At 35.3% G+C, this 72,089-nt stretch overlaps 2 protein-coding genes across 2 annotated transcripts; one reads left to right on the forward strand and one right to left on the reverse strand.

Moving 5' to 3' along the window:
• Window positions 1-19,557: 19,557 nt before the first annotated feature.
• Window positions 19,558-39,689, forward strand: LOC122041896 (poly(ADP-ribose) glycohydrolase 1-like). The gene is made up of 11 exons (XM_042601757.1): window positions 19,558-19,845; window positions 20,031-20,216; window positions 22,258-22,361; window positions 24,151-24,355; window positions 24,449-24,553; window positions 29,170-29,288; window positions 36,681-36,824; window positions 38,269-38,329; window positions 38,711-38,884; window positions 39,221-39,283; window positions 39,370-39,689. The coding sequence occupies exons 1-11, from the start codon at window positions 19,597-19,599 to the stop codon at window positions 39,499-39,501; spliced, it is 1,542 nt and encodes a 513-aa protein (XP_042457691.1). The 5' UTR covers window positions 19,558-19,596; the 3' UTR covers window positions 39,502-39,689.
• A 9,991-nt stretch (window positions 39,690-49,680) lies between these two features.
• On the reverse strand, window positions 49,681-51,639 carry LOC122039871 (protein ASYMMETRIC LEAVES 2-like). Its single transcript, XM_042599293.1, has 3 exons — window positions 51,339-51,639; window positions 50,036-50,890; window positions 49,681-49,846 (listed from the first exon to the last, which is right to left on the reverse strand). Exon 2 carries the CDS (start codon window positions 50,867-50,869, stop codon window positions 50,048-50,050), a length of 822 nt encoding a protein of 273 aa, XP_042455227.1. The 5' UTR covers window positions 50,870-50,890; window positions 51,339-51,639; the 3' UTR covers window positions 49,681-49,846; window positions 50,036-50,047.
• Window positions 51,640-72,089: the final 20,450 nt, after the last annotated feature.

Below are 72,089 nucleotides of genomic sequence, written 5' to 3' on the forward strand. Positions count from 1 at the left end.
GATTAAATTTTTGGTACCACTAATAGAATGCTTACTTGAGGCCATAAATGGACTTTTTGAATCTAAATGCTAGGTGTTTTGTGAGTCCTCAAACTAAAAGTTCTCAATTGCACCATATATATAGTCTCATTAATTTCTCTCTTGAGAAATGCAGCCTTTACATTCATTTACTATAGATTTAAATCACAATGAACTATAAGTGACATAATTACGCTAAAGGAGGCTTTCACTGATTGGGCAAGAAAGTCTCATTGTAATCAGTGTCCTCATTCTGAGTGAATCTCTTGACAACAAAACAAACTTTATACTTTTTGGCATTGTCTCTTGAATCCTATTTGGTTTTAAATATCCATTTACAACCAATGTGTTTCGTACCTTCTGGTAATTCGATAAGTTCTCAAACGCCATTGTCTGACATAAATTTCAACTCTTCTTACATGACATTAATCCACCTTTAGGGATATGAGCATTGTTTAACTTTTAGGAAAGAGGTAGGATCACTTTCTAATACTATGTTAAACTCATGCTCTTGAAAATAAACATAATCATGACAAATCCTAGATATCCTATCCCTAGTGGATCACCTTAAAAGCACTTATGGTTGAGGTAGTTGAGGTATTTGTTCATCAATATAAGGCAATATCTCAATCTCAGTGGATGATCCCTCCAATTGCATTGGAGATAGTATGTTCACTACTCTCAATAGATGTGCAATATCCATTATGTATGATATATAAATCACCCCACTACTTATGCACTAGTATTGACTATAGGAGGATCAACAATACTTTCCTTAAAAGATATATCCCTTACCTTAGTGCTCCCATTGTCCTTAATAAATTTGACTTTTCCCATTTCAAAAATGGATGTATTTGATGGGTCATAAAATTTATAACCCTTAGATTTTTAGAGTAATTTTTGAAATTATAGCTGGCATACCTTATTACCCTGAGTCCAGTTTCTTTTCATTAGGCATATAAGGTCTAACCTTAGTTGGACAATCTCAAATGTATAAATATCTAATATTAGGCATCTCACCTGTCTACATCTTATATGAGATTTTAATTACTATTTTACTAGGTATTATGTTAAATAGGTAAACTATAGTCTTAAGTGGTTCACCCCATAAAGACTCCGATAAAAAAGAAAAAAAATATCATACTTCTTATCATGTCTTTTAGGGTCCAATTACATTACTCAACTACTCCATTTTGACTAGGGGTACTAAGCATGCATGGTAAATTGAGATATGATCCTACACTTAAGGTAATTAGCAAAAGGTCTAGGACGTTGTTCACTTAATCCGTCATATCGACTATAGTATTAACTATCACAATCAGATCTTACAACCTTAATTTTCTTACCTAGTTGATTTTTAACTTTGAATTTAAAAATCTTAAACATGTACAAAGATTGTGACTTCTTATGAATAAAGTACAAATAACTAAATCATAAATAATCATTTATGAAGCTAATAAAATATATGTGATCGTTCTAAGATGTCTTAGGGAATAGTCCACAAATGCTTGTATGCATTAACTCCATCGACTTGCCCTCTTATTTCTTTTGTTAGTCATTTTACCCCTTAACATACACTCTATGCAAAAATTAAAATCAAATATATCAAGAGAATCGAGAATATTATGTGACAATAATCTTTCCAGATACTATTTAGATATATGTTCTAAACACCTATGCCATAACAAAAATGAATTCTCGTCGGTCAAATTGTATTTTGTACCTATGCTATGCATTATTTCATTGTCAATAGTAGGAAAGATATTCAATTTATACAACCTATCAATCAAGGAACTATTGTCAACCAACACTAAATTTAAGAAAGTATAAAAATTACATTTCCAAATGAATTTTTTTTGTTCAAACAAGAAATTGAAATTAAGTTTTGAATAAAAGAATGATACAATAAATGTATTTTTCTAAATTTAGAAAGATATTAGTTCCTAAATAAAGCCTAAAAAATACTTATAGACTCTACTTTAGTCTTCTTGTCATTCCCCGTACAGATGTATCTTTCACCATCAAGTGAAATTCGACTTATGAAATAACTTTGCATAATGATACTTATATGGATAGTAGCACTAGTATCTTTTCATCAAGTGTCATGAAGTATAATAGCTAAATTGACTTTTAAACTAACAATATTGAGACATTTGCCCTTTATAATCGACCAGTTGGCATACTTAGGGCAATCCTTCTTTAGATGACCTTTTCTATTGTACATGAAACAAGAGGTTCCCTGATCTAATTTCTTTTGCACTTTATATCCTGAAGCCCCAATCTCTATAGTTTGTTTTTCTTTACCCTTATTATATGTCCTTTTATTATTTATTTCTTAAAATTATTAATGGTTAACAATAGCATGTTATTGATGTTAGTAGTTACATATTACACTGAAAATGAAGGAGAGAAACAACATAAGCTCACGTTATTGCCAAGAACATAGATAGATTAATATATATAATATATTTAATATGTATTTATAGAATTATGTATGTGCATTAGATGAGACACTAAGTACTACATCACATTTAGTCTTTGAACTAAATTGTAATTTGTTAGCGGTAATCTCAATTTACAGCTCATGAAAATCTTCGTTGGCCACATAAAGTGTCTTCTTTTGGGCTATGTGCATAACTAATAATACCACTTTTTATATGAGATATTATAATATGAGACTATGGCTTACAAACCTTAATCTACCACACACCATGTCTTCCTTTGAGCCTTCAAATTATGCGCATGATAACAAACTTATTCTTTATATGCTAGCCACTTTTAAGCATATATCTACTTTAAAAATAATTTTTCTTTAGGATAATTATTTTTAGCATAGATATATATTTATACACACTCAATGCACTAAATCTACCTAAGATGTCTTCTTTTGGGTCAACATAATACTTAAATATAGTAACACATGTCTAGATAGACTCAAAAAAAATCCTAGAAGACCTAATCGAACAAAACTAATCCACTACCGCTAGTGGTCCCAAGCAGACTCAATTATAAAGCCAAACAATGGAGCAATAATAGGGTTTCTACACCTAACACGACCTGACTATGCCATTCAACAAGATCATGGCATGTCAATACCCTAAATCCTACAATCAGATCAAACATGATGGTTTTCAATGAAAACATCAGTGATTATCGTTGTTCTTTATGAGAAATGTGAAAAACTTAAAAACCATGCCTAATCCTAGGTTTTATTTCCCAGATTTCAATGATCTAAGGTTTTTTTATGCCAGGAAATCCTAATCTAGAATAAATAGCAAAATTGATAAAAATTGAATTTTATTTCTATAAAATTGATGAAACAAGAATACCAAACTATGATACCGCTAAAAGGAAATAAGAATTTATAGCATAGTATTCTAATCCATATGAATACCAAACAGACTCATACATCAAGATCTAGTTTTATTAGGAATATAACAATATCAACATAAAGCAAATAATGACAAGAGAAATAGAACTTGATTGCAATGGAAATGTCGTCATCATTCCATAGTCAACAAAACCGTAAGATCCTATGAAAAAGCACTAGATGGATCTTTCATAGTGTGTTAAGGTGATAACATCGTATTCTCCACGTCAATGGGATGCAAGGAGATCTATCAAAATACCTAACCCTACAGGGACCATACCCTTTTATATGGTGGGCCCGAATTTGTTATCAGCTCATCATTAATAACATATTCGGTTTCAAGAGTTCTACACATGTGAATTCACATCTAATAATCTTAACTCGCGAATACCTTAATTAGACCACTTTATTGGGTTGGTTATGAAGGATCAAAAAAAAAAAAAAAGAAAGGGTGGGTGGGGCCGGGGGGAGGTTGAATGTCATTTTTAAAACTTTTCTTTTTTTTCAGATTTTAAAACCTTTTTGAAAACATGAGTACGCAGCGGAAATAATAAAAATAATTACAAGAAAAATAATGAGAGTACGCAAGTTAGTTTTACTTGGTACAGAGCTTTCAACGACTCCTACTGTAAAGCTCATGATCTCTTGGACCATATTAATCGGGCAATCTACTAAAATATCTTCTGAAAAATCTTCGGATAGAGAAGTCGAATACACAAATTAGGAAAGTTTAATACCCTACACTTTCCTATACAAGTATATGAATAAACAATTAAATTGTTGCTAACACTTGTAGTAGTTTGACAATTGTAGATTGAGGTCGATGTTACTCTAATTGCAATAGTTGGACATAATAGTATTGTAGTAGAGCAATAGCAAATGTATGACACTACAAAAGGAGCTTGATAGCTTGTGAAAAAGTGATATGAAAAAGCTAGCCAATCACCTTCTTTTATACTGCATTGGAGGCGTCTCAGTTCATCTGAAGCAGCTCCATGAACTCTAATATGATCCCTAGAGTTTGGCATTTATCCTCTTGAAGGCGCCTCCAATCGTCTAAGGGCACCTCCGGTGCTTCAACCCAAGGTGCCTCCACTAACCGGAGGTGCCTCTCGCACTGAACTTTTATCCTTACAGCTTATCTCCTCTGGAGTGCCTTTAGCCATCCAAAATGCCTCCAGTCCCATACTCAGGGCACCTTTGATAAGCTAAAGCGCCTTGAGCATGGTTCATCTAAACTTTAATTTTGCTCTAAGCTCTTACAAAATATGTTAGTCTAAAATACCTACAAAATATATTTAGCATACATGATAATAATAAAATTCTGAATTAGATCTTATCTTATTAGAAACAAGATCTAGTTTTAATCTCAACTTAGATTTCTAAAATGTATCTAAGTTGAACCAGCACCTACAGTCCTGTTAGGACTCATCCTTACTAGATCTCTCCTCCAGTTTCTTACCTCCACTTACCACTTGTAAACTTTCTCGACTCTCTGATCTCTTCACCCATCAAGTTTTTCTACTAGATGTCCCATCTGGACTTTAACCAGTTGTCAGGTCCTGCTGACCTACTAGACTTTTTGTCAGATATTAAGTCCTCTCTAATCTATATGGACTTCTTGCTAGTTATTTAGTCTTCCTGACCTAACTGGACTTCAGCTTGGTGTCTGATCCTTTAGACTCATCAAATTTTCAAGCCTACACACGTGGTAAACATATTAGAATACATAAAATCTAACTTTAATCTTTTTCCATGTATCAAAACTTGAGTTTTATTATAGTGCTGACTACACCAACAAGTTCCTTATAGCATTAACGGGTGTGTTATTAAATTAACATGTAAGCCCACAAATTAGGAAATTAAATCCAACAAATGTTGCTTGGGTTATAGCTAAATGAATTTAAGGTCATGCTTGTAAACTCATAGTTATGACAAAATGTATGTAAAGCCTAGAGAGTTCTTCAAGATGGCTTTGTATAGAGGATTGGTAAGGACAAATTAACAAACTTTTAGCACAATAATTAATTGTGGAAAGATGTAATCCTATAGGAACTAGAAACTAAGCTAGTGCCATAATAGCTACATGATTTGAATTTGTTTGAAGTCTCAGATGAATCATGGACATGAGATTGATTCCGACAATACCTTCCTCACTCATTGTTCTCATAAATCATTGGATGATCTCCTTCAAAGGGGGGGATGCAGTGGAGGATGCATTCATTTAGAAATGGTAATGGTAGCTAGCTATAGAACTAGATTATCCAACAAGGTAATGCCAATGATGGATGAAGGAAAATGTCACAGTCAACAATGGACAAATATATGGTAGTGCAATGACTATTTCACAAACTAGGAATATGCATGTTGGCAAATTGCGACTTGCAAGATTGTTAAGTTTGCTTGAGTCTAATAGAAACAACTCTGCATATGCTTCTAGATGGTCAATGTGTGACGGTAGTCTAGAATTCATTGGTGCCTATATACTATGAAACATTAGCATGAATAATTTGGAAATGGTAAGGAAAGGGTATAGTTATAATTTTTGAAACTTATTGGGGTTTTTCACAAAAAATGCAATTAAAAGAAAGGTTCCTTTATGCCTATGATTTTTCCCCCTCTTCCTTTTTATATCTTATCTAAACTTAATCCTTAAATCTCCCAAAACAAAAAATCCCATCTCTACTCATCCTCACGTCGCCATTGTCGTGGTCGTTGCCGTCGCAGATGCTCATCGATGTCGTTGCTCAGCCGTTGTCGATGTCGTTTCTTTTCTGCCACTTGTTGTAGGGAGCTAGTGCTGCGGTTGGCGCTCCACATCGAGGATCTTTCGATTTGAGGTGAAGTTTTCTTACTTGTTTCCCCAAACAATTTTTTGCGTGATTAAACAGCCCAGAGATCATACATATACTTAATCATTTTTTAAAAATCTAGATCCTATGAATTTTAACCTCATGCTATTCCTATATTACATGACCAGAATAAGCTACTCCCTAGCACTTCCTATCAAATCTTTCCAATATGTAATATTTTCTATATCATGTTGTATCTTCCTTGATTTCATGTTCTTAGTTATTAGCCTTTATTCTATATTTTTATTTTCCATTATTCCAGTAGTAGTATGCTTTGGTAGCATGTCTAAGTTAATTGAACTTTGCTAACCATTAATGTCTCAACTTCCCCAAATGGCTATTATGTTTCTCTTACAAAAATTTTGGGTATCATGTGATTTTCTTTAATGATACATATGTTTGCTGTGACATTATATTGCAAATTAGGAAATGGTTACTATATTATGTTGATTACTACCATAAATTATTTTTTTAGCACATGATGTTAGAAATTTTTTTTTAAAGGATACTATAGGAGAACTTAGAATGTTTCCCATAAAGAGAATATAAAGAGAGTTTTAGCTGTACTCGTAAGGAAGTATGTAACTTCTTTAAGTAAATTAATAAAGAAGTGTCATATTTACTTTATGGAACTTCGGTATAGAGAAGTTTCTTTATGTTAGATAAGTAATCAAAATAAGTTTATATAAATTCAGAGCAATTACTCTATGCTTTAAAGAATACTTTTGAATGTTTTTGTGCGTTCATATGCTTTGGCCAAATAGAGATGATTTTTTCTCACGTGGTAGATTGCGAGTTGTTTATCCTATATTTATAGGAGATACTTTTTAGGTGTATTACAGGTTGTTCATCCTATATATATGTATTTATATATGTGCATTCACATAATGTATTTTGTATTGGATGGATGGCGAGTCATTCACTCATTGTATATAAGATACATTGCTTTTAGGTGGATTGTAGATTGTTCACCCTATTTATGTATGTATAGATGTATACTTATGATGCATTTTTATTATGAGTGGATTATGGATCATTCACTCTATTGGACGATGCATTGTAGGTCACTCACTCGGATATTTTATTTATACAAGATGTGTTCATATTAAGTGGAATGCAGGTTGTTCATCTTTACTCATACGACACAACCTTGATGCGTATATTATTTGTCGTTCACACACTCAATAAATTGAATTAAGTTATAAGATAAAATAAGATAATAATGTATGAAATGTTGAAAAATAAGAAATTTAGAGAAAACTAATGAAGTTAATTAAGAAGGAAATAAAAGGACAAATGGCATGAAAACAAAAAGATAAATGGTAAATGATGTTTTGTCCTATTTAATAATACTTTTCATGCATGTCTTTCTTACCTCCACTTTTCACTTTGTGCTCACTCTCCTTTCTCTTTGGCTTTCAGATTCATAGACTTGAGGCAATTTTCGAGCTTGGTCAGTATTACAAATAGTTGCTTAGAGATGCTCAGTGAAGATTTTGGAGACGATTTCTATAGAGTCCATTCAGTTCATTTTTGTACCACATATTTTGGGTTGTTTATGCATTTATTTATTTTAGTATTTTTTTCATTTCATTATCTACATGTGGTCATTTTGTTAGTCAGGTCATGAGCATAGTAGAATCTTGTGTTTATATTTTGTGATTTAATAAAGTGTTGCATGTTCATATTCGGACAACCTAGTGTACCCTTCTCGCATATTATTTATGATTTTGATGCATGGATAAATATTATCTAAGCAAGGAGGCTATCTCTTATATAGGGATGAAGTCTCCGAGTCATAACAATATTTATTGATATCAGAACCTCAGTTGACGATCTATGTTTAGAAGTTCATGATTATACATTGAGATCTTGGATGGTCTGTAGAATCATCTCCAAACTTACTCAAGTGTCTCTAAGCAAAATAGAAGTTGTAAATTTATTTGTGTTACTTGACTAAGTATAATTGTTACCTCACCTTTTAGTTCATCGCAGACTATGGTGTGAGGACAAACTTCTACAGTTCGTGGTCATGGTTGTAAATGTACTTGTGCTATTAGAGAGCTTGAGCGAGGTTGACCACACCCTTCCATACCAGAGAACATCCCGAATTGGCATGTAGCTCAAGGCTCAGAACACCCAATTGAGCATCATGGTGAGTCAAAGGCTAGCTCAACAAAGGACTCTATAAACGAGTCAGGCACACCTACTAAACGTATTCCAATTGGTAAGGTTAGGATAGTACAACTTGCAAAATAAATCAGAGATTGATGCATTCCATTTCATGGTACTACTAATCCATGGAAAATTCATGGTTGGATATAAGATTTAGAGGACATATTTGACTATATAGCCTATCGGGATTTGAAGAAGGTACAATTGACCACCTATTTCTTCTGAGGATGAGTAGTGGTTTGGTGGCTTGTGCAGAAGTAAACTTTTAGAACTGGGTCCATAACTTGGAAGCAATTCAAGGAGGCATTTGAAAGTAAGTATTATCCATAGGTTTTTAAAGATGTGAGACATCAAGAATATTTTAGTATTCACCAAGGAGATAAAAAAAGTGATAGACTATTATGCTGAATTTGACAAGTTGACATAATTTTGTTCATCATTAGTAGCAATTGATGTAGATCATCAGAAATATTTCATTCAGGGACATGTGACTTATATCTAGATTAATTCACACAAGTGTCCAGGAGACCTTAGATAGAGCCATTTGTATTGAAGTGACACAATGAAGATCAAATAAGGAAAAGGAACAACACTGAAATAAATCCTAATCAGAGCATCGAGGAAAGGAACAACAATGTGATAGACAAAACTCTCAAAACAATGAACAAGACAAAGGAAACATCATGAAGGGTTCCCCTCGATTTAAGAAGAAAACAAAGAATAAGAACACATCATTTCAGGGATCCTCACACTCGACTAACACTCACTAGAAGAGAAGATCAAATGATTTAGAGGTTGGCAGTCAGAGTCTATGTTATCGTTGTGGACAAGATGGACATCTGACTTCATAGTGTCACCTAGATCATGAAATTTGTTTCTATTGCAAACTATCTGGTCATGAAAATAAAGATGGTATGTTACGAGCACAACATGTTAGTATTAGCCCTAGTATCAATTATGAGATGATTGTAAATGACTCCTTTTGTATCATATTTCATTATTAATAAAAGACAAAGTTGGCTATTATATTTATTTCAGTTCAATGCCGATTGAATAAATATAATAATGTCCTTGGGTAGTAGATTCTTATCTATAACATATCAATTGGTTGAATTGATACTGAGATATTGTAGATATACATAGAACACTACACTTAACTATTTCTAGTCAAGTATTAATATATAAGGACAATATTAATGCGTTGAGACTAGCATGTAGGTCAACGGATGACTTAATCTCACAAGTCATGAATATGAGATATCAGGTTAACACATAGGTATATATTAGATAATATATACTGAATGACCCGCCATGAGAATGTTTCATGGATCATTATATGAGTGTCATAAACATTCTCATGTGACTATTGGTATGAATAGTCCTTAGACTTGAAGTTACTACGGTTCCTTACATAAGGAGTTGTGTACTTTGGTATCGACAAACATCACCTGTAACAAGGTGAACAATAAAGTCGATCACTAGGTATATAATGAATTATGTAAAGGGATGTGAGTGATGTAGATGGGATCTATCCCTTCCATATGACGGAGATTAGTAGGACACAAGAAAGCATGACCATACGCAAATAAGTCAATATGAGATATTGATCTTATTTGATTGAGTGTGTCTACTTAGAAATCAAGAAACACAAAGGTTGATAAGAGGATGACACAGTCCATGCCTCATTGATCAATCTAGATATCAAGGATAGAGGAACCAAGTCATACAAGATTATAGCTACAGACAGGTTAGGTCGGATCTCGACTTTCTCATCACTTGGGTAGCAATGATGTCTTACTAGATGTCACTCATTGCTTATGTATCTAAATGTTGATTTGGATACAGTGCTAACGTTACGAGAACCTATTGAGTCACATACAAAGAACAAGTTAATTTAGAGATGGATTCATATGATGGATCATTGGATTAAATCTAATCCAAATTAGACTCAATTGGATCCAATTATTCGATTGAGTCTAATTTGAATTAAATTCATGTAGCCAATTTGGATTGATAGATTGATATGGTTCAATGAGTTAGACTCATTGGGTGAACTTGAGTTCACCAAGGAAGATGAATAGTCAATTTTGAACTATTGGATTGAATGGTCAATTTTGAGCCATTAGATTGGAAGATGAAAGGGCAAAACCCTTTGATATTCATGAGATGGATATAAATATGATTTATGGATGATAAATTTTGATAATATGAAAACTTTTCTTCTTCTTCTTCCTTCTTCCTCATCTTGGCCGAAACTCACCTTCTTGGTTGCTAGCACAACCTAAGGTAGTTTTCCTTCTCCACTTTGAGAGTTTGTGAGAGAAACGAAGACACTTGTTCGTGTGGATACCGAAAGAGGCATGAATGCTTGATCATACTGAGATCCTAGCTGTCGGGAGATTGTGTGCACATACCAAAGGTATAATTATCATGAAACTTAGCATAGATGCTTGTTTATTCTTCCCTTTGCATGGATCCTCTTGATAAGGAACTAGATATTTTTCCGCTGCACTTTTGCTTGTTTAATGCCCTAGTTCCTTACACAACATGATTCCAAGAAACCTCAAACACAACCAAGATAAACATTCCAACAATGTCAACCCCAACCATAACAACAAAAGAGTCAGCAGAGATATCAACCAACTTGGTCACAATCACATACTTCTCAGCAACAATATCCACAATCATAGATATACCAGTTACATGCACAACCAGTACCTTTATACCAGTCTACCCAATACTTCTATTCTACTTAGACAACTCAAGTTCCCACACAACCCCTTTTGACGTATGTACCCTCTAGAGCCCCATCTCAGGAGTCTGCTATTGGACAGATTTATGTGATGATTAATGAGGATGCACAATGAGCTAATGGATTAATTATCAAAGGTATCATTTATGTTTATAGCTTCTTAGTAGACCTATTGATTAATACTGGTAGGGCACATTCTTTTATCTCTCCGAATTTTATGATTAAGATAGGAAAACAACCAGCATCACAACCATTTAGTCTAGCTATGTTGAGTCCGTCAAGGAAAGTGTTGATAATAGATAGGGGCATTAAAGAATGCCCTTTTGTATTTGATGAACATTCTCTCATCGTAGATTTATTAGTTCTAGAAATGTCAGAATTTGACATTATTCTAGGGATGGATTGGTTATCTAAAAATAATGCTCCAGTAGATTATCGAGAAAAGGTGGTGAGTTCTAGTCCTCCCAGACAACTTTCTTGAAAACTCACTAGTGTTCAAGATCAAAGTTTACTTATCATCTTGACATTACATGCCCAGAAATTGTTGTCTAAAGGTTACAAGGGCTATCTTATATCTATAATTAGTATAGCTATTATATAAAGTTCATGTGGTCAGGGAGTTTTCTAATGTATTTTTAGATGACCTACCTGGGTTACCTCCGGTATGTTAGATAGACTTTGCTATTGAACTATAACCCAGTACGACTCTAATATCTAAGGTATCATATCATATGATACCAAAGGAATTGGAAGAGTTAAAGGTTTAGTTGCAAGAGCTACTTGACAAGAGTTTCATTCGACCAAGCGTATCCCCTTGGGGTACTCCAGTTCTTTTTTTTTGTTAAAAAGAAGGATGGTACAATAAGACTTTGTATTGATTATAGACAACTAAATACAGTACTATGAAGAAAAAATATCCTATTTCATGAATTGACGATCTCTTTGATCAATTGAAGGGTACTTGCATTTACTCCAAGATTGATTTGAGGTTAGGATACCACTAGCTGAGGGTCAAAGAATCAGATATACGGAAAATGACTTTCAGAACACATTATGGCCATTATGAGTTTCTAGTGTTGCCTTTTGGACTCACTAATGCCCCAACATCTTTCATGGGCTTTATGAACAAAGTATTTTTGGAGTACTTAGATCAGTTCATGATTGTGTTCATTGATGACATTCTAGTGTATTCAAGATCGGAGGATAAACATGAAGAACATTTGCATATAGTGTTGGAGACTTTGTGTAGAGAACACCTTTATGCAAAATTCAGTAAGTGTGCATTCTGATTACCTTCCATTAGTTTTATGGGATAGTAGTTTCTAGAGAAAGCATATCAGTGGACCCACAAAAAGTGGAAGCAACAATCAAGTAGGAGACACCTAAGACGATATTTAAAGTTCATAGATTTCTAGGCTTAGCAGGCTACTATCATCGTTTTGTAGAGAGTTTTTCTAAGATTGCAAGACCTTCGACTCAACTTACAAAGAAGGGGGTCAAATTTGCATGGAATGAATTTTATGTAGCTAGTTTTCAAGAACTCAAATAAAAACTAGTTAGTGCACCCATTCTTATCATTCCCTCAGGAGAAGATGGGTTTATGCTTTACACAGATATGTCAAACCAAGGGTTGGGAGCAATGTTAATGCAACGCAATTGAGTAGTAACTTAGGCCTCCCAACACTTGAAAAATCATGAGAAAAACTATTCAGTATATGACTTAGAGCTAGCAACCATTATACTTGCTCTAAAAATGTGGAGATATTATCTTTATGGTAGCACATTTGAGATTATAAAAGTCTAAAGTACTTATTCACAGAAAAAGAATTAAATCTGAGACAAAGGAGATGGATGAAATTTTTGAAGGATTATAACTATAAAATAAATTATCATCTAGGCAAGACAAATGTTGTAGCAGATGCATTGAGCCAGAAGTCTAGAGGAGTGTTAGCTCATTTCAAGGTAGTAGTTATAGACTTAGTCCATCAATTTTCGTAGTTAGATTTAACTGAGTTGGGTCAAACACAAAGAGATATCTTAGTCACTCTTATGGCACAATCTCCACTTGTTGAACAGATCAAATAGTGTCAACTAGAAAATAAATATCTATAGTCAATTGTTACAGAATAAGGACATGATCCAAAATTAGATTGTTCTTTTGATGATAGAGTCCTGAGATGTAGCTGAGTTTGTGGCACATTGTTTATTCTGTCAATAAATTAAAGCAGAATATCAGAGACCCACTAGAATTCTACAAAAGATTTGTATCCTCATATGGAAATGGAAACATATTACCATGTATTTTGTCGTTGGATTACCGAGATCCAAGAAGGGTCATGATGCAATTTGGATAGTTGTGGACCGATTAACTAAGTCAGCACATTTGTTATCCATTCATCGCACTGATGCATTGAGTCGCTTAGCATAGCTTTATTACTAAGAGATTGTGAAACTACATAGAATTCCTTTGAGCATGAATTTGATTGAGACCCTCATTTCACATCTAAATTTTGGCAAAACTTACAGAAGGCCTTAGGTATTGAGTTATGTTTCAGTTCTGCTTTCTACCCCTAAACAAATGGTCAATTAAAGTGCATTATTCAAACCCTAGAGGATCTTTTACGAGCTTGCGTGCTTGATTTTGGAGGTAGTTGGGAGGACTACTTACAGTTGGTGAAATTCATCTATAACAATAGTTTTCATTCAATTATTCAAATAGTTCCTTTTGAAGCACTATAAGGTCAAACATGTAGATCACCTGTATTGTCAAGATGATGCAGAGATGGTAAACGTCAATTACTTGGTCCACAAAGTATACAACAGGACGCAGAGATGGTCAAGATGATTAGATAAAGATTGTTAATAGCTCAAAGTTGTCAGAAAAGTTATGCAGATAAGAGACACAGAGAACTAGATTTCTCAGAAGGGGATCATGTATTCCTTCATGTATCTCCTATTAAAAGTGTTAAGAGATTTGGTGTTAAAGGCAAGTTAGCACCTAGATTCATTGGGCCCTTTTAAATTCTTGAGTGGTGAGCCCAGTGACTTATAGGCTTGCTCTACCACCTTCACTTGTAGGAGTTCATAATGTATTCCATATTTCAATGTTGCAGAAATATATTTCAAATCCATCTTATGTGCTAGATAGTTTGACGACACCTCTGTATCCAGATGCTACTTTTAAAGAGCATCTAGTCTGTATCTTAGAGCATAAAGAGCACCAACTTCGAAAGAAAATAATGCGTTGAGTGAAGGTAGCATGACAACACCACTCTGATAAAGAGGCTACTTGGGAGCATGAGGAGCACATGCGAGCACGATTTCCTTGCTTTTTTTTTTCCTTTAGGGAAATTATTAAATTTAGATGACCAAATCTTTTTGGGGGTATATATATATATATATATATAAGGAAAGGGTATAGTTGTAATTTTTGAAACTGTTTGGGTTTTTTTTCACAAAAATGCAAGTAAAAGAAAGGCTCGTTGCCAAACCTTTCCTTTATATCTTATCTAAACCTAAACTTTAAATCTCCCAAAACAAAAAAAATCTCATCTCTACTCACCCTCACGCTGCCATTGTTGTGGTCGTTGTCATCATCGTTGCTCGACCGACACTGTTGCTTGGCTGACACCATTGCTCAGCCATTGTCGGTGTCGTTACTGTTCCGCCATTTGTTGTGGGGAGCTAGTGTCGCGGTTGGTGCTCCACAGTGAAGATCTTTCAGTTTGAGGTGGAGTTTTCTATTGAGGATCGATATCTCGACTAGAAGGGGGGTTGAATCGACGATCACCCCAAGTTTACTTTCTTCCTACAATTCGTTAGTGCGTAGCAGAAAAATAATGAAAATAAAGTAAGAAGAGAAAGCAAACTCTAACAAGATTGTTTAACGTGGTTTGAAGATAGCTTGCTTCTACTCCACGACTTATCTTTTAGGATGATTAACCCTATCCATCGATGGATTAGTCCCCGACAATCTCTGGCTATGAATACTCCTTCTCAATGGAGCAAACCTCCCACAAGGCACTCTTCTTCTTTATAAGATGGAGAATAAGATTAGAAAGGAGAGTGTATGCTTGGAAGCTTGAGGACAAACACTTAGGAGTATTCAACAAGAATCAGTAACCTCCTTCATGCCCCGAGCTTCCTTTAAATAGAGAGGAAAGAGTTGATCCTGTGCCAACTCATTTCCTGTACCAGTTAACTGGTCCATATATCAGTCGACTGGTATAACCGTTGGACACAGCCAATAGGTCTCCACATAATTTGGAATTCTGCTTAACAGCTCCCTACCAGTCGACTGACATCTCCATCAGTCGGTTGGTCTTCACAACTATTGGGCACAGAATCATTCTGTGCTCTAGTGAATTTGGACCAGTCGACTGGCCTCAATACTAGTCGACTAATCCCTTACATTCACTCACACTCATCCTCTCCGAAGTCATCCTTGAAACCCTCTTTCTCGGCCTTCGTCCCTCAGATGCACTCGAGCCAGCGACTCCTCTCTGTAACATCTTTCATGTTACCTTAAAGTCTGCTTTCCTCGGTTCCATTCCATTGCTCCTTGTCTGGAGGTCCCTCAGATGCACCATCCTTTACCAATCACAAGGAGTCAAACCTTAGGATGATTCTTTACTAAACTTGGCCGCACCAAGTTTCTCATATGTGATTCACCAAATCCTGCACGACTTAAACACATCAAACATATATGAAACCTAACTTAAATTCTTTGACACGCATATCAAAATCATAATCATACCTGATCAAACTTAGGTTGATTGCACACATTCTTTATTACTTGTTTCTCTAAATGTTCTTGTGCATGATTAAACCTACCTCAGAGATCATACATATACTTAATTATTTTTTATTGTTTGCTGAATTTGAAAACCTAGATCCTATGAATTTTAATCTCATGTCATTCCTCTATTATACATGACCAGAATAAGCTACTCCCTAGCACTTCCTATCAACATTTTCCAATATGTAATATTTTCTATATCATGTTGTATCTTCCTTGATATCACGTTCTTAGCTATTAGCCTGTATTCTGTATTTTTGTTTTCCATTATTCCAGTAGTAGTATGCTTTGGTAGCATGTCTAAGTTAATTGAACTTTGCTAACCATTAATGTCTCAACTTCCCTATATGGCTATTATGTTTCTCTTACAAAAAAATTTGGGTATCATGTGATATTTCTTTAATAATACATATGTTTGCTGTGACATTATATTGCAAATTAGGAATTGGATTGATTACTGCCATAAATTATTTTTTTAGCATGTGATGTTAGGGGAAAAAAATTAAAGGATGCTATAGGAGAACTTAGAATGTTGCCCTTAATGAGAATATAAAGAGAGTTTTAGCTCAGTACTCAGTAAGAAGTATGTAACTTTTTAAGTAAATTAATAAAGAAATAAGTGTCACATTTATTTTATGGAACTTCGGTATAGAGAAGTTTCTTTATGCTAGATGAGTAATCAAAATAAGTTTATACAAATTTAGAACAATTGCTCGGTACTTTAAAGAATACTTTTGTATCTTTTTGTTGTGCGTTCATAGACTTCAACCAAATATAGATGATTTTTCCTTACGTGTTATACTGCTAATCGTTCATCCTATGTTATATGAGGTACTTTTTAAGTAGCTTGCAAGTTGTTCATCTTATATATATATATATGTGTTTGTATATGTACATTCACATGATATATTTCATATTAGATGAATTGCGGGTCATTCATTCCTTGTATATATGATACATCACTTTTGGGTGAATTATAGGTCATTCACCTTATCTATGTATCTATAAATGCATACTTACGGTGTATTTTCGTTACGAGTGGATTGTGGATCGTTCACTCTCCTATATGATGCATATTTCTTGGTGAATTGTAAGTCGCTCACTTGGATATTTTATTTATACAGAATGTGTTCGTATTAGGTGGCATGTAGCTCGTTCACCTTATACAATACAAGCTTGATGCGTATATTGCTGGTATGCTCACACACTCAATAAATTGAATTGAGCTGTTAGATAAAACAATAATGTGTGAAATATTGAAAAAATGAGAAATTTAGAGAGAACATGTAGTTAATTAAAAAGGGAATAAAAAAACAAATGACATGAAAATAAAAGATAAATGATACATGATGTTTTGCCCTCTTTAATAATATTTTTCATGAATATATTTATTATCTCCACTTTACACTTGAGGCAATTTTCAAGGTTTGGTTAGTATTACAAATAATTACTTAGAGATGCTCAGCGAAGGTTTTGGAGATGATTTTTACATAGTTCATCTAGTTCATTTTTGTACTATATATTTTGAGTTGTTTGTGCATTAAGTTATTTCAATATTTTTTTTCATTTCATTATCTACATGTGGTTAGTTTGTCAGTTGGGTCATGAGCACAGCAGAGTCCTGTGCTTGCACAGCTTGGTGTATCTTTCTCGAGTATTATTTATGATTTTGATGCAGAGATGAATATCATCTGAGCAGGGAAGCTATCTCTCGTATAGGGATGAAGTCCATGGTTCATGACCGATCAAGTTTCTACGACAGAGATGAAGACAATTCCTAAAATTGGTGCAACGCTCTATAGGGTGATTTTAAACTAGTGGGATTAAGAGTCCAAAGAGATGAATCGCTAATTGAAGGATTTCTCCACAAAGGAGATCCTACCTTAATGCTTGATGTAGAAATGCAAGTGGTTGAACTAGAAAGCTTGCAAGCATGAGACCAAGCATAAAATCATTCGGAAGATACATGAATTAATAACTTGTTTCTGCAAAGGTCATAACTTGTGAACTACTTGAAGGCTTCCAAAACAACTATTATTGATGCACTCGGAGGAAGCCTGTACGGGTAAAAAGCCCTTCCTCACCTTGCGCGGTTGGGAAAGTTCTCCCAACTTAATGCTCGTGCACAGGAAGTTCCTTGAGCAAAGGCATCCTAGTTGAGTTGATTCTCTTCGATCTCAATCTTCATGATAACCACATTAATGTCCCTTCGGATGGATCTAGTGACTAGCACATGAGGTATTGTTACAATGAGGTTTGGGATTTGAATTTCGGTAAAGCCGAGATAAATACCTCCCTTATGTGCTAGTCACTATTTCAAAGACTAGTAACCGTCCGTGATTTATCTTCTCTGTATTAATCTTAGGACGAGTTAACGGAAGTACTGAGAGCGAACGTATTCATCTTTTTGCCACAATGATAACCACATTAATCATCATACCCTGTGGTCCAAAACATGCTTCTGGTGAGGCAGTTTGCATCAAACGTGACATTTGACCAACGACCCAATCATATCAGGTATATGATTTAGTTGTTGTCTCCTCTAGTGCTTAACCTTTTCTTGCCTAACCAAGTGACTCCCACATGTGTGTCGGCCTACATGGCTCGTGTGTTGGCCCATATGGATCTCCTTTCTCTTCGGCTAAATAAGGATGAGCGATGGTAAGTGAATGTATGATTTTTCGTAAAGGCTTTTCCCACCACTCGAGTTTTCTTATATTTTCCTCGTGCATCTATGAACTCTCATTCTCAGCCCAGGACTACCTTAATTGTCGGAGGGATCACACCGGCCACGGCGATGTCCACTGACAAGGGTTGATGGAATGGATGGCTGAAAGGCGAATACAACAATGTGAAAGGAGGGAGAGGCCCGAGCTTAAAGGACACCATCAATTCCCTCAAATCCTGTAGAGATGTAGGTCTTGCATCAAAGCTACATTGATAGAGAATGAAGAATTGTGATAATTTATTGTGCAACATGAACATAACAAAATTACTTATAAACTTAAATTTTATATATAACCCACGAATTAATTGACTTAACTTTTATTTTTTCTGTTGCCTGGATACAAATATTTTAACTTTTCTCAAATATTTATTTATGTAAATCTATATTTATTTTTCATACAATTAGATAATTTGTACTTAATGGTTAGTAGTCATCCGTGATATACCTTCTCCATGTTGACCTAGGAAAGACTTGGTGTTGAGACGAGCGAATCGTCTTTTGCCACATATTAATTCTTTATGATATTTACTAAGAAAAAAATTATATTTTTATTTGTTACTAAGAGGGCTTAAACCTAGCATAGCATGCTAGCCACTAGGACAAAGCAACGACAATAAAAATTAAAATAGGATAAACTTTTTATAATGATTTTTTATTGTTAAGAGGACTCAAACACGATTATCTCAAGCAACATTATGCAAATATTACATTTTTATTAAGCCTAACATATTTATTCAAGATGAATTATGTAATGGATATTTAAAAAATAACTTTAATTTTCAATTATTAAGCCTAAGATATTTTAAATTTTAATTATATTTGTTAGTTTACTATAAATAGGCGGTTCCACCCCCAGTCCACACGGCGGCGGTCGTCACGTTGGACTTCGCTCGGGTCGAGTAGATGGAGACGAGGGGCGATCTCGCCTCCATCCTCCCGTTCCTCCCTTTGGTTCTCCGCTCCTCTTCCCTATGCTGGCCCTCCGGGGCCCTCGGATCGCTCAAAGCTCTCGCCTTGGGCTCCGACGTCAGTCGCATCCGCTCCGGCGAGGTCCTTTTTGACGCCATTCTCGACCTGAGGGAATCCCTCGGCCTCTCATCCCAACCCTTGGCCTACGGATCTGCCTCTGGATTCTCCTCCTTCTTCGATGAGGTGTTTCCACCTTCATCTCTCTATATCTTTAATAAAGGTTTATATCGAGGGCCGAAAATGATTTTTTTTTTCCTTCTTCTTTTGACTATTTATTTCAAGCGAATAATGAGGGTTCAAATTTGGCAAACGATGAATTTGAAAGCCCAAATTGCTTTATTTTTTTGGTAATCTTTTTATTTTGGCAGCTGATGTCAAAGGAAGATTCGAGGGTATGGTTCGACAATGTTGTTCCTGAGATGGCTAGATTGCTGCTGCAGCTACCTTCTCTCTTGGAGTCGCATTATCTGAAATCCGATGAGCTGTTTTCTGAAGGGAAGTCTGGCATCCGCATCATGGGTCCTCAGGAACCGGGCAGAGTGTTTCTTAGTCAGGTGAGACTCGGTGAGATCAACATAATGATTGGTATTTTCCTTGTCAGTCGATTTTTTTTGTTGAGTAAACTTAAATTTAATTTTAATTTTCTTTTGTCATCCACATAGTCAATTCTTATTAAAATTCTCTGTCATTCAAGGGCCATCAAGTAGAGAAAATAATATAATTCTCTATCACTCAAGTGTCATGGAGTGGAGTAAACAATATGGATTTATACTCTTCGTGTGGTCATGATATCTTGTATCTCTGAACCCCTATAAAAATGTGGAGTTTGTCTGTGAATGATAACAAGTTCTCTAGTTTGTTTCATTCCTCAAAGATTCTCCCTCTCTCTATTTTTGTCCTAAAAACAGCAAAGTGATATGAAAGCTCTGCCAACCTTCATTCGCTCATCTTAGAAACTTTGACAATTGAAGCATACAAATGAAGTGCCTACTTGAATCCCAAAGTATTTGATATGTTATTGAAGGTCGTATGGAGCTGCAAGAAGAAATTGACCTCACCAATCAATAAAGAGAAGCATTACGAGACTCTTGTAAGAAGGACAAGAAGGCTCTACACCTCATCTATCAAGCGGTGGATGAATCAACTTTTGAAAATATTGCAACCATAAGTAGTTCAAAACAAGCATGGTACATTCTTGAAAATGTCCATTAAGGATTTGGCAAAGTAATAAAGGCATGACCATAAGTTCTTCGTGGTGATATTGAGGCATTTCATATGCCAGTTTTTGAATCTATTAAAAACTATTTCTTTAGAGGTTTATCCATAGTCAACCAATTGCGAAAATACGAGAAAAACTCTTTCACCATTGACAAGCTCATGGGTTCTTTACTTACAGGCCCATGTACATTGACTGAACAAGAAGAACAAAGAACCTCTTGAGAAAGTTGTGCAAGAAAGTCTCAATGTAGGCTAACAAAAAGGGATCAAAGAATGAGCAAGGATAAAATCAAAAGAGGATAAGGAAGAGGGTGTGGCCAATAAAGAGACTATGGCCATCATCAAAGCCCTTGGGGTCTTGGACAAGAAAACTCTCATGGTTAAAGGGATGTAAAATTCAAAATTTGTTGCTATGTTTGTAAACAATTGTTCACTATGTTTTAGAATGTTAGCACAACAATTATAATCAAGTTGACCAGAATTCTTATCTTACAAAGAAAGAAGATGAAGACTCCATTCTTTTGTTAGCACACAAGATAGATGTTGGAAATCAAAGCCTGTGGTACTTGGATAATGGTGCAAGTAACCACATGCATGAGCACAATGAATTGTTCCTGAATCAATGGACAAAAATGTTTCTTTTGGTGGTTCCTCCAAAGTACCTATGAGAGGCAAAGATAAAATTCTTATCAAAGTTAAAGATTTGGAGGAATTAGTTGTAGCTTCAATGGTTGATAACATGAGATAAAATAGATAGCATGGTCATGTTTAAAGGCCACCAATAATTTCTAGTTTAAAAAAGTATAATGGATTAGATTTTAAGGTGAATGTGTTAGAGGGAGATGGATAATGTAACAGGAATTGATTTAGTTGATTGAAATATCATTAATCAGGCGTCCTTACACAGAATTCATTCGGTAGAAATAAAAGATTCATATAACTGACTTCAAATAGTCGGGAATAATATGGCTTGATGGTGATAATCTCAAGAATATACTAGTAATGAAGAAGAAATGGTAATGGATAAAAGTTAGATAAAAATGCTTCTTATAATCGATATTAAGAAGTATATTGAAGTTTGGATATGAGAATATTTTCAAATGAAGTGTAAAATGTATTATAGAAATGGAAGAGTATACATTTTTTTATATGCAAATTTATTTTCCAATGACTGATGTTACTTATCTTTCCCCCCGTATTTTGTCAAGGGTTCTTTTCACAACACAATTTAAGAAAATATATTAAAAGCTTAAAAGCAGCTTCCATAGTGGAAAAAGTACCAAAAAAAAACACAAAAAATATCCTGCTTATTTTCATGTTAATTTTATTTAGCATGCTATATTCTAATACAGCATTAACATTTCATGCTTCCATCAGGAACTGATAGCTGCTCTTCTATCATGTGCAATGTTTTGTTTATTTCCCACCAGTGATAGAGGCTTTAGAGGTCTTCCGATCATCAACTTTGACAACTTGTTTGCGTATGTACTTCTATTCATTTTATAAGATACAATTTATAAGCAGGAACTTTTAATATTATATGTAATTGCTAAATTGGATTTGATGGCATTAATGATCATGCACAAACATGTATTATTAGATTCTTATGATAGTACAGAAATTGTACACTGACTTGGTTCTTGGAATATAGCTACGTATTCTGTGTGTTTAAGAAGTTTATTTAGCAATCTTTCAAGTTTTAACTGTCTCCAGCTACCATTGTTTTCCTCTTAATCAAGTAAACTACCTGGATAGACATGATCTCATTATTTTCCTGTAAATGGTCTGTGATAGGCTTGATTTCAGCTTTTTGTCTTATTGTCTCACATCCTTTCAGATTTATTCAAAAGATAGAATTACAATGTCTCATAAGCTAGTGGCACTTTGGTGTAATTTTGAATTAGTATTTGCTGGTTCTAAGTGCTTGCTATGCTGGAACATTTTAGTGGTAGTTAAATCAAATGTTGAACTCTGAGAATGCTCAACTGTTTTATGCTATCTAACATTCTATGTTAAACTCTTTGTAACTTGAAGATAACAAGTGTCATAACTTAGCTAAGGATTTTTAATATTCACTCATAAGCAAGTGCTAGAAGGGGAGCCTTGGCGCAACGGTAAAGTTGTTACTTTGTGATCAAAAGGTCACGGGTTCGAATCCTGGAAACAACCTCTTGCAAAAAGCAGGGTAAGACTGCGTACAATGGATCCTTCCCTTGGACCCCGCATAGCAGGAGCTTCGTGCACCGGACTGCCCTTTTCTTTTTTTACTCATAAGCAAGTGCTAACCATTAAACTAAACCTAGATGTAGTTAGCAGCAATGTGTATTTTGAGAAACAAGAATCTTGCATTGGCTGCATAAACATTACTGGAGATGCCCATCTCTGTATTTCTAATTCGTAAACTGATTATTATTATTATATGAAGTCTTTGTTATCTTTGGTCACAAGGCCATGGATTCAACAGGTTTCAGATTCCTTAAATACACAGGTTGTAGGAAAAAAAAGTTGAAACCTCTAAATGTGCCATATAAATAAAAACTATTGAACGTAAAAAATTATCAAATAGAACTACGCCTATTGGTCGAAATTATATGTAATTGCTACCTCAAGCATTCTTTGAAGTTTTTTTAGTGATTTTGAACTAGACCAATTTTTCATAAGCCACTTTATCATCAAATTAAAATTACTCCAATTCCAGAATAGCAATGTACTTCAAAACTTTGCTTGCACTTGTTCGTAGTTGCTGATCCGTACAATTGTTAATCCAATGAATCATTAAGTTTGCAATTCGGGACAGTCTTACGGAAACATGGTGCCAGCAGATAGTGAGGAAGAGAAGAAAAAAAAAACTGCTGGAGCTTGTAGTTTTCTATCAGTAGCTGGTTGTTAATTTACACTAGATAGCAGCCTGTATCCAGACTATTTGCTTCATGCATTAATTAGAAGATACATGGATACATGGTTGATTTTCTTACCTATCATTTGAACATTGATATCCAATATCCTAGTGTCCCAATTAAAGTCAAACCCTTCCCTGACCCACCTTCTAGCTCTCATACAATATCCCCTTTTGCACCATTTTTCATGTTTTAATCAGTTTACCTTTTGCATTTGAAAATTGATATCTACCTTGGTGTCCCTGATTTGCAAACTCGCACCCTTCCTGTACCCACCACCTTGCTCTCATGCATTGCCTTCTTTTGCACCTTTTTTCAGTTATTAATTGGTTCACTTTTTCATTGCAACTGCTGAAATGATTATCATTTGCAGGCCTCTCTATTGGAATGAGAAGCAGCACCAAGTACAGAAAGTTAAATGCATCATTCACTATTTCGAAAGGATAACCTCAAAAATGCTAACTGGATCTGTTTCCTTTGAACGAAAAGTTCTGCATGTTGACAATTCTGACCATGGTTTAGCATATTCATCAACTACTTACTGGAGGTCATCTACTACGCCTTTATGCCCCTTTGGGGTAATGTTCGATGCAGATGTGAATTTTTCATTAAAACATTTTAGTTCTAGAGTGGTACACTACTGAATTCTTGTCTATCTTATTTTCTGATAGGTCTTTTCTGAAGGCTTGATAGAAGACCAGCCATATGAAGCTATTGAAGTGGATTTTGCAAATGAGTATTTTGGAGGAGGAGCTCTTGGTCAGGGATGTGTGCAGGTTTTCTATCTTGAACTTGCAAATCTAGTTTTTTACTTCACACTGTTCACTGAAGCAAGTTCTTTTTTTTTTTTTTGCTGTGCTTGATAGCAGTTATTTCAGTTTGAGGGTTTTTGATTTTATGGTTGTTTACTAAGATATACAAGTTTATGTTTTACTTTTGGCTGAACTGCTAATGATCTTGTAATGCAAATGAAGTCTGGTGATATATGTTTATACATTGATGTAGTGTTGTAATGACGTGCTTCAACGATGGCATTGTTAGAAGTTGGTCTCCCATGAGGTTGGACAAAAATTTGACTTAAGACAACCACCATGGGCAGTTGCACCCATGGCTGTTGCTGCCGGTCCTTACCAAGCCCCCTTTTGTTTTGATAAGATAGATAGAAAGGGCAGGGTGGGATGCCAATAAAAGGGAAAAAGTCTAGTGTGTGGATTACATATTAGAGAGAGAATACATCATTGAAAGCAGAGAATACCCGGAGTAGCAAAACACACATGTGGTTGTCCCTTAACAATTCCATTATTTGATTTGTATCACATTTGGCACTCTGCGCCTAAAGGTAGAATGAAGGTCAAGACAACATATCAAATCATTTTACATGCTGAATCCGACTCAGATGATCATTAATCTATCAACTTTCTCAGCATGCTATGTGAACTATGGTCAGTTTGAATCATATAGCATAATGCGTTGCAATAGCAAAATGATAATCATGTCAACTAATGACAAATACGTACAATCAATAGTAGTGATGCATATGATTGTACAATAGATGTGGATAACTTGTAAATCACTATGGCATGATAACAAGAGTGCAAATATAATCTATATGACTCAAGAAAATAATTGAGCCAATATAAAGAATTTCCTTGTCTGGTTTGGTTTCTCAAGAACTCAACCAGTTGGATTTAACTCAACTCTACACATAACCTGCTCCGCTCAGTTTTGACACCAAACCAAACCCTGTATCAAAATTTACAATTACCAATAATCTCTTAAACTTGGTTCAAACCCTCCCTCTCCTAAGTTATTGACATCCAATGGTGCAACTTCCATGCATATGAAAAATAATCTCACAGCAATATAACATAGAATTACAGCAACCATCCTGGGCCAAACCTATTCCTTATTGCCAATTGGTTCCTTATCTAATCCACTTCATATGAAAAATAATCTCACAGCAATATAACATAGAATTACAGCAATCATCCTGGGCCAAACCTTGATGAAGATTGCCAACTATTCTACAATATGTAATAAATGACAAACCCCAATAGAAGTCACAAACTTAATTGTTATTGGTTTGACAATGTGCTATGGATCACAACCCCTAAATCATTATGGACCAATTTTACTCAATACTGATCCACATTGATCCCTTGCAAATAGTGCTCACAGTAACCCTCATGGTAACAAAAAATCGTTGAGTTTTTGAGCTTATACTTGATTACTCCGACCTTGACCAACTAACTCAACACCCCAATATCTTCGAAGTATCAGAATGGGCAATCAAAGAAGCCTATCCATAAGAAACATCAACCAAAAGAACACTTATTTGCAATGTTGGGTCCATGACGAATCCAAAACCTTGTGATGGACATCCTATCTCAACAAGATAGGAGAGGGTCCTTCCTAGGGCTGGCAAAATAACAAAATTCCTGTCCCTCCCCGACTCCCAACTCACTCCCGCCCGAAATTTCCCCAACCCGAGTGGTCAGGATTTTTCCCGTCTCGATTTTGCAGGAACACAAGCAATACCCGACGGGATTCCCTACCTGACCCGAATATATTACTAATATTTTTAATCAGACTTTTTTTTTAAAAAAAAACATAGAAAACTAGGGTTCAACACATCTTGTTCAACAGCCGTTCTCCATTATTTTTCTCAATTATATGAATAGTATTCAAACTTGGCGTGAAGCAGAGAATCCATAACCGATAAAAGCCTAGTGGCCACTCCGATTGAACCCTGCCATCCTCCACCTCCAGCTCCGATTGGCCCCTCCACTTTGATATTTTCATTTATTATTAATTAGGTGTACATGGATGCATCTAGCGGAAGTGGTAGCTCTCCTTCCACCACTCAACCTCAAACATTATCTCCATCCAAAACAACAATAGGAAGTAGTAGATATTGGAGGCAACAGGAAAAAAGTAGCGGATGTATGGTCACGCCAAGAAAATTATGAGGAGGAATGACAAAAATGAGGTCATTGTTGTTGTTGCTACTTGCAATTATTGCAAAATTGAAGTTCCTGCCCATTAGTAGAACATATGGGAATAATGACATTGATGAACATGTGAAAAAATGTAAAAAGAATCCTCATAATGCGGTGAAGTCAGGTTCTTTATTTGGTTACTGAATGCCGAATGGTAGGTGTTAAGAAATTTAAAAAATATTTTCGGGATATCATCTCCCAACCCGACGGGATCTCGAACATTTGGGTCATGACACTTGTCGAGTACGGGATCGGGAGCAAAAAAGATTTCCAATTTTTATAGGGACAGGGATTGGGTAAGATGGTTACAGGACGGGTCCCTACCTGATTCCACCCCTAGTCCTACCTCTCGACGCCAACCCTTCATTGGTATTACATGTTTGTTGATAGTCATCACCATGGATTAAAATTTTATGCCGAGTCGGTCAAAACGGGCGGAACATTTTGTTCCTCCTGCTGATCGGCACGACCCGACACCAAGCCCAATGGCAGTTGTGGAGGCGTCGCGTGAACGCGGTCGCTGCAAAAGGCTCGTGTGACCCTCGCAGTCGGACGAAGGTGTCGCACAACCCCAGCGGCCGGGCCGGAGCGGTCGCACAACCTTAGCGGCCCGGTTGGTACGGTCACATGACTCCAGCGGTTGGGCCAGAGCGGTCGAACAACCCAGTGGTCGGAGATGTCTCACTTGGTATTGCGAGTGAGCGGGGTTTTTTAATTAAAATTGAGAACTTTTGTTGATTATCTCAATGAACTCCTAGATAGGGATAATCCAAAGAGGTTTAATTAAACCCTAATAAAATTATCTATTTAATTATATATTTTATTTATTTTAATTCCAAAAATATAAAATAAATTACGTATTTATTTATTTCCAATTTTTCTTTTAAAAGAATTATTTTTTAAATAATTTATTTTTAATTATTATATTTTATATTTAAAAAATACCACAAAGGAATTGCACGACTCCTGCAACTACAGAGGGGCTGGGGGTTTTAATTAAAATTTAAGTTGATTATCTTAATCAACTCTTACCTATAATAGGAATAATCTAAAGAGGTTTAATTAAACCCTAATAAAATTATTTAATTAACTATATATTTTATTTATTTAAATTCTAAAAATATAATTAATTAAAACGTCGGAGGGGTCACGTTGACTCCACTGTCGCATGAGCTGGATTGCACACCGATGTCTTAATTTTTAATTACAACTTAGTTTAATAATTTCAATTAACTCCCCGTACATATAATCTAAATAGATTTTATTAAACCCTAATAAAATTATTATTATTATATATAAATATATATGAAAAAAATTAGAAAAATACATATGATAAACAAATAAATTTTATTATATATTTTTAGAATTAAAAAAAAAAAAAAAAATATATATATATATATATATATATATATATATATATATATATATATATATATATTAATTCTAAAAATATACAATAAATGTATTTATTTATCATATGTATTTTTCTATTTTTTTCATATTTTTTTTGTTTTTTAAATATTTAAGTTAAATATCTTATTAATATATTTTATATTTAAAAAATACCGAAACGATATCGGCATGGTACGATACAGTATTGAAACCGTATTATTCCGGTCAAAGACTAAAACTCTGATACGTTTCAAAATTTTAAACCATGGCCACTGCTTTATATAGATTCGTTGTTATGTTGCAAATCTTGCCACTGACATCAACAATGCATATGTCATTGCAGGGTAGAGCATTGCCTACTATAAACCACCTTTCCTTGGTTTAGGAAGTGTTGCGTGCATCCTAAAGTTGTAGGAGATGACACATAAAGAAGTGAGTGGCTGGGGGATGGTGCAAGTTGGTAGTAACACCCCTACAACACCTTGATTAAACCAAAACTTGATTCAGCTCATTAGCCTTGGTTCAACTTAAGTACATTGCATCCAATTTGAGCCTCCTCCAGACCCTACTTCTCAACAAGAGTTTTATTTAATTCTAACTGAATCAGTTATGTCTAATTTATCCTTATTTAATCAATTTAGGTCCAAATAAATTTAAGTAATTATATATAGGTTAATTAAACCTTAATGGATAAAGGCTTGGTTGTTGTAGATTAACTAAAATTTTGATATAACAAAAATTGATGCAGAAACAACTGAAGTATATGTCTCTTGGTAAAATAGCTGCCTCTTGAATAACGAAGCACAAACAAGAGTATTGTACTGACATTTAAGGAGACAGTACATTTTTCTGGTCATATTCATTTGATTTAAGTAATGATTTATGGTAATGGCATTGATTTTTATGAACATGAATCATTTCATGATAGCTTTTATGTTTTGTGTTTTCAAGTGTATGTGGTTCTGTAGAAAGATAAACATTATCTTGGGATTTCAAAACAGGAAGAAATCCGATTCATGATAAATCCAGAGTTAATTGTTGGGATGCTTTTCTTGCCTTCAATGAATGCTAATGAGGCCATTGAAATTGTTGGAGTAGAGAGATTTTCCTCTTACAGTGGGTAAGTGTCTTTGGTGAAACTGCAGGATCATAATGGTCTGTAATATTTTATTTGCTTGTCATACACTTAATTGTACTTTTCAGTGCTGAATACACGAAGAAAAATAGATTCATTAATCTTATTGTGATATGAAATATTTTTGGAGGTCTCCTTGCAATATCAATACTGGTGAAACCATGCAAGATAGACATGTTAACTTGGTTCCTCTTCGCCAATTGGTTTGCTAAGAAAAAGAAAAATATTCTCATCATTCAGTGCAATACTGGTTAGATCATGCAACATAGGTCTTATTATCTTGGTTATCTTTTAGTTTTACAAATCGACCTGATATGTAATTTTTTTCCAATCAATTAAAGTAACTGTGGCTATTTGATATACAAGGGCTGTGTCGTCAATGTTGACAAGTTAGACTGAATTGACTTCCCATACATATGGGCAGTTTGAGAAGGCAAAAACGATTTTTTGAAAATTCAGTGTTCCTTCAAATTATTGAATTTATCACACTTTAGGGGTGTAATTTTCACTTACTAGAATGTATCCCACTTGGTGACAATGTGACAATAAGAAACCAAGAGCCACACATATAAACAGCTACTAACTAAAGAGAACCAAAAAGTTTTCAACAAACTATAAATATATTTTCATCTTTTTTTTACAAAAAAATATAATAAAGTAGAATCAAATGCAGAATCAACAGGTCGAGGATTTTTAAGTAATTCCAACTCTAAAATCAACCTTTGCATGCAAAATTAGAGACAAGGAAAAATAGAAAATGGGCACAAATTGCTTTGTTAAGTGAGTAAATAGGAAAGATATGTATGCATGCATTTAATCTTAATTAAATAATCAAGAAAATGATTTATATTACAACCTTAAATTCATTTGAATTCTTTGAATTATATCTGTTATTATCAATTCACTTATTTATTAACATTTAGAGTCACAATTATTGCTTTTAATTATCACCATCTTTTATCACAAGGGAACATAATATTTAATTATCATCTTTTAGTCACCACCAATAAGTCTGTCACTAATAAATCTACATCACTAGATCTACTAAGAAGTGACTCTTTAGAGCTAGTATCCTATCCTTAGAGTGTATAACATTACATGACCTATGGGCTAAAGCCCTCACTAGTGTTATACAATGATGTAATTGTCATCTTTTAGTTACCACCAATAAGTCTGTCACTAATAAATCTAACATCACTAGATCTACTAAGATGTGACTCTTTAGAGCTAGTATCCTATCCTTAAGAGTGTATAACATTACATGACCTATGGGCTAAAGCCCTCACTAGTGTTATACAATGATGTAACGCCCTCAGACAAATAAATAGTGATGGTAGGCATTGCTTGTTCGCACAACCTCATGTTAGTGGTCAGGTAGTCTAGTATAAGACTATGTTTAGAGTTTTTACTTTTTAGTAATTTTTTTCTCCATTTAAAATCATTATCATTTAGCTTAAGTTTTTACACCATGATGGGTTTATATCTTATCAGTTAGTTTGAATGATAACCTAAACCAATTTTCTAATATAAGTTACAACAATTTACCCTATATTAGCACAAGGTTTTTGGGAACAAGGTATAAAACATAAAAATACAATACAAGTATCAACATCTAATCAATGAAGAGTAATCAAAGTATTCATTTTAATTTTTAAAAACAAACTCTTCTCATATTAATCCATATCAACACCTACATGTGTATAACATAAAAGAATATACGTTATTTACTATGATAGTTTAATTTATTTTAAAACCCATTTAGCTATTTAAAGTCTCATTTTGCCTTTTTTTAAAAAAACAATTATAGAAACATATATATAATTCAATTTATATATTTATTAATGCCCAAGAAAATATGTAACAATTTATAAAAGGATCAAAAAGAAGGCTAGGGAGGGTGAATAGCCTTGTGATAACTCAAGAAAGAAAATTTTATCGTAAAAACAAAAAATACAACAAATTGAATACACAAAGAAAAAGAAAGAGGAAAGTGAATGCACACCTGATTTTTATGTGGTTTGCTAGTCTCTGGCTCTTACTCCATGGTGTATGATCTTTCGGTAGGTCATTCTATGAAATCCACTAATTTTCTTCTTCTCGAGACTTTTTTGGCGGTGAAGAAACCCTTACAAGCTTCAAGTGTACAAAAGTAAAAGTAAAATTACAATTATGAGAGGATGAAAGCTTGAGCAAAAATAATGATAGAGTTTCGTTGTCGAGTAAAAGTTCTTTTTCCCTGCTTCAGCGCCTTGATCACTAGTCAACTACTTTTGCTTGTCATGCTGAACAACTACTCCAACCGTCGCTTGGGTCGACTGCTTATCAATCATTAGTTAACTGTTGTAATCTTGAAGGTTGTTATAATGAACTAATCATTCTCTGTAACCAATTAACCATCTTCATTTGATTGCTCCTTACTGTCATTTCACTACTCCAATTGTTGTAACGAATTAATCATTCTGATATAACTAATTAACCATAACTCCAATCAACTCAAATTAATTATTAGTTGATTTCTCTTCAAGCATGAATTAAAGAGAATGAGAATTTTCATCCCAAAAAAAAAATGAGAATGAGAATGCTTGGAAGTGAACAATATGTTCTGCAATCAGTTGGTTGCTGAGTCGACTGGCACATTCTAATTTTCAATCAGTCAATGTCATTGTTGATTCAACAAACAGTCGGTCAGCCAATTGTCTTATTTCAACTAATATTAGTGACCAAACCAATTCTAAGGTTTTCATTCATGCATAATGTAGCCCTTCATTCCATGATTACATGTTTACTCCACTCATCGTTGCACAAATGAAATCCACCAAGTGATGAGAGAGAACCTTCTATAGGACCTTAACTAGAATCTTCTTTGTCTTGCCAAGCCTAATCTTGTAAGGTCTTTGTCTTGCCAAGTATACGATCAACCTTGATCTGCTGGGACTTCTCCTTACTAGGTATTCGATCACCTTGTTCTACCATGACTTCTCCTTGTCAGGTATCTGCTCACCCTTGATCTACTGGGACTTCTCTCGTATTCTTATTATAATTAGACACTAACTTAACCCTTTGCCTAACACTAAAATGTATTGCATCAACAGGTTAAAGGATGGATTCACCTACCTCTATGTACAACAAAAAGAATGCGTGCTCTTCTTAAATGTGCATCTACAAATACAATATACAAAATAATTTTAGAAAATTCAAAATAAATCTCCAATAATGATTTTTTGGGTTTTCTTTGAGTCATTGTAGTGAAAACTCCGATAGGGTGCTTTCACAACAATATAAAAGATCAAATGAATGCAAAAAGATGTTCATAAGCTCTGACGATAATTCTTCTCTAGACGGGCAAGGGTTATTTAGCTTACATAGCTTTTGCAATTTGATTTCATTGATAAAGACTTACCATGCCCAACATTATCCCAACCATAATAATAATAATAATAATAATAATAATAATAATAATAATAATAATAATAATAATAATTATTATTATTATTATTATTATTATTATTATTATTATTATTGTGTACCATATTTGCTATTACTATATTAATTGTTATATCTTCCATATATTGTCTTCATATTTTTGTATAAATAAGCATGTTAGTCTACAATAATGAATCAATAAAGAAAGCATTTTTTTCCCTCTATTCTATTCTCTTTTATGTGCTCTATCAGTGGCGATGTGTGAAAAGATGCTATGGTGTGTTGCATGAGGAGCAAAGGAAAGAGGGGGTATGTGAGGATGTGGGAGAAAAGAGAGGAGAGAGAATTTATAATCCATTTTTTAAAGTTGTTCTAATGCGACTTAATGCGACTAAGCTAGGTAATCCCTATTTCAAATTTGGCTTGACCATAAATTAGCCAAAATAAATCCAAATTAGCCCTGGTTGGAACCCACATTACCCTAATTACTAGGTTTACTCAATTGATTCAATCTGAATCCAATTCGACTTCAACTGAATGCGGAAAACCAAATGTATCTCTTCAGTTCAACTTTGTCATCTAAAAATTCTGAAAATTTAATTTAATGTTAAAAAAACTAAATGTGACAAAAAAATTGATATCTAACATCCCCCAGTAAAATAAATTTTAGTACTAAAATTTAATTACTTAGAGGAAAATAGGTGAGGATATTTGGTGCACATTCATCCTCATGTTCACAAGTAACTTCTTGATTGAAGTGGTGTTGTTATCCAAACTTTATGAGTTGGATGCACTTGTTTCTTAATCAATGCTCCTTGTGGTCCTGAATATGAAGTGGGAATTCCTTGTTGGTCACATCAAGCTAGAATGATACCATTTGATCCTCCAAGAGATATGTCCGATCCATAATGTGCTTCCGCAAAAACATGGAACATATTATGCACTCGTGTCAAAGTCGGCAGTAAAGCAAGTTGATAAGCTAGTACACCAATTTTTCTAAAATTAGAAAAGGTCCAATAAATCTGGGGTCAACTTTACTTTTAGACCACCTTTTTGCTCCCTTGGTAAATTAAACACGGAGAAAAATATCATCACCTTCTGTGAACTTCAACATTCTTTTTTTTTTTCTAGCGTCCGCAACTTTTGTGTTAACTTTGAGCACTCTAGAGTCCATACAACTCATACTTTGTGGACTTAAGAGCTAGCGCTCTCCTACCTCCTCCGATAAAATAGGAGATCTACATGAGCAGCCATATAATGTCTCAAAATGTATCATTTGTTATTATAAACAAAATCTACCAAATGCAAGTGGTCCTCTCAACTACCATCAAAATTCAATACACATGCCCGTAGAAGATCCTCCAGAGTAGTCTTTGATTATGCAGTCTGATTGCTTACAGTCTAAGGGTAAAATGCAATGCTAAAATGGAGTTCATTTGCCAGAACCTCAAAGAAAGGATGGGTTTCGATTGGAAATGGTACTAAGGGGAGTCTAATAATCTCCTTGCAATATAACTCCGCTACGTTCTAAAGAGCCCGTCATACGAATAGGTAGAAAATGAGTTGATTTGGTCAATCAATTTAACAACCTTCCAAATCAAATCTTGTTCCTTCTAAGTCATTGGTACACTCGTGACAAAGTCCATAGTAACATGCTCTCACTTCTATATTGGCATTGCTATCTTTTAAAGCAACCCATCTGGTCTTTGATGTTCTACCTTAATCTGGTGGCAAACTAGATATCGAGCTATAAAGTCTGCAACATCTCTTTTCATATCTTTCCATCAGTATGAGCACTTTAAATATTTATACATCCAGTTACTACCAAGATGAACTGCTAATTTCGATTGATGTGCTTCTCAAAGGAGATACTCCTTAAAAGGGTGTGTCTCGGGAACGCATAACTTGCCTCAGAATTGAAAAGGTCCATCCACATCACAAGAAAACTCTAGCTTCAAGTGTAACTTCAGTTTAGTTCACTAGCTACTAATCTGAGATTTATCCTTTTGATTTCCCTTAATGTGCTCTACTAATGGGACTCCGCAACCAAGGATGCCAATATAGTTCCTTGTGTCTGCCCCATTTTAGTAAGATCTAAAGTTATCTTACTTGGTATTTATCACTATGTGTGACATGCCAATACTCTCTAGTTTTCCTGCTCAATGCATTTGCCACTGTGTTAGCTTTCCTAACTCCTCTTCAAAATATTTTTTAATTCGTCCTAATCCAACTAAAGTAGGTTCCCATTTAAAATTTGGTTCGACTATGAATTGGCAAAAATAAATATAAATTGATCCTGATTTAAACCCACATGACCGTAATCACCATACCTATCCAATGGGTTCAATTCAAACTCAATTTGGCTTCAGCTTGATGTCCAAAACCAAATTTATATGTTCGGTTCAACTTACTTTGTTATCAAAAAATTCTAAAAAATATAATTTAATGCGAATAATTAAATGTGGTAAAACTTGATATCTAACATAATTGACCTTCGTTTGAAGTTTTGATTTACGCGGCTTCCGCTTACAACTATTAACTATACTAACTCTTGGCATGGTTAAGCAAAGAAAGCACTAAATCAAAGATATTGGAGAAAGAAATGGAAACAACATATGATGCAGAGAAGGAATATGCTTTGAGGAGCTTTCTGTTTCTTTCATTCCCTTCTTTTTCTCCCTTTTGTTTCTTTTTCTACATTATCCTTATTATTCTTTTTTGTGGCCGCCTCTTTTTTTATCTATCTATATATTTCTGTTTGTCTTCTTTCATCCTTACACCTGTTCACTAACATCGTGGTAAGTGTGGGGTGTTATACACCTACTGGTTTACATGTTATTTTGAATCATGAAATCACTATTTATGGAGTTGGAGAAGGAATTTTCAGATCAAGTCAGTAAAAGGAAGATTTGTCCAACAAAGTCCTTTGATTTTAGTATATGGTCATTACAAGTTCCGATCTCTTGATATAAAAATTTATGACATTCACTATGGTGTTATTTTTGTACAATGAATTGCTCGTGCACAACTTCAGCTGATTATTACAGACATCAATCAATCCAGATTATAATCAAAAGTCATGACATCAGTTTGGCTATGGTTATTTCTGCAATGACATTTGACATTATACCACAATACATGAAGAAGATATTTGAAGGTAGTCTATTCTACTGAAGGTTCTTCTACTTTGAGGCGGGGGAATTTCTATAGGATGTCAGGTTATGGGACCATCCCCTCTTCTTTGCCTACTTTGTCTCTTTTGTGCCTACTTTGGCAATCCTAGATGAAGGCATGATCTGTATTTATGCTTTCAGCATATTAGGTTGCTTTTTACGTATGTTATTTTTTCTCTCTTATTGGAATATGGTTTCCATAAGAAGAGAAGTCCTTATTGGGTAGTCTTAGGATCTTAGCTTACGGATCACATATATCCTATTAATGCAAAGGTTTTTTTATGATGGAATATTTTAGTGCAGTGGTAGGTTCTATCTACCCTCTCACTCTCATTCATCCTTGTGATGCCTGTTCTCAAACTTTTAGGTTAATATTTTATCATAAGTATAACCAGTATGGTTTTTCCCCATGTTTAATATTTTTCTGAAGGCTTTCCATATAATTTTATGCTTATTCTTGTACTTGTCAGTCCTCACTTTCTGTCACATTTCAATAATTGTTGGAAGTTATTTTTCTTCAATATGAGTTTGCATAGGTACCAAAGTTGCCGCCTCTAAGTATGTATAATTTGGATTTGATCACAGCCATTTGGTTATTGTAGCTTTTAAAACTTCTATTCTTCGGGATTCTCACTGTTGCCCATGATATTGATGCAATTATGTTATGCCATTCAAGATATTATCAGTCTTAACTCATCACTTTCTTACTCGCTTGAAACGAATCCCATCTATTGTTGACATGTATTTTCTAATTATTTACTTACTACCATCTTCTTGATAGATATGGCCACTCTTTTCAATTCATGGGTGACTATCAAGATAACAAGCCCTATGATTCAATGGGAAGGCGGAAAACATGGATTGTTGCTATAGATGCTTTATCTAATCCAAGAATGAGGCAATATGGAATTGAATACCTTGTTCGGTATGCTCTCTGTAATAGAGTTGCCTTTGTTTAACACGAAATGAATTCAAGTAGCTTGTCCAAAATGACGTGGTTCTATATTCTGAATTTGTAAAGCCAAGGGCTGTGCTAACATTATATGCATGTTGATCTCTTCAAGAAGATATCTTTGTGTCTATTCATTTACGGTTATTTAACCTTTGGACCTTATATAGCAGTTAAAGATATGTATGGATAGTCAGTTATATTTGTTGCATTTTAATTCAATATATGAGTAACTAAGACCTTTTGTCCTGCACAGCTTATTATCCAACAAGTAATCACAAATTTTGATACTATAAAAACCATGCTTTACAATTTTTGGCTTCCTTCCAAGTAGAAAGATCTAAAGCTCCATTTAAGTCTCATGTATATTGCTTTTAGTCCCAATTAGTCTTCATTACTGAAATGCTGTTGACAAACATAGTTTCTTTCATTATACTTTACATCTACATTTGCCTCATATTGTGATCAAATGCATACCAGTAGATGTCCATGATGCTTTACTACCTATTCTAAGCCCTATGTTACTTGCACTTGGATACAAGAATTAGACACAAATGTGGATTGAAGTTTCTAACACAATTGTTTTTAAAAAGGTTTATATGTGATCAATAGGAATTTCAAGAGTTCTCTTGGAGCATCTGTGTCGGAACTTGGGTATAGTGGGGATGTTGTAGAGTGCAAGTATAAGAGCTAAGACCTATGTGAAAGAAGCTTTTTCTATGGTTTTATTATTGGGTTCCATTAATTTATTAGATTCCACTTACCCACCGTGGCTACTATCTGCCAAGTCTGTATAGTTGTTTACATACAATTCATCTTGCATATCACATGCCTAGAAGATATTTGATTTTTGATATACAAATCTGCAAAAGTGATGTTTATCATCTTTAACAAAATCAAGATGAACTCTTGATTATTTCTAGCGAAAAGTTGAATTTTTTTAAGTGATTTATGAGAAAGCTACATGGAGATAATTATCAATAGATCATGCAAAATTTTCCATTATGTAGTAACAGTGAAGATGAAAGATAATTCATGTGTAGAATTACTTTAGATAACATTTACATGATAAGAAGGGGAGCCTTGGTACAACGGTAAAATTATTGTCATGTGACCTTGAGGTCACGGGTTCGAGTCGCAGAAATAACCTCTTGAAAAAAATGCAAGGTTAGACTACGTACAATTGACACAATGTGATCCGACCCTTCCCTATAATTCTGTACTGGTGGGAGCTTTGTGCACTGGGCTGCCCTTTAAACATTTACGTGATAAGTTTAGGAAGACATCAAGTTATGTGCTTCATATTATACTTCCTGTTATCATGCTATGTTCAAATACATTTACATCATAAGTTTATGAATGGGAACACCTGTGATTTCTGAAATTATATTTTCTTATATAATTCATTTATTTTGATCAGGGAGACAAATAAAGCATTATGTGGATTTTTCGACCAATCAAAGTACAAGTGCAGAATTGAGGTTCTTTCAAGGCATTAGTTTATGCAAAAAATAATAGTAATTCCTGAATCATTGGTTTCTGCTGATTTTTCCTGTAAGAAATTTGATAACAAGACTTGGTTTAAAATGGAGCTACTGCTTAATGCAAAAAAGAAACTGAGTGCAAAATTTTCTGGATCAATTACAATTACTGTTTACCAGATTCACATTTATGCCAGATTCAGTCATCATCCAGTATATTCTGTGCTTAATATATTTTCTTAATTCTTTGAAATGTTTTGTCATTCTTATATTGAAATGCCATTTCCACTTCCTTCTGATTATCTTGAAATTATTTTCTAGTATATTCATTGTTGTTCTTCATATCTTTAGTCGTCTGAAACTTTTCCTAAACATGCCAAGGATATTGGAAGTTCCGAAAGTAAAGGTAACCCGGAAGGAACTAGTGTCAGCGAAAGTTCTCAAGTGAGAAATTTTCAAGGCAGCAGAGGAATCGCAACTGGAAACTGGGGATGTGGTGCTTTTGGTGGTGACCCTGAAATCAAAAGCATGATTCAGTGGCTTGCTGCATCAGAGGTATCATCCTCACATTGCTGTAAATTATCCATTAGGTGATCATATCAAGTTGGTATACTTTGCTGGATATGACTCCCGTATAAAATTGGTCTCTGTATTGCTGTAAATTTTTACACCAACTTAACCTTGACACCCTTGCTCATCTTTGCATATGTTGCCTTAGTAAAGAAATATTAAAATTTGAAATGGCGTAAATTTGTGTTTCGAGCTCTACATTCTGGTGTTTCTAAGTTCAAGTATTACACCCAAGTGTTTGGGTCTTCTTCTGAAGGAAAGATGTCTCAATCGTGCTTCATTTCTTAAATACTAACTCCCGAACTTATTTGCCTGATGCAGGGATTGAGACCTTTCATCCATTATTATTCATTTGGAGAAGCAGCTTTGCAGAAATTAGAAGAGGTAACTATGGTTCTCTAGGCGTGCAATATGTAGCTATGAAACCTTGATCAATTTATGATAGAATATAATGCTTGCGCTGGTAACAGGCAACCCGATGGATCCTGCAGCATGGATGGACAGTCAGTGATCTTTGGAGCATGTTAGCTGAATATTGCGACCAAAGGCTGAGTTCCAAAACCTTCAATGGGTTCTTTGATTGGCTACTACCTTGTAATTAATTTTAGGATATGCTGTCTCATGTCTGGATAGCTCAGTTCTCCGAGTTATACTGCTAGAAAAAGGTACATTTCTGTCTCCCAAGTAAAATATATCTTCATGGACAATCTTCGATTTCCATGGTACTTTTTTAACCTGCAACCTGGATCGACAAACTTTTGGTTAAATCATAAGCAAGCCTGCAAGTAAATCTGGTTGTTTGGTTGCTTAATGCTGATCATTCCACTGTGAACCACCAAATTAGCATGTTCTTGTCCTGTTTTGTTTTGATGCATGAGTGCATTCCGTTTTGAAGTTAGCGCAAACACTTCATCTCGTGCTTTACTTTTTCTCGAGCAGACAAATCTCGTTGCATTTTGATGTTATTTTCTTTCCTACGAGATGCTTCATGATGTTTATAATAGACAGTTGTGAAGAAAAATGTATGTGATGTTAAATATCAACCCAACCCAAATAAAGGATAAAACTTATCCAATATAAAGGATAAAACTTATCCAATAAAAGATAAGAGTTATAGATAAGATTTACTATTTAATTATTTATTTTTCTAATAGATAAAGATGACGACTTGGTAAAAGATAAAATTAAATGTGTGGTCAAGAGTGTTTTTCTCATTTCATGGATAAGAATTAGAATTTCAATGGCTAGGATTTAATTTAATTGAACGGTCCAGATTGTATGAAGAGTACTATAAATACTCTACCTTGTATTTAGTTTCATTCATCAATCAAGTATCAATTTGTGAGTCAAAGTTTTTTTTTTTCTCTTCTTTGTCTTAGAATTGTGAGTGATCCACAAAAAGGTGTTGTAGTGTTGCTATTGTTAGTGTAAGACAAGTAATTTATTTACTTGTTTGTTGGTCCAATTTTCAACAATTAGTATCAGAGCCAGATTAATCAGAGATTATTCTTGGTGGAGCTATCTTAGATTGTGAGGAGTTTTATGCTTTACAAGTTTTTTTTAATCAAACTTGTTTGGTATAATCAAAGTTTTTCGACGTGATGGGAGACCTTCAAGTAGTAGGAGGTATCAAGAAGCTCAACAACAAAAACTACAACACGTGGGCAACATGCATGGAGTCTTACCTACAAGGTCAAGATCTTTGGGAGGTTGTTGGTGGTAGTGAAGCTACGCAGCCGGCAGAAGACACCAATGGCATTTTGCGAAAATGGAAGATTAAGGCAGGTAAAGCAATGTTTGCCTTAAAGATCACAATTGAAGAAGAAATGTTGGAGCACATCCGAGATGCCAAAACACCAAAGGAAGTGTGGGATATCTTTGCTACACTTTTTTCAAAGAAGAATGATACAAGATTGCAACTTCTGGAGAACGAGCTATTGTCAATAGCGCAATGTGACAAGACGATTGCCCAATACTTCCATAAGGTGAAGTTGATATGTCGTGAAATTTCAGAGCTAGATCCATCAGCTCCTATTGGGGAAGCAAGGATAAAAAGAATAATTATTCATGGTTTGAGGCTAGAATATCGAGGATTTATTGCTGCTATACAAGGATGGCCAATACAGCCATCGCTTCTTGAATTTGAAAATTTACTTACAGGTCAAGAAGCTATGGCTAAGCAAATGGGAGGACTCTCACTAAAAGATGAAGAAGAAGCGCTCTACACCAACAAAAATAAAGGCAACTTCAAACGGTACACTGGTAGATTAAAAAGGATGGCGACAAAGGAAAAAATCTATCATGGGAATGGAGACTCTCGTCCAGGGGGAGCCTCGAAGAATTATGGTGATCGTAAAAAATTTTCTGACGAGTGCTACAATTGTGGGAAGGTGGGCCACATGGCAAAAGATTGTTGGTCCAAGAAAAGGTTCGTTCAAAGCAACACGGCTACTTCCAATTCTAAAGAGAATAGGGAAGATGATTGGGATGCTGAAGCTTTGATGGCTACGGAGGAAAAAGACTTGGCCCTCACAACAACGCCAGAACAGATTGACTACAAAAATGATTGGATCGTGGATTCAGGCTGCTCAAATCATATGATGGGTGATAAAGAAAAATTACAAAACTTATCTCAATACAAAGGAGCTCGTATGGTGGTTACAGCCGACAACTCAAGGTTACCAATAACACATGTTGGTAAGACGGTAATTACGCCTTGATATAATTCTAACCAAGTGCCTCTTCAAGATGTCTATCATGTCCCAGGAATGAAGAAGAATTTACTGTCTGTGGCCAAATTAACATCTTCAGGTCATTATGTTCTATTTGGTCCTGAAAATGTAAAGGTATATCGAAACCTCAAAATTTCAGAAACACCAACAATGGAGGGTCAACGATTAGAGTCGCTCTACGTGATGTCAGCAGAGTCTGCATATATAGACAAGACAAGAAAAAGTGAGACAGCAGTTATATGGCACATGCGGCTAGGTCATGTTAACTATTCCAAATTAAACATGACGATGCAGAAGTCAATGCTCAAGGGACTTCCTCAACTAGACATACGAACAGACACAATATGTGTAGGATGTCAGTATGGTAAAGCACACCAATTACCATATCAGGAGTCAAACTTCAAAGCAAAGGAACCATTGGAGTTAGTTCACTCTGATGTATTCGGGCCTGTTAAGCAGTCGTCAATTGGTGGTATGCGGTATATGGTGACATTCATTGATGATTTCTCAAGGTATGTGTAGATTTTATTTATGAAAGAAAAATCTGATACCTTCTCAATGTTCAAAGAGTTCAAGCAGTCAGTTGAAGGAGAATTAGGAAAAAAGATATGTTGCTTGCGCACAGACAATGGAGGAGAATATAGCTCAAGAGAGTTCTCTCAATACTTGAAAGAAAGTCGAGTATATCATCAATACACTTGTGCCAACACACCACAGCAGAATGGAGTAGCAGAAAGAAAGAATCGACATCTTGCAGAAATTTGTCGGAGTATACTACATGAGAAGAATGTACCTGGACGTTTTTGGGCTGAAGCAATGAGGACTGCAGCTTTTATCATCAATAAACTTCCTCAACCAAGCAAGTTTGACAAGAAAGCTATTAGATGCATCTTTGTGGGATACGATAGCCAGAGAAAGGGGTGGAAATGCTGCGATCCAACAAGCGAAAGATGTTACACTTCACGAAATGTAGTGTTCGATGAAGCATCTTCTTGGTGGACCACAGAGAAGGAGGTCTTGCCAGAATCTAAAGACCTTGAAGATAAAGTACAACAAAAGATGAGGGAGCATATAGTTCAACTTCAATCAGGTTCAGATGAATCAGGAGGTCCAAATGATAATGATGCAGAGCAAAGAGTGGCTCAGAGTCCTTGGCAAACCGACATATATCAACATCCAAATGAAGAAGAGAGGCCTAATGAAGTGGAAGAATTAACTTCATAATCTCAACTCCGAAAGTCAACAAGAACACGAAGGCCAAATCCAAAATATGCAAATGTAGCCATAGTTGAAGAAACAGTAGAGCCTGAGACGTTTGAAAAAGCATCACAAAGTTCTGAGTGGATGACAGCCATGAAACAAGAGATTGATGCACTGTAACAAAATCAGACTTGAGATCTCATACCAAAACCAAGAGATGTGAAACCCATTTCGTGCAAATGGGTTTACAAAATAAAGCGTCGTACAGATGATCAAGTTGCAGATTTGTTCAAAAAAGGCTTGAGCGCCAGCAAATTCAAAAGGTTTCGTGATCAACTCGGCATAGTACAAAGGGTTGGTGTTGAGGGGGAGTGTTAAATATCAACTCCAACCCAAATAAAGGATAAAACTTATCCAATAAAAGATAAGAGTTATAGATAAGATTTGCTATTTAATTATTTATTTTTCTAATAGATAAAGATGACGACTTGGTAAAAGATAAAATTAAATGTGTGGTCAAGAGTGTTTTTCTCATTTCATGGATAAGAATTAGAATTTCAATGGCTAGGATTTAATTTAATTGAACGGTCCAGATTGTATGAAGAGTACTATAAATACTCTACCTTGTATTTAGTTTCATTCATCAATCAAGTATCAATTTGTGAGTCAAAATTTTTTTTTCTCTTATTTGTCTTAGAATTGTGAGTGATTCATAAAAAGGTGTTGTAGTGTTATTATTGTTAGTGTAAGACAAATAATTTATTTACTTGTTTGTTGGTCCACTTTTCAACATGTGATAGTTCTTGTGAATGATTTGCTTTTCTCCATATAATGCTGATCTTCCATATTTATTGATCATCTCCAAAAAGAGATCACTCCTTTTCATTTCTCATGCTCATTTCTGATATTTCCTTTAGAAATGAACCCTGAGACTACTCAAACATAATGCTTTTATGTCGGTTAGTTTGTTTGTCGGTATTAAGTCAAAACATAAGAACTTTGATGCATCATCAAATCCCCACAACATCTATAAGTATCTTATACAATTCATGGCCCCCAGGGCTAGCTCAGGTGGTAAATACATAAGATAATAACTATAGTGGTTGGAGGGATAAAATTCGACAGATGATTTTATCACCGTTGCGGGTCTGTCCATGTACTTGTCAATTTGGGTTCTTGCTTAACTTTCTCTCAATAGTATGGGGTAGTCATGAGGGGCCGCTAACGTGGTAGTATCACTTTGGGAAGAAAAAGTTATCTAAATTCAAATAAGTACACATTTTTATTGATTAAAATTATAGTGAACAATTATGTCATTCTAATATATGTAGACTTAAACTTGGCAAATCATGTGTAGCAAAATTAGATAATTTGTCCCACTTTAACATATAAAATTATCTAAATTCAAATAATCAATGCAATGCTTCAAGCATTGTCCTAAATTATAATGCACAATGAACTTCTTTTTTTGGACAAGTATATTATACTTGAAAATATAACTAATATTAATAATTACTGATAATAAAATTTAATGATAATATTTTTCAAGATGCAAAAGTCCATAATTGATTTCAGAATTTATACAAATTAAACTTGATCAAAAGCCTTATTCCTTTTTAGGTCGTATAGATGATAAATTGGTGGATACACTTCTTTAATTAAATGTGAATATAATTGTAGTTGGTGGATACACTTCTATAAATTGGTGAAACATTTACCTTCCCAACTAATTTAATTGTCCAAATATTTTTAACTTCAAATGAAAATTACATTTCACATTTATTTACTTATTTTACTAGTAAATTATCTAGTATTAGAAACTCAACCACTAACTTCTTCACTCTTTCAATTCATTTCCTCTCGTGACTTGAAATAAATTTGCAATGAATTCACTGCCATCTCAATCTTTCTTTCAATTTCCCTCCATCAAGTAATCCATTTCGCCATAAATGACATTAAATATTTCACCACTCCTTCCATTTGTTTCTCTCCCCGAATTCACATTGTCAACATTATTTATATTCTTAATACCTTTTCTTCATACTTAATTGGCAATTAATAGGATAATTTTGTTGACAATTTAATTGTTAATCTCTTACTTTAAAATCATGTTAAGTTTGATTGGCTATGTATGTATTTAAAAAATTTAAACTAGAACTAAGAAAATATTAATTTAAATATTTATAAAAGCTATTGTTTATATCTATGATTACTATTATTTTAAACTAGAACTGAGCAAAATAAGATACATGAGTAACTTAGAACATTTTAATTCTAAAAGATATTTTTTTTTAAAAAATATATTATTACCATGCAATTCAATAAAACAATTAAATATGAACAGAGAGAAATGTTTAAAATCTTGGTAAGTCCATTAAACGAATACATTTATTATAATTAAACGAGTGATTTGCAATATAGTTAATTTTTTTTCCTTGCACATGTTATAAAAATAGAAGGATTGGTATGATATTGTCCATTTGGATCTAGGTTCTCAAGGTTTATTTTTAAATTTTATCAAAAGATCTTATAGAGATATCTTATATTCTTTTAAATTCATTTTCTTTTTTATATCTTTCCAATATAAGATTTTGATTCTATCCCATAATTTTTTTAAAAAAAACAAAGATATTTATTATAATTAAATAAATATGCTTTTTTACTAAATGAAAAGATTTTTTATAACTAAATAAATAATTATTTTTTATATGGAAAGAAAAATACTTACTACAGCTACATAAAGTTAATAAAAAATTTTAAAATAAGTGTTGCTAAGAATCAGTGCGGCCTGATTTTTAATATTTTTAATATTATTTTTATTTAATTTTTAAACAAATATTCATTTTTTATTTTTGATTATTTTTAAAAAAGTTTATTTTAAAATTTGGATTATTTTAATTTTATGTATTATAGATTTTTTAATTGTATATCTTATTTTTAAAAACCTAATAGAATCCCTTAAACCATTAACTTTTAAATTATTGTCACAAACATGCTAGAAAAGTCAACTTGAAAGTGTTAAAAGTAATAACATATTAAGCTCTACAAATAAGAAATGTTTTATATAAACTTATAAAAATCAATGATGATCATTAACAAAAAAAAGTAAAGCAACTTCTTTATCAACTTAATTATGATGAGATTGAAAATTTAAATTTTTATTAGATATGTTATTTGGTATGATATATTATTCATAGTTAATACTATTAGTAAAATTTTACAATACAAAGATATAAACATTGTTATTATATTAGATTAGTTAAAAGCTCATGTGTTTTTTTAATTATTATTGAGAAAATATATTCACATTGCTATCATTTTGATGGAAGAGATTGCAAATAAAATGAACATAGAGCTAAAATTTCATGAAAATTATTTAATCAGAAAAATTAAATAATTTGATGAAAATGGAACTAATGAAGTGAAACTTTCACAATCTTTAATTTTATTTTAATTATATTGTTGATAATTTGATGAGAATGAAATTAATGAGGTGAAGCTTTCACAATCTTTAATTTTATTTTAATTATATTGTTGATAATTTGATGAGAATGAAATTAATGAGGTGAAACTTTCACAATCTTTCAAAATTAATTATTTTAATTATATAGTTCATCATGTCATTTTTTTTACTTTAAAATATGTTTGAACATGTTAATATATATAAAAATAATTTTAGTTTTTTATATGATATAGAAAAATTAAAATTATTTGATGATGATTTTCTAAAATAAAAATATTTAAATCTAGAAAGTTTTTTAAAACATGACATATTATCATATCGATGGTCTAGATTTATTTTTATAAAGAAATAATAAATCCAAAGTTAACTTTTTCTATGGATGGCTTATACAATATTTTTAACAATATTTTAATATAGTTTTGGAATTAATAAAGTCTTATGTATATCTTAAAAAATTAAATAATTTAATAATTTTATCAATTAAAAATATTATAATATAAAATTTTAATTAGAAACTTTTGCATCTCAAAAACTTAAAAAGTAAATTTTATATAAAATACATTTCAAAAATTAATATTAATTTTTTAAAATACATTAAAGGTCTAAATATTTTTCCTTTAGAGCCTTCAAAATAGTTGAGATTGCCCTGGAATCACATAGCATAATCAATGTAAGTACCCTTCATGCAATTTTACTCTACCAAAATGATATCGAAGTCCTATATATAATATATAGGTGGCCAATGTCGGAAGAGGGAGCTACCATGAAAGCACTCGGCCTCGATGGCAGCTAGATATGAGTTGAACACCTCTCGCGCGCACTGGCTCATACTTTTTTTTTACTCACCAAAATGTGAAAACATATATGCTAATTAATCAAATCCAAATTAGACAAAACAAAGATAACAATTGAACCAACCAACTACATATTGTGTACAACTTTATGAAATAGTCTTCCTTTTGTAAGCTTTTTAAAGTGATACAAAGATTTTTCAAAAAACAAAAAAACAAAATTGATGATTACTTATCCAACTCCAAAAAAATAGAGAAAATGTTTTAAACATCTAAAGTTTTTCAAAATATGTTTTCTATCTCTTCTAATATTTCATGCAAAAAAAGTTTCTTTCTTTGATATTGCGTAAAGAAATATGGTGGATGAAGTCCTTTTTTCCTTTTTTTTTATTGCTCAAATAAAACAAATAAAAACATCTTAAGCAAATAAAAACTATTTGTTCTCTTTTCAATTCTACTTACATCTCTAACAATAAATTTAAAAATATCTTAAGCAAAGAAATTCTAGTTTTCTATGTAATTAATATCTTTGTTACTAATGAAACTGACACTTACATTTAAATAAGAATAACAAAATATAGATATCTAAGCGCATATCCAATGTAAGATTTTTAAAAAGATTTGTGAAACTAAAATGATGAATAAAATTTTTTGAATCATTATGGTCATGAGATTTGAGGTTTTTAATTTTTAAAACTCTTTTTCTCTCGAAATTAACAATATGGGTGAGACTAATATGAGGTTTGAAATTTGTATAGAGATTGTAAAAAGAGTAGTATGCTTTTATACAAAACTCATTTAAAATTCTAAATATCGGAGGTGTTCTAAGACCTAAGCGAAGTTTTATGAGCTTGGGATGTCGGTCAAGGTAATTAGGTTGCCGACTCCGAAGCCTAGGAAAGATGCTTGGTTGTCAAGCAGTTTGAGAGGTGAGGAGGGTGCTCGAGTTGTCGAGCGCTTCAAAAACTAAGGCGATCGAGAGCCCTGACTTCCAACACTTTAGAGCACGATCGAGAAAAACACTGAGACAACCAAACACTTTGGAGATGTTGAGTACTATAAGATGAAGGACGAACTGAGAGGTGCATTGGTATCACATGTGTCGAAACGCTTAGGTTGGATTTGCTGAGTTGAAGGAGAAATATTAATCACTTAATATAAAAGAGATATTTTATTATTGTAATATTTTGGTCAATGTGATGTCGATTAAATAAAGTTGTTTTTTTTCCCTCATCGTTGGATAGACACACGTATTCTCTCCTCTGCCTTCGGATTCCAATCAATGACATCGACTGACAAGGAGGAAGGCAGACAGAAAGCATGTATTTAAAGTATCCTCTCCCTCCCCGTCTCTCTCTCTCTCTCTCTTCTAATAAACAACCCACACACAAATAAACAAACACTCTCTTCTCCTCCTCCCTTTCCCTTCCCTTCTTCTACGTTGGAAACCGTGCAACTCCTTCGCCAAACTCCAAGATGAAGGAATGGTCAAAAATGAGTGTTCATGGTCTTGGCACTGTCCCCATTAATACCTTCCCCTTCCCCTTCCCCTTCCCCTTCCCCTTCCCCTCATTCATTGCTGATCTTCCTCTCAGCTTCTTGATTCATGTTAATCATCTTAAATCTCTTCTTGATTCTCACGCATCTTCTTTCATATTCCATCTCCAGATTATAGTGCATTCAAATGATTCTCAGCTATGTTTTTCTAAATAAGACGTACAATCATATTAAATTTCTAGACTATCCGCCACGAGTAATAATCTAGAATTAAAAAAAAATAAAAAAATGAAATATTTTAAGGGAGACCATGCATGCAAGACGACAAATGCATGGATGAAAGCATGTGTCCCATCCACGGCTCCTCTTCCTCCGGCGGTGGGAGCCACTTCCGGCGGTGGAGCCACCCGCTGAGGTGGGCACAGCTGCGCGCCCAGACAGGAGACGTGAACGGTGGTGCAACTTCATTTAAGAATCCACAAAGTCATCATTGCTCCACCACGTCGATCGGCATTATGATTATTATTATTATCTAATATATCTGTGTGTGTATCTCTCCTCTCCTCTCCTCTCCTCTCCTCTACCTGCGCAGCCTTTAATACGTTGCGAACTATCTTCTCCCAACATTGCCAAATCTCCCAAAAGGTGCTGGTTGGTCATTGAGAAATCAAAAAGGCAGGATGATGAGGGTTAGGATCTCGAGACAGCAAGGGGTTGCACCGTTGCAGTAGGGTTTCCCATTTGACCTTCTTGGGATTCCAATGACAAAGATAAGAAAAGGGGAAGCAGATGAAATGATGCATGCATGTGTGCAAAGAGGAAAGATACGGCAGATATACTTTATGTTTATAGGGATCGACTCCTTAAATCTATCTATCTATCTATCTATCTATCTATCTATCCTTTTTCTTCCCTAGCTACTCTATAAAATAAATACACATATATAAGAGAGATGAAGATAGATAACTAGGAAATGGCTGATAATAAGAAAGAAAGAACAAATTAGCAGTACATGCAGATATATATTATTGTCCAATTAAGTGTGGATATTTAGAAGAGTGATAGATATATATATCATCAGTTCATGGAACAAAAACATTATATAAATCATGTAGCAGATATATTAAAGGACGATAATTCCCTTCTTTGTAGTTTGACTAAATGTGATAAGCCAGGACATGTTCTTTGTCAGGATGTCTTTCTATGTCACTCCCTCCAGCGAATTCCAATTCCAAACCATGCTCGCTCCAGATGTTTAATCGACCTGCAGCTCATCAGACACGAGAGATCCATAATTTTTCCAAGAATCCTTATTTATATATCTATCTATCTATCTATATATCTATATATAATTAGCATAAGAATTAATATTATTGTCGAATTTTTATTTAGGGGATTAATTAAAGAGTAGGAATTGAAGTGATCATATGATATGATTTGGCAGTGCACTAACCTTTCAGGATCGTTACATGGATCCGACGCTCGAATGCTCATCGCCGCCGGTGGCGCTCGGCCTCGAGTAGTGTCCGCCGCCGAGCAGCCTGATGGTGGCTGGCGAGGCGGAGGCGCTCATTGCCGCGGCGAGCCCCGCGTCGTAGGCTCCGTTGGCAGTGTCTCCCAGTCTGGCCGCCAGTAGATCCGCGTCGGCGTGATGGTTGCGCAGCATCATGATCTGGTGGCTGCCGTTGTGGTAGTGGTGGTGGCTTTGCGGGAAGTCGAAGCCCGTAGTTGCGCCGACGAAGGGGAGGGCGGCTTGGTGGTCGAGGAAGGAGGAGGGGTGTTGGGCGGCGGCGGCGGCCGGGGAGTGGGAAGAGGCTGCAGCCGCCGCCGCCGCCGCCGCTGCTGCTGCGGCGGCTGCGGACTGGTACTTGGAGAGCTCGGACTTGGCGCGGGAGAGGTCGATCTGGAGCTGGCGGAGCTGGTGCTGGAGGATGGAGATGACGCGGACGCAGCCGTAGACGGGGTCGAAGAGGCGCATGTCCGCCTCGTAGGCGAGCGAGTTGACCGCGTCCTCCCGCTGCAGCGGGTGCAGCTCGTTGAGCAGCTTGGTGACGTTGCTGGCGCCGAACACCCGGTGCACGTGCACGAACTTCTGCGGCTGGTCCGGCGGGAAGTAGGGCGCGAACACGCAGTCCGGCTGGCACTTCCGCCGCAAGAACTTGGACGCCGCGCACGGCGAACTCGTCGAAGACGCCGCCGCCGCCGCCGCCGCCGTCGCCGCCGCAGACCTCGACGACGACGACACCTGCACCACCGAAGACGACGAAGACGAACACGACGACGCCATTCGATCTCCCGCTCCCCCCTACTACCTCCACAAACCGATCGGGTTACTCATATACAGATCAACCGCCCCCCCAGCGATCATATATATAGAAACATCTAATTCCTTTTGTTTCCTTAAAAAGCAGTAAAGAAGAAAAAAGAAGGAAAATATTTCGCTGATTTTTTTCTAATTATACCCAAAAAGAACAGAACAGAACAGAACAAAAACAAGAAATAAAGATACGACCTTTGCGCGGATCTCCGCCGAGGCAAAAAAATTAAAAACAGAGATCTCTTTTCTGATTACCAACCAGTCAAAGAACCCCTCGAAGGGTGCATGATGCCATGCCATTTTGGCGTGTCAATTGAAGGACAAACCCCCAAAAAAAAATGAAGAAGAAGAACAACAACAAAAAAAAAACACACTAAAAGCCACAGTTTTGAGAAAAGCAGCGGAAAGATTACTGCCGCGCATCCATTTTGATCAGTACCTTTCTCTTTAATTCGAAGCAGGCAAACAGGCAGGCAATGATACTCTCCGTGCCTTCTTCCCTCTTCGACCGCCGGAGGCCGGCGGCTGCCAACTGCGAAGAGAGAATTATAGAGAGAGCAGCAGCAGCAGCGAAGAGGCGGCGGAAAAGCTACGATGATGAGGGCGGAGGCAGAAGGGCAGATAATTTAAGAAGGTGGTGTGATTGATGTGGGGGAGAAGGAGAAGAAGCAGAAGAAGACGAAGGTGAAAGATTGTGGCGATGTAAATCGTCGGTTAATTCCGGGTGGATGTCGGAGACAATTGATGTGATTGAGAGAGAGAGAGAAGACATGAAAGAAAGAGCATGTCTTGATTTGACCCTTCCTCTGCCATGCAATTTACTGCTGTCTTTTTATTTATTTATTTATTTTTATTTTATTTTGTTTATATTTTTATTCAATCCTTCAACTCCTCTCCTTCTCGCTTTAAGGAAGTTTATTCCCATTCAACAGGCAGAGACTGCAGATGCAATAACTCGGCTCAGATCAGATATATTCTCATGCATTTGAACCTCTCCATTTTTTTTCTTACTGTTCATCCGCTTTTTCTTTTCCATTTCTTCTCGTGGGTTATAATAATAATAATAATAAAATAATCCTAGGGCATCGTTGGACGTATCACATCAGCACTAAATTGTAGGTGAGCAATTAGGTACCGTTAATTAATTACGCATTCAATTCATTTGACATGAAACCTAAATGGTGCAATCAATTTGTATGGTTCGTGTGGAGCTTTGTAATGGTTTGTCCATCGGAGATGCTAACTCGGATGCTCGTTAATTTACTCACACATTGGCGTGTGTTTTATGGATCGAGAAATGTTTCTCGATCGAGAGATGATTAATTAACGCATTGAGGACGGGACGAGCAGGAGCAATGATTTCTCTATCTATGTGTGCTCGGCCGGTCCTCGGTATTAATGGCGGTGTTGGTGATGGACCCGTGCGAGCCCACTGGAGACGTATTAATGTTGTGGGTCGATAATGGACCGGTGGTGACTCGCTCGGTGGGAGCATGCTTGTGTTTAAAAGCCTGTGGTAGGGTCGATGACACAATGATTTGGGAGAGACATATTAAGTTTAGGTTAAAATTAGCAAGTGAAATGATAAAAAAAATGAATGGCGAGCTCCAAGATAAGCACGTGCCTTTAAAATCGGTACATGCACTGCACCTACATCAATCATGCCATTTAATTTGAAGCAAATATTCTTGAGTTTGAAAATAAATTAATTAATAAATGAAATAAATCTTTAAATTATTGTGTTCGCGCTAGCTAGTATGGATAAGATTGTCGTTATCTTCTTCGCACTCACAACGCCATGCATGTTCGCGCTCGTATTGTAGTCACACTCAATGTTCGCGGCATCCACACTTCTGCTTGCACAGGAGTTGAGCCCAACATTGTGGTTGTGCTCGTGCTAAGGTCTCACTCGACATTCGCATTCGTGTCTACTTTGAGGTAATGCGAGAGCTTAAGCCGCACTTGGGCTCAACGTTCACTGCCCCCAATTGACCTTGCACCGCGCTAAATAGTGACGTAGCCAGGATTTTTAATTAGGGGGGCCGAATTCAATACAACACAAAATTAAATTATCCAATGCTAAAAACTCGAAAATACTTAAAGAATATAAGTTGATATTTTATTTTTTTTTTAAATATTAGTGTAGGTCAATTTTCATAATCAAAAGTATAAATTTTGAATTTAAGGAGCTGAAGATGAATTTAAATTTAAAAATTTTGACCATGGCCCTTGGTTGTAATTGAAATAACAATCCATCGATCCTAGAGCTTATCTATAACTAAAAGTTATAGATAAGAGCTTATCTACATTAGTGTAGGTTAATTTTCGACTTGATAAGAGCTTATTTATATTCGTTCAATACACATAAAACTAATTAAACTAATAAGTTTGGATAACTCATTAAATTAAATGAAGAAGTTTATATGTTCAGCTCGTTAATATTCATAAATAGAGATAGTAAATTACTCATGAACAATGTCCATGAATAATATTCACGAATAGAATTTAACTATTTGTGAATCATGTTCATCACTAAAACTCTTATCATGGTAAATAAAAAATAAATAAATTGAACAAATAAACTTGTATTATCAAACTTAATAATCAATCAAACAAGTTTAAAATTATAACAATTTCAAACAATAAAAAAAGATTAAACTAAGAGCTTAACAACATCTAAATAAATCAAGCGCAAGTCTTGCTTGAACTAATTAAGCTTAAGCTCCTAAAAAAGAAACTAAATCAAGCTTACACAACAATTCAATAGCTTGATTTATTTTAAGCTTAGCTTGGCTTGACTCAATTATCTTATCAAACATACTTAAACACCATAAACTTTGACTAGGTTTGACTCATTTACAACCCTATCTACGTCCTAACTTTCAATCTACCAAGTGCTTCATTGACCTCATGGAGTCCGAGAGTGAAAAAGGCGGCATTTAGTTGCAACTTTTGAAAATCACCCTACTTCCACATCCTGACTTTTTGGGATAGAATTTTTTTTATTTGTTACGAACCGTAAGTATACGACAATGTCATCAGTAATATAAAAGAGTGTTAAACTCACATGGACTGTTGATTAAGCATTAGTTAACTTTATACAGTGAATTATCTAGACAATCGAAAGATAGTTGACAAATGCTAGGAAAAGAAAGAGAATAGAGGAGAGAGAGAGAGAGAGTAAAAAGAGGGGGAGAGAGAGTAAAGAGAGGGAGAGAATGAGTGTAGTGAAGCAAGGATGATAGATTCTAGGATTTCGATTTTGTTATGATATTAGTTAATGTTCCTATGCATTGTTTCTTTACCTAACTCCATGCTTATACTCATATAGGACTTCTAACTAGAGTATGTACAACCCCGCAAAAGTTGCACCAAAGAGTTTACCCAAGTTGTAGCGCCATTAAGTAAAGAAGCAACTCTAGAAAGTCTGATTAAAGGGTTACCCATTGTCACAGGGCCCCCCGGTCATACAATAGCTAGAATTATCAAATGTACTTTCTAACGGTAGCACTGGAGTATCCACTCCAATTAGAATACCCTAACAAGGATTAATCTCTATGTTAAGATCTTTTGACTCTAGAAAGTGGGTAAGTATCTGTTGGGATAGGAGTGCAGCGAAAGATATATAATGAATCATGGATCTATTAGTGGTACATATAGTATTACACAAAAGTAACATAAAAACATACCTCAAGTCCTTGATATGCTTGAATGATATCACTCGACAGATAAGAGTCTCACGTGTGACTCCTCTAGCGGTATCCATGCTCACTAGATAATGAATTTGACACAATCCATTAGGTGCTAACCTCTTGGATCGACAAAGCCTTGGAAGCACTATCAATCTCTTCCGGTGGAAGAAAACGAAGAAGAAGTTGACGAGGGAGAAATGAAGAGAACAAAATCTACCCTCGAATCTTTCCGAGGATGGCTACTTATTGTAGGTGCAGCGGAGGCCGGCAAGAGGGAGGTGAATTGCTGAAAACAAAAATAAACTATACCCTCCTCGGATTTCAACTCAGAAAAGCAATAATAAAATAATAACAAAGAAATCACTACAAAAATGGTTGTGTTTAACGACGGGCTTACCGACAGAATATCAACTCCGTCGGCGTATACCGACTGAATACACCTCTGTCGGTAGGTCCCGACGGGATTTAGGTCAGTCGGTAAGTACCGACGGAATAGTTATTCCGTCGGTAATTATCGACGGAATTAATACTTCAGTCGGTAATTACCAACGGAATTAGTCATTCCGTCGGTACTTACCGACGGAATTACTATTCCACCGAGACTTACCATTAGGGTTTTGTTTATTTCCGACGGAATTCATATTCCGTCGGTAAATAGACACAGCTAACGGGTGTGAGCGCAAACATTACCGACGGAATGATATTCAGTCGGTAATTACGGGTTTAGGGTTTTCTATTCCCGGCGGAAATCCAAATCCGTCGGAATTTACCGACAGATGTATGTTTTTGTCGGTAGTTTTTCGCCCCGTACCCGTTCTCTTTTACATTCGTTAAATCTTACCCGATAACTAGCCTTAATCACCGACGGAATTAAAAATTCCGTTGGTACGTACCGACGGAAATATTGTTCCGTCGGTAATTACCGATGGAACCCTATTTCCGTCGGTAAATCATGAATTAGGGCATAGAATGGCCCTTTCCTCTTCGCGCGACCCTTTCTTTGCTCCGATTTTCCAGCGGCAGCGATTCTCCCAGCGATTTTCCGGCGGCTCTCTCCAGCGATCTCGGCGGCCTCTCCTCCCGTTCACCTCGTTCCGACGATCTCTCAGGTATGCTCTTGCTCTTCTCCTCTCTTGTTTTCATTTTCACACGGTCGGCAGCCGTGCCCTGCTCGCGGATCGCTGCCGGCGGTCTGCTCGCGACCGGCAAGGTGCTTGCGGCCGGCGGCCTGCTCGCGACCGGCAGGGTGCTTGCGGCCGGCGGCCTGCTAGCGACCTGCTCGCGGCCGGCAGCCAGCGGCCTGCTCGCGGCCGGCGGCCAGCGGCCTGCTTGCGCCTCGCTGCTTGCGACCAGCAGCCTGCTCGCAATTGTAGCTATGCTTTGCTATTGTTCGTAGCTGAGCACAATCAAAACCCTAGAAAATTTAAGTGTCGTGACATATTTTGATCCATTTCGCTATTGTACTTGCATAAAATGTAGTGGCCAACAGGTGTTTGATATCTGCTTCTCATATATGTATTATCATTTCATTTGATGATGCTATAAGGAACAACATGTTTATAATAGTTTCATTTATTTGCTCTAGTGTAGAGGTGATTTTCGGTAATATGATATGATGATCGTGAGATGAAATTGTGCACATAACTCTTTATTTAAACTTATTTCAAGTGATACAACAAGTTTAATAATGTTTCAATTTATATTCTCTTTAGGTTATAACAATGTATATGAACAAAGCTTGGATGCACAATCGATTAGACAATGGTTTTATCAGAGATGATTCTATTGCTGAAGTTAAACAGATTGTGATTTTTGCTAAAAGTCATCCAGAATGTATGAATGGTTCTGAGTTACGGTGTCTGTGCAATCATAAAAAAATATCAAAATAGAGCATTTCGTGATAAGGATACTGTACAAATGCACATATGTAGAAATGGTTTTGTGCCAAATTACTACAATTGGTATTGTCACGGAGAGCCTTATTTATATGAACCAATTGGATCATCTGGTAGTTCATATTCTGGGACTACTGTTACAACTCCTGAAGCATCAAATAATATTGATATTTCAATGCAATCAATGGTTCAAGATGCGATGAATGTAGTTGATTATTCGAATATAGATGAAATGCCAACCCCTAAATATCAGCAACTATATGAAATGTTAAAGGCTAGTGAAAGAGAAGTGTGGGAAGACATTCCTTCTGGTCATTCACAACTATCAGCTACAGCAAACACTACAACAAAAACTGCAAACGACAACGGATATTATCCGTTGTCGTAGGGTCAAAAATCCGTTGTAACTGAGGGCGTTGTAGAATGTATTGTCCTACGACAACGGTTTTGAATCCGTTGTCTTTCTAGACATTTGACAACGGTTTTTATCTGTTGTTGTTTATATGCTCAAAATTTGTTTATGAAGGATACGACAACGTTTTAAAACTGTTGTGGTAGATAATTTCAACAACAAATATAAACCGTTGTGGTAGACCCTTTTTACAACAGATATAAACTGTTGTGGTAGATAATATTTACTCGTTTTGTATTTTACAATAGTTATAAACTGTTGTAATATAATTTTAATATGCTTTTACAACTGATAAAACCATTGTCTTTTATCACTTTTCACAAAAAAAAAAAAAACCATTGTGGTTTACGTATTTTTTACAACGTTTCTAACCGTTGTCTTTAATGTTCATGTTGTAACGTGATAATACCAAACAACAATTATATTTTAATATAAGCAAACCACCAATATAAAACATACAAAATGAGTTGTATTCATCAAATTTAGTAGTATCAAACCATAAATCACATGTTTTCCATTACTGTTCTTCATATGACTTTTACACATTAGCAAGGCAATTTATAACCTAACAAAGCTCACTCCTTGCATCCAAAATCTCAAGCCTCACGAATTGCCCGAGTTACATCCTGCAAGAGAAAAATTAAACAAAACTTATCAAAGAAAAATATAAAATATAAGAAAAAAGATAATTGTAGTTAGTACTGCTTGAACTATAACTATAGAATAAACATTTCGCATAGCTCTAATACCTGGACATGAGAGAAGGATTTCCAGAATTCTAGGGCAACACTCAATGTCTACAAAACGGAAGAGAAAATTCTACATAAAATCTACATAAAATATAAAGCAATTCCAGGACAACACTCAATTCCTGTGGAATAACCGAAAAGTGAATCCAAGAGCAAGGCAGTTCAGCATAGCATCAAGGGAAAACAGCATGGTTCCTTGGTTTAAACAAGTTCAAATGGAGCAGAAGTCTCGAATTGGATTAGTCATTTGAGGATAAGTGTCTATACATCACTAAAACTAGTAGTACGATGTCACCAAGAGCACTTATGAGAAACCGGGATGAAATAGATAAGGATTTAGATATTTGGCCTTAGCATCACCAAATAGCTGCATTGAAGCTTCGAGACTCATCGTTGTAAGATAGTTACATCCTAGTGCAAACTGTTAGATGATAGTTCTCAGAGCCATAAGACTTGTGCTAGAATCATGGACTAGATGGCAGTAAGGCAGATGCCATAGTCCAATAAGCTTCCTAAAACAAACAATAACATGTGAAATGAAGCATTCATAAACAAAAATAGAACAAAAAAGTATGCACATTAAAGCACCTGAATGGCTTGCATACGGTCTGTTGTGACCTCATCTGCAAATAGATCAAGAGCTTTCCCATTCTTTTTGAGTGTAATGAATCCCATTTTATCTTTGAGAGAGAAAGACCTTTCATTTGAAGGACTACAAGGAATTGTTTCAACAAAATGAATGATTGATCATGAATGCCATATAAACACAAAAGTGTGCAAGAAACAATTTTAACAGGAGTCACTACATGTAAGAAAGTTTGATATTGAGGTGAAAGACTTATAATTGGTAAAATTTGTTTGCCATCATGTCATGAATGTTTCTTATAAACTGCACAAGAGAGACAGATTATTCACATTACTTGCATCTTGTGTATTGAATTATAGTAAAACAACATAACAAAGGACAATGAACATTATAATCATTTCAAAAAATTTATGGGATATAAACTAGACTCCGCATTTTTTAAACTAGTTAATCATATGACACTTATGCAAGTAATATACATGATTAAACTTACACCACAACGATGTTGGAAAAAAAAGCAGTACATCTTCTACCTTCAATGCCATGTATGCATCTTCCATGGCACGTCGTCTAAATATGAAGTCAGCTTGTCGTAAGTCGGCCTGGTCAAACTCAAAATGTTTTGAAGAAAATTATATAGTTATGATTAGATGTAAAATAAATATATCAAAAGACACTTTAACAGGGTTGTTATGGTCATCAATAACAACTTCCACAAACTCCATAGTCACACAGTCATGTAATTTCTTCCATTAACTCATAAAAGAAACTATAATCCACACTTGATATCCAATATACACATAATATTATGGACAATAATTAACTTGCAATATTATGAGAAAACAAGCAGAATATTAGCTCAGTAACCAAAACTAAACTATTTCATATATTCCTTGGACGCAATCTACAATGGAGTATGTAGCACATTTCAACAAACACTTTGGTAGCTTGTTAATGTTTTATTCAGTAACCATTCCTCCAAAAAAAATTTAAAATTATAAAGGCTGGTCATCAGTTTTTTTTTTTTTTTTTTTGCCTACATGTTGTGTTTTCCCTCCCTCTTCCACTCTGATTTAATACCCTTCCATTCCTCACATTTAAAAAAGATTTCAAATGGCTGTGAAATACATCTACCCTATCAAGTTTGGTTCAAAACACTTGCCAGATGATTGCTTCATTCTTATGAAGCCACTGTAGTTTCATTCTGAATGGAATTTCCTTTTAGATTGAGAAATAATACAATAATCTTCATTCCAGAATATTGAATATAAAGGATCTTCTTTACAACTCAAAATAAAATTTGATGATGGTTTTTCCAAATAAATAATGAAGAAAAAAGTAGAAAATCACGACTAAATAAACTGAATAATTGCTGTTAAATACTACAGAAAAAGAGAAACCTCTAAGGCCCCATCACTCCAATGCTGATCTGCTACTCTCTTCAGATCAGATTGAGCCCTGTCCTTCAAGATATGCATGAATAAATCAAGCCATACAGATAAAAAAGAGATTTTTGGCTAAAATTGGAAAAGCTAAGCTAGAAAACATACAGTGGCTAAATGCTTCAACCGAGCAGCCTTTTCCTTAACACCAAGGTCAATCTTCCTTGTGTCCTCCCTTGCACGAGCTTCCACATTACATAAATGTTAGCACTTCAAAAATATTGAAGGAACTCTAAAGAACAAGTGAAAACTCTATTATATTCAGATAAAGTATAGACTAAAGAAGATGTTATACCATCAAGCTTAAGAAATCCAAGTCGAAGAACAGCAGCATCTTGGCGTGCCCGATCATTTAGTCTTGTTATGCCACTAGTGCATAAAAATTCCATGGAAAAATATCACCAAAGCAAAACAATAATAAACAAGCGAAAAGATGATATCAAAACAAATGACGACATAGTCAAAAGGTTGCACAGAAATGTAGTCTGACCATACATCTATGACCATTTGAATTAGCAATTTAGTTATGAGTAAGCTAATTAATTAAACTGGAGACTACAAAAGAAGTTTAATTGTAAAAAAAAACATGAAAGAAAAAAAAAGAGAGTCTAGAGTATACCATATCGATCACATTTCACTCAGAATAACAACAATGAATTATTTCATAGTTTCTTAAAGCCAATGGTCTTTCTCAAAGATGTTGATCCAGTATAATGTGATACATTTGAGAATGAGATTATAAATCCACTTCGGCCAGTAACTGTTATTTTGCAAGAAATCTTGCCAACCATATTTGCAACTAGTTGATGCAACTATGCAACTTATTAAGAATTAATTAAACAGAGCGTCAACATTTATCCAATCTTCTGCAGCAAGCTTTCAGGCATATGTTGTTGAACCTTCACACATGCTGATGACCTGAAGAGTGTTAAGTTCCATATGAGCATCTATATCAAATTATATGGTATGAGTATAAAATCATGTTAATATGTAAATTAGTACATGTAAGCACATACTACATTATCATAATCTGCACATAGCACAGGCTTCTCCTTGAGGAAAAAGGAGCTGCTCTTGGCACAAGTTCCATGCCAACATGCTAACAATCATGAGTTGGAATTACATAAATGTATCTTTTCTCTTTAAAGGAACCCCAAAAATCTCATCAATCCAAGAGAAACTAAAGATATGGGGAAAAAGACAAAGGGAAATTATAAATCGACCCCAAATACATAAAAATACCATCTTTTGATGGCAGACGAGTCGCAAGCCCCAAAATAACACAAATCACGCCGAAAAAGAATGTTGCACGCCCGGATCGTGAACACTGAAGCACAAGGAAAGCAGATCCAGCCCTCCCAGACCAGACATCAGCAGAACTAGGATGAAACCCAAGAAACAAGACAAAAAATGGGAGCAAAGCGCGAGTAAAACCACACCTTGTGTCAAGTTTAGACCTTAAGATCGCTAGACAGGCAGTGAGCAAGGGTTCCAACTCTTACACTGCAGTCCACATCTCACCATGGAACATAGAGAGAGCGAAGTGGGGGGATGGGAAAGGGAGAGGGAATGAAAAATTTCTTAGGGTTCGAGAATGCGAAGGGGAAACATGGCGCTAAAAAGATTTTCAGAGAGAGGGAAAACGAAACTGCAGGGGGAAAATGACGAAACGAATAAAGTCAAAGACAACGGTTTTATCAAAACTGTTGTCGTAGCCCCTAAAAACGCGCTTAAAGACAACGGTTTATAAAACCGTTGTAAAAAGTGTTGTTGTTTTAAAAAGAAGTTGCTCAATGACAACAGTTTTCACAAAACCGTTATCTTTTATATTTAATGGAGAGTTCAAAGACAACGGTTTTGGCAAAAACCGTTGTCTTTGAGTGCATACGCAACGCTTTCTCTTAAAACCGTTGTCGTAGGGGTGTTGTCTTTTAGCATTTTTGTTGTAGTGAAGGTTATTGAATATGAAAGCAGAACATCATTTCTCAGAAAGATGTTACGATGACATTTGTCAATTGATGTCAGAGTTGCTCCCTACTGATAACATAATGACTGATAGCTTCTATGAAACAAAGAAATTGATCAGAGGTTTAAGTTTGCCTGTAGAGAAGATTGATTGTTGTATAAACAACTGCATGATATTTTGGAATGGAGACAGTGATTTGAATTAATGTAAAATCTGTACTCACCCTCGTTTTAAGCATCGTAATCGCATACCAGGGAAGAAGAGGAAAAATATTGCTTGGAAAGTGATGTATTATTTTCCGTTAACTGCTAGACTTCAACACTTGTATGCATCTGCAGCTACAGCTAACCACATGTTGTGGCATCATGAGCATGAGCATGAGCACGAAGGAGGTATAATGTGTCATCCTTGTGATTCTCCTGCATGGAAACATCTTGATACTGTGTTTCCCTCCTTTGCAATGGAACCACGAAATGTGAGATTGGGACTTTCTGCAGATGGATTTCAACCATTTGGTCAGTCGGGACAACAATATTCATCTTGGCTAGTTATATTAACACCGTACAATTTACCACCATGGATGTGCATGAAAGATGAATTTATGTTCCTTACCGTGCTTATTCCTGGTCCAGCCAATCCAAAAGATAAGATAGATGTTTTCTTGCAACCTCTAATTGCCAAGCTTAATGAATTATGGAATGTATGGTCGGTTACTTATGATATTGCAAGTAAAACTAATTTTACATTGCATGTGGCCTTATTATGGGCAATCAATGATTTTCCAGCATACTCAATGTTGTCGGGATGGAGCATAACTGATAAATTAGCATGCCCACATTGCATGACAGAGTCCGATGCATTTTCATTGCCTTGTAGTGGGAAGGTATCTTGGTTTGATAATCATCGTAAATTTCCACCACTGGATCACCCTTTTAGGCGAAATAAGAAAAATTTTCTAAATAATGTTATAGTCAGAAAACCTCCCCCAGCAGTCCATGCTTCAGGTGAAGAAATCATTGAACAAATAGATAGTTATGGATTCCTCCCAATATCTCAGCCTAATTCTGATGAGATAAATAAGTATCTTGTGAGGATGTGCAAGTGTGGTTGGAAGAAAAGGAGTATATTCTGGGAGTTGCCTTATTGGAAGTATCTACTCATTCGACACAATATAGATGTGATTCATGTTGAGAAAATTTTCTTTGATAATATCTTCAACACTGTGATGAATGTACCTGAAAGAACTAAGGACACTACAAAATCACGTGAAGAATTAAAAGAACTAGTCAACAGACCAGAGTTGCATCAGAATGAAACAACCAATAAGTTTCCAAAAGCTTGTTATACATTGGACAAAGATGGTAAATAAGCTTTATGTAGTTGGTTAAAAGAAATCAAATTTCCAGATGGATATGCTTCGAATATGGCTCGATGGAGTCATGACTGTCATGTGTTCATGCAAAGACTTATTCCAATAGCTTTTCATGATTTACTTCCCAATAATGTTTGGCAAGCACTTACAGAGTTGAGTCTATTTTTCAGAGATTTGACAGCGAGGTATATTATGACGGTTGATATGATTCAGCTAGAGACTGACATTCCTCTCATACTTTGTAAGTTGGAGCGCATAATTCCACCAAGTTTTTTGATTCAATGGAACATCTACCGGTACATTTACCATATGAGGCACGAATAGCTGGTCCTGTGCAGTACAGATGGATGTACCCATTTGAAAGGTTTTTGAGAAAATTAAAAAATAATGTTCGTAATAAAACAAGAGTTGAACGGTCAATATGTAATGCTTATCTGGTGGAGGAAGCATCTTCTTTCTGCTCTTATTATTTTGCTGATAATGTTAAAACTAGACACCGCAAATGTCCTAGAAATTCCGATGATACTCAGAATATAGATCCATCAATGCTTTCTATTTTCAAATTTTCTGGTAAACCAATGGGTGCATCTGTTTCTAGATGGTTAACTCAACAAGAATACCATGCTGCAAGAACATACATACTCTTAAACTGTGATGAGGTCAAACCCTACATAAAGTAAGTTAACTTCTCTAATCAAGCTTTTATTTCGTTGTAGTTAATTGCTTGATATCCTAATTTTCTTATAATTACCTTCTTTCAAAGCTTGTATGAGCAACAATTACATCTTCAAAATCCATCAATGACTGCAAGTGAGGTTGCTGAAAAGTTAGAGACCGAATTTGCATTATGGTTTCAAATATATGTGAGTTAGAGAAATTTTCATAATTCTTTATTAAAATAAATTCGGTCCTAATTTTTCTTATTACTATTTTGATAGGTGAAAGACCGAAGAATATCTAATGTACAAGATGATAGAATATTGAATCTTGCATCTGGACCCCTACGCCAAATAATGGTCTATTCGGGTTACTATGTTAATGGTCTCAAATTCCATGTGAGACAACGAGATTCACAGAGATTAACTTTTAATTCTGGTGTCTGCGTTAAAGGATCTATCGACACCAATAACACTGAGTTTGATTACTATGGTAGACTTGAGGAAATTATAGAGGTTGAGTATCCTACATTACCGATAAAAAGGTGTGTGTTGTTCAAATGTTCATGATATGATCCAACCCCAAGAACAGGTACCAGAATACATCCAAATTATAATTTAGTAGAGGTTAATGAAAACAGAAGGTTCAATAAGTTTAAACCTTTCATTTTTGTAATACAAGCGGGTCAGGTTGTTTATCTTGAATATCCTACGAAGAGAAGAAGAGCTAGTGAATGGTTGTCTGTTTGTCGATTGAAGTCTCGTTCTACCATAGAAATGTCGAACACTATTACTGCTCAAAACCATGATGCCTTTCAGAATGACGAAGTAGAGAGACATTCAGTTGATTCACAACTCCAATCTACATCACAATTACTTGTAGATGGTAATGCCACTGACGAGGAGATAGATGATGTAGAGAAATCCAGCAGTGAGGATTTTGTTGAACCAACAGAGTCTAGCGACGATGACTTACAAACTGTTAATGTTGAGTAGAAATGCTTCCAGAGTCTAGCATTGATTAAATTTTAGCATTATTATTCATCTAGTAAGTTATGCTTTAATCATGTTTTGTTGCTTATTTATCATGTTATTAAAGACTTATTATGATGTGTTGTAATATGTTTTTGTAGATATAAGGTATCATGGTAGATCTTCCAATACCACTCCGTGGATCCATCGTCCTTAGAGTTGTTGGAGAGTCGTAAGTATTTTTTTTATTATTAGTAATTCAAGTTCTTTATTTATAAAATATATCTTATGTCTTAATATTGCTTATATGTAGGTTTACTCCCGACGGTCATCGAGTATCCACATATATCACACGAAAATTTAAGGAAAGAGTCTGCATATCTAGGACTACATGGAGGCATGTAGATGTTGGAACTAAGGATTTCTATTATTAAGAATTTGTGGTAAGTAAATTGAATATGTACATTATATTTATCCTTTAATATACTAAAATTTTATTTTTAAATTGCAGAAAAAATATACATGGGAGTAGGGGCACGAGGCAGAATTTGCAAAAACTTGAAATATTTATTGTGCTAAGTTGTACAAAGACCTATTATACTATGTGAGAAAGGATGGCACACGACCTGCTTATGTATCCGGCGAGATTTGGAGTGCATGGACGGCCACTTGGTCTGCAGAAAGATGGCAGACAAAGGCTCTAAAAGCTCGAGCGAATAGGAATACAGAGCCAGGTGGCCCGAGTACCGGATCTGCTCGGCATACATCAGGATCTCGATCCATTGTTGAGCACACTATGGATCTGGTGATTTTAATTTAAAGTTATATTAATTAAATTTTTATTTATTAATGAACTTGTATAATTTTAGCCAAACTTATTTGTGCATGCAGGAGCGTTATTTAGAAAGACAACCCACTTGCTTGGAGATCTTTCTCAAGACTCACCAGAGAAAGGATGACACATATATTGATGATCGATCAAAGAACATTGGGGTTTGAATTATTAACTTGCAATTTATATTTAATCTTTAATAATGATTAATTAGCTTTAATAATTGTGTATAATATATAAATTGTATACTTTTTCTACACAGGAGGAAATGACAAGCAGGGTTGCTCAGGCATCTCAGCCACCAGTAGAGGGAGGGGAGTCACAAGATCTATCCACCCAGGAAATAAATGAAATTTATTATGATGTTGTGGGTGGAAGGACAAAGAACTCCTCCCTCTACGGCCTTAGTTCCCAGGCCAAGGTGGTATTTGATCGCTTGAGGACTCCTAGGGGCCGTGCGAGTTCCTCTTCTTCTTCTTCTGAGGTGGAGTCATTAAGAAAAGAAAACCAAGACTTGAAGACTCAGATGACTACCATGGATCAGAAGTGGGAGAAGAAGTGGGCTGCACAGGAGCAGGCATTGGCCTAGATGCAAGCAATCATTGCACGATGGGACCCATCACAGCAGCCCCAGTCAGAGGAGACCCCAGACCCATCAGACCCAAACCCCGCCGATGATTAGATTTTTTTGAGGTATGTTTAACTATAACTTGATTTTTTTTAGATTTTTTTTAGAAATTCATTAAGTCAAATATATTTATTGAATTGGGATATTATTATATGCTTATCTTAAAGTGTTTTACATTTTTCAAAAGTTCATATTGATACATTCACCATCACCACTATTATTGATTATCCAAAATATAATCCAGGTATTTTTTTTACAAGTAAAATTAGTTATATATAATAATGTTTGAGTTATATTACATTTGCATCGATTTATTCTAATCATAATCTATTGTATTTAACTTTTACAGGATTATATTCGGATATATGTATAAGTGATGTATCATGGTATGCATTTTGGATATTTTGTATTTGTCGTTCACTTATATACTTTTAGATACTTATGATTGTGAGAACTTGATACTTAGATTTTATTATATTTTGGAGATTTTCTATTTGTCGTTTAGTTATGTTTATATATTTGTTGTATGTTGTATTTTGGAGATTGTGGATTGATTTATATTGTGATCTTGTTGTTGTATGTTGTTAATATATTGTGTGGATTGTGTATGTGATGCCATCACTTGTGATGGTTTGTATTTGCATTAAAATTGTATATGGGAAACGAGCAAAACAGAGGTTGGATTTCAAATTTTTTCCAGTTTTTTACCGACGGAATTATAGTTTTCGTCGGTAAAATATCGAAAAGCACAGTGATTTTTGCGATATATCACCGACGGAATCAGTGATTCTGTCGGTATGTCCCGATGGAATCAGTGATTCCGTCGGTATGTCCCGACGGAATCACTGATTCCGTCGGTATACTACCGACGGAACACCTGCTTCCGTCGGGAATCTCCGTTTACCGGCGTTTATTTTTTTACCGATGGGTAAAAAACATAGTCGGTAATATACCGACGGAATTATATATTCCGTCGGTACTTATCGACGGATATACGTTTCCGTCGGTAAAGTGAATGCCGACCAAAATACTTCCGATACCATGAATTCCGTCGGTATTCTGTCGGTAATGTCATATACCGACGGAATATCGACGGAATATTCAGTCGGTAATAATAGTATTTTTTGTAGTGAATAGAAATTAAGCAGAAGACAGGAACTTAACCTGGTTACAACCAAGAGGGTTGTTAATCAAGGGCAGTGACAAAAGCGCAGTAGAAGATCTCCTTTTGCTGAAGGCGGAGAAGCCTTTTACACTTTGAGGCTGAGAACTATTGCTAGGAAAGACTATACAATTGATTGCTTGAGTTGTATTGAATTCCTAGCTCCAGGGGCCTTTAAATAGCCTCTGGAAATCTGATCTCGAGGGTCCAAGGCGCCTCCAAGTGGTGAGTGGATAAAACTTTATCCGCAGCTCGAAACGGTCAGTTTGACCTGTTGAAGGCGCCTTCAACAAGGCTGAAGGCACCTTCAAGCTAGAGGCGCCTCCAAGCCTGATGGAGGCGCCTCCAAACTGGCAGCTCGAATTCCAGCTTGCTTTCTTCAGCTTCCGACGCTCCGTTCTTTTGGGTGAGTGCGGCCAACCGGAATAGGGCTCACCCGAACCCAATTCCCGGCCTTCTCCTCGAGCAGTCTTCCTCCCCGGCTTAACGTCCCTCGAACGCTGCACACGTTCTTCCCGCCTCCTACTAACTAGGCTGTGAGGCCGATCGTTACATTATGTTGTGCTAACTATTCCATGACCATCATTGAATCTAGGTGCGGAAGCTGTGCTAATTAAAATTTTGCTAAACTATTATCATTTCCTGATTCTACATGTGTTAAGGGGTGTAATCTAAACTATTCATGACCTATATTACATCCTCCAATGGTCAAGGAACTTAAATAAAGGTTTCTTGCTGATATCAGGCTTCCCAATCGATCCACGGATCGATTGGAATGGCTTGATCGATCCATTGATCGATCCAGGTGGCTACTGCATGCGGAAGTCAGGTTGGATCGATCCAGTGATCGATCCAGCACGCTACTGTGCTCGGGCAATATTCTGGATCGATCGGCTGATCGATCCAGGCTAACCAATCGATCCAGTGATCGATCTCAGAGCCTTCTGTTCACGACAGAATTTGCTGGATCGATCGGCTGATCGATCCAGAAGCCTACTGTTCACGGTACGAACTCCCCAATCGATCGGCTGATCGATTGAGAAGCCTCCAATCGATCGGCCGATCGATTGGGGTTTCTGATTTCGCACCAACACTCTGATTTCAGCACTGTTTCGTGCCAGGATTACATATATGAGTTCTAAAACAATTGGAAAACATTCTAATATCACACAACTAAGGTTCTAAGCATGATAGGGTGCATGATTTACTAATCCATAGCATTTAACATACCAAAGTGCAAAATAATGACATGCTAAAAGGTTCTAATGTTTAACACAAAGTTTGCTGAATTCCCTACGATCTTTATTCCAAGTTCCATCCACACACATCTTTGCATCATTGTCCTCCAGCCTCCGCTAGTCCATCTTCCCTTTACCTTTATCTGCAGTATAAGGAAAATAGTATATGTAAGCTTGAGAGCTTAGTAAGAAACCATCTACCTCACAAAACATGCATACGATGCTATTTATGCTTTGAAAACACGCTATTTGAAAAGAACATACTGATTATGCTAAACATGGCATGGCATACAACACATAGAAAGCAAAACTAATCATAGCAATAGAGCTAATCATAAACTATCATGTTGTATCAACAGAAAACTATACTGATACCATGGTTGAGCTAAGCTAATATCAATCTGATGCTAAAGCTGTACTGAATTCACATAACTATTTTGTGATGTTTGAAAACTATATTCATAATAGATTAAAATAATAATCATGCTGCTGTTTGGGCCCGGCAACTGTACTTGCTATGCGCGCATCCCTAACTAAACCCGGGGTTGCAAATTCTGAATCTAGTAGAGTTTACTAGGTTAGCTGAACCTAGGGACGACTGTGGGAGTCCAACCCAATGGATATCTAATCCAGTACAGTGCCACTGAGAAAGTAAAATACTGAACATAAGCTAATAAATTCTTGTCTTGCTTTTACTAGGTTGTCTAAACCCAGAACTAGGTTATCTAAACCTAGAGGCGACTGTGGGAGCCCACCCGTTGGACATCTGGTCCTGTAAAAGCTGGAGCAAGACTCAATAAGCTAGGAAATGCTTCTATTGCATTTATCTAAGCCACTAAAATGCCTAAGTTGCATTTTTCTGTGCTAAACAATTTAAATCGAACACTTGGTATGCGCTAATTCGCATCCTTTGTGTCGATAGTCTACATATTACTAAACTAATACATGAAATTCACACGAGAGCTACTTATACTGCAGGTGAGGGGTTTCTTACCTCCTGTGCTAGATTTCTTACAAATCTAATCGCTAGATCTCCGGAGGAGACGATCCTTTCGACGATCTTCTCGCGTCTACACGTTCCTCTCGCGGAGGGGAGCGTCCTCGTGTCAAAGTCGTCGTCGGAAGGTGCCCTTGGACGGAACCCTAGCCTTCCTTGTGGTTGGCGCCGAGAGAGGGAGAGGAGAGGGAGGGGGCGGCATGAGGTTAGGGTGAGGAGGAAAAATCACGATCCAAAATAACCCTTCACTTAATTATTTCTTATTTATATTAAGTGATCTAATTCGCCCTAACTCCAACTTAAATAAAATTGATTCCCTTTCCTTTCAGCACGACCCTGCTGGGTTCAACTGATTACTAGAATTATCCGTAAACCATAGGTCTCGGGTTCAATTCCCGCTTAGGCCGTTTTTCATTTTCTATTTGTTTTTGCTACTTCCACTACTCTAAAAATTCTGTAAAAATATTCTAAAATTCTAGAAAAATCATAGAATATTTCTAAAATAGTTTTGAGAATTTTCGGGCGTTACATAATGTCTCTATGCATTGTTTATCTACCTAACTCCTGCTTATACTCGTGTAGGACTTCTAACTAGAGTCTGGTACAACCACGTAAAAGTTGCACCAGAGAGTTTACCCAAGTTCTAGTGCCGTTAAGTAAAGAAGCAACTCTAGAAAGTTCGGTTAATAGGTTACCCTCTGTCACATGGCCCCCCGGTCATACAATCGCTAGAATTATCTAATGTACTTCCTAACGGTAGCACTGGAGTATCCACTCCAATTAGAATACTCTAACAAGGATTAGTCCTTATGTTAAGATCTTTTGACTCTAGAAAGTGGATAAGTATCGATGTCCTGTGTCACTAAGGGCATAAGATGTCCAGTTGAATGGATATCCTCTGTCACTTAGGATCCCTCGATTATCCAGTAGTAGCAACCTTAACATAGAGACAAATCCCTCACATCTACATAAATTGACCTCACACACATTTCGTCAAACACATACAAGATACAACATACATAGAACATGATATAAACACTTTAATGCATAAAAAAAATATTCAAATACATAGTTCATACATCACATCATATTATAACTACTTCCTACATCCTAGAACTGGAGAATCTACTCCATTACAAGGGAGATACAACCAAAGACAAAGTAAGAAACAAACTACAACTCAATACATGGAGATAGAGAGAAGAGATGTTCATCTTTGAAGCTAGCGTAACATTGTGGTTGTGCTTGTGCTAAGGTCTCACTCGACATTCGCATTCGTGTCTACTTTGAGGTCATGCGAGAGCTTAAGCCGCACTTGGGCTCAACGTTCACTGCCCCCAATTGACCTTGCACCACGCTAAATAGTGACATAGCCAGGATTTTAAATTAGGGGAGCCGAATTCAATACAACACAAAATTAAATTATCCAATGCTAAAAACTCGAAAATACTTAAAGAAATATAAGCTGAATTTTTTTAAAATTTTAAATATTAGTGTAGATTAATTTTCATAAACAAAAGCATACATTTTAAATTTAAGAAGTTGAAAACAAATTTAAATTCAAAAATTTTGACCTTAGCCCTTAGTTCTAATTGAAACAACTATCCATGGATCTTGGAGCTTATTTATAACTAAAAGTTAAAGAATCATTTGTAATCTCGTTTCCTTATAATATTTAATATTCTTACATATGAGACCTTCATTTCAATCTAAATATCATCCTAACTAGCAACCTAATAAAATAAAATTTGTCCTTTACTACTCTATTTCAATTAATGAAATATTAAAGATGAAAAGAACAATTTACTCCTTTTATTGTTATTGTGGTTGGACAAAAGAGAAAAAGAGCTGCTTGTAAAGTATTGATAGTTAGAAAAAAAAATAAAAGGAAGATCGTTACTTTTGATATTAGTTTAAAAAAAAAAACAAATCAAGAGGGGGCAGTTGTATCCTTCTGTCCCCACATGGCTACACCACTGACGCTAAGCTCCATTACCTTTAGGATTGTAAATGAATCAAATATTTATGAATAAGTTTCAGCTTAGTAAGAATTTGTTTATATTTATTCAATACACATAAAGTCAATTAAACTAATTAGATTGAACTAAGCTTAAGCTCCTAAAAAAAAAAGTCAAGCTTACACAACAATTTAATAGCTTGATTTATTTTAGACTTAGCTTGGCTTAACTCAATTATCTTATCAAACATGCTTAAACACCATAAACTTTGACTAGGTTTGACTCATTTACAACCCTATCTACGCCCTAACTTTCAATCTACCAAGTGCTTCAGTGACCTCATGGAGTCCGAGAGTGAAAAAGGGGGCATTTAGTTGCAACTTTTGAAAATCACCCTACTTCCACATCCTCACATTTTGAGATAGATTTTTTTTTTAATTTGTTACGAACCGTAAGTGTACAGTTATATCATCAGTAATATAAAAGATTGTCAACCCCATAGGACTATTGATTAAGCACTAGTTAACTTTAGATAGTGAATTATCTAGACAATCGAAAGATAGCTGACAAACGCTAGGAAAAGAAAGAGAGGAGAGAGAGAGAGAGAGAGAGAGAGAGAGAGTAAAGAGAGGG

This window comes from Zingiber officinale, chromosome 2A (assembly GCF_018446385.1).
Source record: "Zingiber officinale cultivar Zhangliang chromosome 2A, Zo_v1.1, whole genome shotgun sequence".
NCBI lineage: Eukaryota > Viridiplantae > Streptophyta > Magnoliopsida > Zingiberales > Zingiberaceae > Zingiber > Zingiber officinale.

Coding starts and splice junctions, on each gene's coding strand:
- LOC122041896 (XM_042601757.1), top strand. CDS start 19,597: ATGGAGACGAGGGGCGATCTCGCCTCCATCCTCCCGTTCCTCCCTTTG. Junction 19,846..20,030: donor TCTCCTCCTTCTTCGATGAG/GTGTTTCCACCT, acceptor TTATTTTGGCAG/CTGATGTCAAAGGAAGATTC. Junction 22,362..24,150: donor AACTTTGACAACTTGTTTGC/GTATGTACTTCT, acceptor TATCATTTGCAG/GCCTCTCTATTGGAATGAGA.
- LOC122039871 (XM_042599293.1), bottom strand. CDS start 50,869: ATGGCGTCGTCGTGTTCGTCTTCGTCGTCTTCGGTGGTGCAGGTGTCG.